This window comes from Sminthopsis crassicaudata, chromosome 3, assembly GCF_048593235.1.
Source record: "Sminthopsis crassicaudata isolate SCR6 chromosome 3, ASM4859323v1, whole genome shotgun sequence".
NCBI classification, from domain to species: domain Eukaryota; kingdom Metazoa; phylum Chordata; class Mammalia; order Dasyuromorphia; family Dasyuridae; genus Sminthopsis; species Sminthopsis crassicaudata.
The window spans coordinates 73,016,664-73,088,752 of NC_133619.1; the positions used below are offsets into that span (position 1 = coordinate 73,016,664).

Genomic DNA, 72,089 nt, shown 5'->3' on the forward strand with positions numbered 1-72,089 from the left:
AGACTGTGAGGTTTGCCCAGGATCACACAACTAGCAAGAGTTTGAAGCCTAATTTGAAATCAAGTGTTCCTGACCTCCAGGGTTATCATTCTATCCCTGTGTCTGCAAGGTTCTTCTGAATGTAAAGAACTATATTGTTGTACCTCCTTGGTGTGGCTGTTTTTACTTAGCTATGCTTTGCTTCTGGCATTTTTCCCTTACTTTGAGATGGAAGGAACAACTTGGTTCCTGGAAAACTAAAAAACTTTCTATTCATTATTCCTCCCCATCTCAGAAAAGGTCACTCATAAACTACAACAAAAACAACTATTCCTTGGTAGTTGAAAAATCAGTGGTCAAACACTTGACCCTAATAAGAAGAAAAAAAGGAAAAAAGCAGAAAAATAAGAAATATGAAAGCACATATCCAGAATAAGCATGGAACAACCTATAGGAGTATAATGAGGAAATAAACAAAAATGAGATCATTGATTCCAGCTTCCAGCCATGAAATCTCTAAATCAAAGACAACAATCCTGGCCAAAAAAAAAAAAAAAAAAAAAAAAAAAAAAAAAAAAAAAAAGGTGTAAAGCTATATTATGACAATAATGAGCAAATTAGTTTTTGCTAAGTATACAGTGAAAATCAGCTTCAGGAGGATGAAAAACTAGAATTTAGAAGAATAAATTTGATCAGTTCTCCAACTTTAGTAGATATTTCTTTTCCTCTTTTTTCTTTATTCTTCTTCTCCATTCTCTTATGCTTGGGTAAGCAGCTAAAAAAAATGTATACAGCAAATGGTACAGTTAAGCGTGAGGAACACTCAAGATCTGGGCACAGAGTTCATCAGCTGTCACTAAGAACATGAATCCTCAGCTGTTGCCCTTTCTTTCTCTTACAAGGGAGTCTTGTCACTTAATCCTGTCAAAGGAGGGGGGAACAGGGAAAGTTCACGTTGATGCTGATTATCACATTAAAGTAGTCAGGGTCAAAGTTTCAGAAACTACTTTGTCTTCGTGTCCAATTTCTGTATATCACCAATAAAGCATAATAACATTACATTTACATTTCAATCACTGAAAAGAAAACTTATACTGTAATTCCTTAAAATTTGTCAGCTTTTCTAGTATGAATACAGAACACTGTCAATGGATATTCCAAAATTTGGGGGGAGGTCCAGCTACCATACTTTCTCTTAAGGTTTCAGGTATGAAGATTCTTTAGGAAAAGTACTTGCTTTGGAGACAGGATTAATCCAAGTTCTGATCTTACTGGTTATGTAACTTTGGTGCCTCAGTTTCTTCAAATGTAAAAGGGAAAAGAATGGAATATGGATTAGAAAATTATATAACCTCTAAAGTTCTTTTTAGTTCTAAATCTTAAACCCCAAAGCCTTAATAGATGCTCAATCCCTATTGCCAGGCTCTATCAATACAAAAAAGGCTAAATATGGTCAGGCTGTTTTACTTAATACACAAAAAGTAATTTAATCAAACTATAGAATGCTTGGTATGGAAACTTTCTCCATTGATACAAAGCAGATTGTAGCTTGTCAATTACTTAGTAAATATGTTTATGATCATAGGCAAATCATTTAATCACTCAATGCCTCAGTTTTATCCACATGAAAAAAAGTTGCACCAGATAACCTTTGACTTTCCTTCTTGACTTTCAATATATGATATAATGGAGTTGCCTCAGATGAATAGGACTTCAAGGACTTGTATATGGTATCACAGGTCAAGTCTTTATTATTAGCTGGCAATTTTAATTTCTTTGCATCCTACATTTTTACTCAATATGCTTGAAGCTTCAGATGAGATATATGTACAGTGTATGTAGGGTATAAAGAAAAGACAGTAAAATTAAAATTTGTCATATATGACTAATGATCACAAATGCCAGTTAATGATAAAGATTTTAGCTTTCCTTTGCTTAGGAAAAGAAAATGAAGGGTTCTTCACTTGTAAGATGAGGGGAGAAGGAGAAAAAGTAAGGTAGTAAGATAAGGGACTGGGGGTATGCAAAAGTTGTCATTTTTTAAGAACTCCATTCTCATAAATATCTGGTAGACAATTTCCTCGGATAAATATATATTCATGTTAGAATGACATTTTGATGTATAAGATATCAATAGATGAATTTGGGAAACAGTTGGCTTGGGAAGGCTGAGAAATACATCTCTAATGACTATAAGAGCTACTATAATCCAGAGGACCAAGCTGCAAAGTCATAAAATGAAGTAATGAGAATACTACCACTGAAGTATGTTGTTGGGTTAGACATTAATAATTCATTACTTTTAACGTAAGTCTCTCAAAATACAGAGAATTATAATATTTACCGACTCCAAAGGGATTTTCAATGGTAATCATTCAATCAATAACCATTTATTAAGTGTCAGGCATTGTGTTGGGCACTAGGATAAACAAAGAATGGAAGCATTTTTAATTCTCAAAAATTTACATTGTCCATAAGGAAGAAATGCCATGGAAACTCTTTTTCAAAATAAGGTTCATTTTTTAAAAAGGTATGGTCCTAATTAACCTAATTTCTTTAAAAATCAAATACTTAGTGATTGATAGTTTATCTTTTTTATAAATATGCTTAACAGTATGATTTCAAAAGTTATCATGATATCACATAAAATGAGAGGGGAAAAATTCAGATGTAAGATAAACTTCCTCTAAGTAGAATTTTTTAGAATATAAGATATTCATTGGGTAGTTGCCTTACACTTCTTAATGCATCAAGACTATATGACAGGGATTCTTTGAGGTCTGTTAACTTGAACAGGGAGTGGAGGTAGAAATTACATCTTTCCCCCTCACTAACCTTTGCATACCTTTGTGTTTGTAATATTAGATATTTTATAAGATTATACTTTATTAAACATTTAAAAACATTATTCTGAGAATAGGTGAAAAAAGGCTTTACCAGATTGCCAAAGGGATCTATAAGATATACACAAAAGAATAAGATACCCAGAACAAGGAGCTGGCTGGTAACCAAGTGAGCTAAATATTAAAAAATTGAAGCCTTTAGATTGATTACAGAAATGTTAGGTAATAATAATTCAAGTCTTTATTCATGAACCTTTAGCAAATCTAGCCATCCAGGTAAATGGTTTTCAAACTTTTGTTCTCAATATTTTTATAGTACTAAAAAGAGTTTTTGTTACACAGGTTATATAGATATAGATATAGGTATAGATATAGATATAGAGGTAGATATAGATATGGATATGATATTTACCATATTAGAAATATAAATTACTTCTGAAGCCCTCTAAAATGGTTTCAGAGACCCCAGTATTCTCTGGACCATACTTTGAGAACCATTGATCTAGGGAGGTAAAGTTTAGAATTTTTGTCTTTACTAGAAAGACCTAAGGAGTAGGATCTTCCTGATGACAAGATGAAAGATCATTACACTTGTCTCAAGAGTTTAAACTTGGAAATAGAGAACAAAGATTGAAAATGTCTCATTTGATTGATGCTAGATGATGGGGGGAGGGGAAGAAGCTGTAAAAAGAGGCAAATTTATTAACCAATAATACTACTCATAGTAGAAAATGAATTAAATTCCAGAAAGTAGTTTTAGATTTTAAGAAGTTTGCTATGAAGTTCATTGTTTAAAAAAAAAAAAAAAAAAAAAAAAAGAATTAGAGAATTTGGTCCCTGGAAGGGAGATCAGGCTGTTCTCAAGGCTTGATGAGCTTTCCATATACGTGTGCTTTTTATTTTTAAACACCAACTCTTTGCTGATCAACACTTTCTTGCAAAATATGGAAAGGAGGGGAGGAGCAAGAGCAAAGGGGCAGGATAGAAGTTTGGTGAGCTTCCCAGCCCTGAAAGCCAAAATTCCAAGTTGAAATTAAATCCTTTAGTAAAGATACTTAGGGATGGGGGAGGGTAAAAAAAAAAAAAAAAAAAGAAAGAAAGAAATTGACAACTCCAGCAGAACTAAATTTCTACCACAAAAAATTATTAATCAATCTACTTTTGGCTGTTAGCAAGAGATCAGAAGTTGATTTTGTGATGGTCCCTTCTTTTCATCTGGAAGGGAGGAAAAAAAGCCAAAGGAGTTTAAAAAAATGTGATGAAGCCCTGACCCCTTAGATTCCATTTATAGTCTGAGTCAGAATGACACCCCCTCGACTTACTGAACTGTCCAATCCAACTGCATGTGTCAAGATTCTATTAGGCACTAAGTGAAATATATATATGCCCTTATACCATTTAACACTCTGGGTCCACCTTCAAGGCACTGGGTTGTAGATCAACCAAGACACCCCTTCTCTTTCAAGAATACTTTGACAGGTGGTGTTGAGAGAAAGTCCTTTGCAGGTGTATTTTTTAAACTTTTTTTAAAAACAAAATGGCACCAAAAAAGGACGTTAAGAAAGCTGCTGCACCAGCACCTGCCCCTGCTCCTGCCCCCGCTCCAGCACCAGCAAAAAAAGAAGAAAAAATTGATCTCTCTGCTATTAAGGTAAATAGATGAATGGTTTGGTCACTGAAAAACATCTTTCACCAAAAAAAAAAAAAAAAGGAAAAAGAACATAGAAATTTGCAAAAGAATGTATTCTTATGAAAGGTGATCTGACTCAGCAGATTCACACTTGCAAGAAATAAGTTTGTTTTGGGATTGTGGTTTTGTTTTTGGTTTTTTTAGAAAATTGGGGATTTTGGAGTTTAATTGCTCAAATTACTACAGAAAAGGAAAAGTATTTGTTTTTAAAAAGGTATTTGAATTTATGTTCATTCAAATTTTATTTTTTTCCCCAACAGTTTCTTTTAATCTTGGACTGCCCTGTTAGATAACAAAAAAAAATTGTAGATTATAAAGTTTTAAGCCCAGATTTTGTTTTTGAAGGAAACTGTAATTTTTAAAAATCTATTACTGTGAAAAAAAAAAAAGTTGGAATTCCTATTCCTTTTGTGGAAGTTTTAAAACAGCAGATGACCTAATATTCTGGGTATACTGATTTGGCCGCTATTTTATTTTATTTGCACAAGGAATTTTCTATTTTTGCATTTCTAATAAATTTCTCTCTTAAGTTCTGCCAAATGAAATTTGATATCACACTAAAGTGAAATCCTGGTAGAGAAAATTATACCCTCATGGATTTCAGTGACTTATGACTGTCATCTTTGTGATTTCTTTATGGTGTGGTGTGTGGCTCAAAGTTTGCAAGCTGTTTCTAAATGATACTAACAAACAATTATTACAAATCTATTGGCTCTGTTTGCTAATGTTAGTTTACATCTCTGGGTTCTTGCCTACTGAACCTGAACTAAGAAGTATGTCATTGATTTTTGTGTTGACATTTGGCTGTGATGAAAGTTCTTGAATGCTTTTGGAAAAGAAGAATAAATCATCTTATACCTGTACTTCTCAGGGATGTAATTGATCAAGTGTTCCTCCCTGTCTTCCCAACACTGTGATTGGTTCAAATACTGCTTCAAAAATCTCTGAGGAATCTTACCTTATATGGAAACTAGAAGGGAATAGATAAGAGTCCAATAATTTGAGGAAGTTCCTTTCATTTCTGCCACAAATTAAAGGCATAATTAACTTGAAATACTACAGCCTATACCTTGCTGCTGCCTTTTTTTTTTTTTTTAATAATCATTGAAATATTTTTGGGATAGTAATAAATAATGATACATCCTTGAAGCAAATATTTCCCTGGTATCCCTTTGGTAGTGAAGAGAGTTGGAGAAGTGGGGTTTGGAAGAAAGTAAATACACCTAAGCTTCCTTAGATATCATTTGAACAATAAATTGCTCAAAAGGGCAGATGTTCATTGGCACTATATTGAACCTTGAGTAATATTTGATAAAGCTGGATGGTTGTCAGTGGTAGAATCTTGGCATTGGGAGGGATCTATACGGTGTGGATATCCATTTGTGAGGACAAATGCATACTAGACTTTCTAATAAATTATTTGTTACTTTGATGGCTGCCTGTGTACAGTTCATTAAGAGGAAATGGAATTTTCAACTCCAGTGATCCTAGCTAATATATCTTTACCAAAGTAGGCTGATTTGTGTATCACTATGTAAAAAATCGAATGTGATTACAGTCACTATGCTAATTTTAGTGTGTCCCTGTTCTTTTAATGATCAGCTGTGTCAGAACACCAGGGAGATGAATATATGACAAAGCTGTCAGCATTCAAGTTGATTGTGATTTATAACACAATTGGATTAGTTTGTACCTGGAATTACAAGTGCCTATGAAGGAAACATTTTACCTTCTAGCTTTAAGAAGTAAAGGATCTGAGTAATGAAAAAAGACATTAATTTTCCTTCCTTAGGAACTGTGTAATAAAAACAAAATACAAGTCAGTGCAGTGGGTGAAATGTTTCCAAAAAAAAAAGAAAAAGAAAAAGAAAAAAAGGTTGTTATCTTACCCCCCCAAAAATCTAGAAGTTAAAGCCAAAAACTTTGTTATTATCTATTCAGAAGGTTAATTAGATTTCCTTCAATTCTTAAAAATGAGCTGTTTCATTAAGTCAATCATTTAAATGCTACTGTAGATTTCCAGAAGCTTAGCAAAAGTACTAAAATAGTATTATATTAGAGAGAACATTCGAAAATTGTCAGGGCTTTAGAACTCTAGTTTTTCCCTTTTGTTATGCTTTTTTGCAAAGCAAAAAGATATTGACCATCTAGAAGTGTCAGGGGTCAAAACAGCATACATAAGAAAGAATTTCTCTAGGAGAGACCATTTACTCTGTTTACCATTAGGAAAATAAGAAAAAAAATTTGGTCATTTAGAATAATGGCATTTTTGTAACAATTCAAATGCATCACATGCTTTGGACAATTATGGAATTGGTGTGTATTTTTAGATATTTTAACAAAAAACAAAGTTTGATGAATATGTGAGGTTATAAAATTTTAAATTTAAAATAAAACTTAAAAAATAAAATTAGATAATGTTATGGTTACTATTCACTAGGATGATCTTAAAAACCTGTTAAGATAGCTTATCTTGTCATATTTGATCAATGTTTCTATATTTATCTCACTTAAGTAATTTACTTTATTTAGGGATAGAGATTAGATCTACAATTTCATTGGTTTAGGAAACTCATAGGGAGTAACATCTTTCTCCAATGCAGGTGGGTCCCTTCTTGGCAATTTAGAGTTTTAGAGAGTTGCCTAGACATTGAGAGATAAATGATTTACCAGGAGTCACACAGCAACAATGTGTCAGAGGTGAGCCTTGAATGTAGATCTTTCTAACTCAAAATTAGATCTCTATGCTACTTACTATATACTGTCTCTCTTTCTTATATCATCTTTAAGCCAAAAATAAATAAATAACAACCTTTAAAACAACATAAGGAGCCTTTTGAAGAAATGTGCAGTTGTATAAATGCTCCTTGAAGAACAGCCCATAACTGGATTAGAAGTTTTCTTTTTCTTAACCATCCTCAAAGTCAAAGATTTAATTATCCATTTTTTGCCCTAGACCAAGAAAAAAGCTGGGAGGGTTGGGAGTGAAATGGACAGTTAGTTAAATCTTTGATCTTGTAAAGAATGTTTAATACTGAAATGAGCTATTTATCATATCAGTAACTCATAGAATTATCTATTCTTAGTCTTATAGAATGACATTGGGGCATAGAAAGGTTTAGTAATCTTCCTTCTATAGGACAGAAGCAGGTTGGAGATATTGTCTCTGAGACTAACCTGCTTTCCACTCTGCCAGATTGTTTCTCCAATTGTCCTTAAGACATCCAAAATCATAGAAAAGGTAGTCCCTGAAAACTCTTTTGTGCAGCATGACAACCCAGAACACAAACATCCTACTTCCTCTCCTAGCCAGAAGCTCTCTTTCCCCAAACACAAGACCAGTCTAGTGAAATTCTATCAGATGCTTTACTATCCATGGAAGGGTCCAGAAAATATTTCAGATTTAAAAAGTGTGCACCTGCCCAGTTTTCACTTTGTTCTATTGACTGCAATTACAATGAAAGAAAACTTGAAATAAACTCAGCATTCAATAAAGATTAAGATGCTATTATCATTAACTATCCAGATAGAATTGATAATATTAATAAGAATATTAAGACAGGAAGGAGATTTACAAGGACTAAGTGTAATAATTTATTTGGTCAACACACATCATTGCACCTGGTACTACACCAATCATTTCCAGACTTCCTGGCTGTTGGATTTGTGTAGCATGGTAAAAAAGAGTGTTGGAATTGAAGTCAGAGGACTTGGGTTCCTGACTCTGCCCTTTGTACCTGTGTGACCTATAGTCAATTTATTTAAGTAATTGTCTTTGGCTTCTGTTCCCTCATCTGTAAAATGAAGGGATTGAACTAGATGAGCTTTATTTCCTTTTTTTCTCCCATATATCTGCTTTAAGCACTCTTTTCAAAAATGCTAATATTACTAATAATGAAACTTTGGAGACATCCTCATTGTTATTGCTCTGGAATCTCTCCTCAAGAGAATATTTTAAAAAACAAACAAATAGTATTTTATTTTCCAGTTACAGCTTAAGATTTCATTAGTTTCAATTTTTTTCCCTCCTTTCCTTACTTCCCCCAAGTAATATGATATAGGTTATACATATACAATCATTTTGAACATATTTCCATATAAGTCAAGTTGTGAAAGAAAAATCAAAACAAAGAAACTATAGGGGAAAAAAGATGAAAATAATATGCTTCAATCTGCATTAAGTGTCTATAATCCTCTCTCTGGATGAGGATGGCATTTTCCATCCCAAGTTTATGGGAATTTTCTTACATCATTTTATTTCTGAGAACGAATTCTACCAAAGCAGATCATCATACAGTGTTATTGTTACTGTGTCCAATGTTCTCTGGTTCTATTCACTTCACTCAGTATCAGTTCATGAAAGTCTTTCCAAGTTTTTCTGAAATCAACCTGTTTCATCTTTTCTTATAGAGCAATAGTATTCCAGTACATTCATATACCACATATTATCCAGCCATTCCCCAAATGATGGGGATTCACTCAATTTCTTATTCCTTAAGACTGATACTTTCAACAGCAGTACTGGCACACTCTGACAAAAATATAAATTACAGAATATAAAATCCTTAGAAATATACTTAGAGCTAGACACACAATTAGAAACAATGATTGCATAAAACCACCTGGGACTATGAGAAATAATAAATTAAATACTAAGACTGAATAATGAGAAATATGGGGCTACACTTTTTAAAAATAATAATAGCAAGAATTTATATCTGATTTTAAGGTTGAAAAGCACTTTCCATATTATTGCATCTGATTTAGCTGTTATCACCACTTTACAAATAAGAAAATTGAGGCTGAGAGACAGTAACTTTCCCAAAATCACACCGCTAGTAAGGATCTTAAGCAAAATTTTAATTCAGGTCTTCCTGATTCAGAGGCCCAGAACTATCTTCTTCACCTCCTAGTCCAACCAGCTCAAATCACTGTAAAGTGTTTTAAATGATAGCTATTAACATTTTAAAGAAAAATATAGTTTCCTCATCTGTAGAATGGAAAGAGGGTATGCTAGATGATTTTTAGGGTCCCTTCCAGTTCTATGATCTTCATAATGTAAGTAAATTATTTGCATGCTGCATGCTTTTAGTTTGATTTTTTTTTGACTGATATAATTTTTAATCATGATTCTCATTTTCTTTCTTCATTGTTAACTTTTGTTGTATTTATTACCCAACCAGGTCACCCCTGCCTAGGTACTGCAGGTGGTATTGCAAGAGAGGTAAAGCTACAAAATGCATTGACAGAACCTAACTAGCATAATGAACTTTAGGATTCATGTGTACAATTTAAGGGGTATGGAAAAAACTTACATTATAAGCATCTCTCCACAGCTTTAAAATTTCCAAAAGTGATGAAATGATATGAAAAAATATCTGTCTAGGCTAAAGGTTAATTGCAACTCGTCTCATTCTTCTTCTTCTGTAATCCTGGCTGATTCTACACTAAGATCTAGATGGGTTCTAGACTAGGTCCATGATCTTATTGTTCCCTCTCCTCCAGGTATAACACATTTAGCTAAATCAAGCACTTCCTACATAGGGGAGCTAACTTTATTAAGGAAATGACAGACCTTTTCTCTTATTCATATGAAGAATGAATATTTGTGGCATCCTTATTCTGGGGAAAAAAAAAAACAAAAAAAAACTTTTATTTTTCTTATTCAACCATGGCTTCAGATCTGGTAACAGGTAAGTGTATCCCTACATCTTGGACCAGAATCTCTATAACCACACTGGGTATCCTTCATACCACAGTCATAGACGTGGGGGTAGAGAATATAAGATAATGTAGACGTGGACCTTTTTGAATTTTAGTCTCCCATTAAACCATTCTGTATGACTCTCAAGGCACATGACTGATTTTTGGAAGTCATCCATAGATTAAACACAATCATAGCTTAAAATGTTTATTATTTGAAATTTGATTTTTACTCATGTACTAGAAAAGAAAATGGATATAGTGGCAAAAATGCTGCAGTTTCCCTTCTATAAAATGAAATTAGGGGAAAAAATGTTTTATGCACTCATACACATGTGCACCTAATTAGGACAGCCAGAGAAGGGAATGGCTTAGATCCTAGAAATAATAAGTTACCAATATTTACAGCATCAATAATATTGCTATCTGATCTTTCTATTGAGCAACTAAAAATGGCCAATTCTCTTCCTCTCCTCCCCTAAAAGCAGTAGTTGCTGCTCTTAATTAGGGTATTTTCTCTTACAAACAGAGAACCACATGCAGGAAAGAATCTTAGGACCTGAGAGTGGCCACTGACTGATCTTTCTCTTCTTCATGCCCATTAGTGCAAACCTGCACCATGCAAAATGGACAATGGAACCCAATATGCAAGACTTTTTAAAAATTTGATGGTATCAATTAAAATGTTGAAAGATTTTTGTTTTACTTAAAAGAAAAAAACCACAAGTCTTTCAAAGTTTCCATTAAGTTAATTTCTCCAAAATGGTTTCCAATCCATGTTTTGTTTGTCAATAACTGATAAAATCAAAATTAGAAATTCTGTCCTTTAAAGAGCTCTGCAGAAACATGTTGCCCATAGGGATGAAATTAATTCATCCCAAATTTAACTAGATAAAGTCATCCAACAGTTAAGTTCAACAAAAATTTAAATATACACTTTCTACATGCAAGATATTGTTCTCTCTGCTAGGGATACAAGGACAGTTTGGGTTGTTTTGTTTTGTTTTGTTTTTTTGTTTTTGTTTTTTTAATAGGCCCTGCCCACAGGGAGTTTGGTTATTTCAGGAGATACAGCATCAATCAATCTAGTATTTATTAAATGCTAATTCTGGGTCAGATAGTCTCCAAGGTGCTGGGAATGGGAAGAAAGAAAGAGAGAGAGAAAGAGAGAAGGAAGGAAGGAAGGAAGGAAGGAAGGAAGGAAGGAAGGAAGGAAGGAAGGAAGGAAGGAAGGAAGGAAGGAAGGAAGGAAGGAAGGAAGGAAGGAAGGAAGGAAGGAAGGAAGGAAGGAAGGAAGGAAGGAGAGAGAGAAGGAAGGAAGGAAGGAAGGAAGGAAGGAAGGAAGGAAGGAAGGAAGGAAGGAAGGAAGGAAGGAAGGAAGGAAGGAAGGAAGGAAGGAAGGAAGGAAGGAAGGAAGGAAGGGAAACTCCTATTCTCTCAGGAGATACACCATCAATCAATTTGATATTAAAAACTGACTCTGGGCCAGGCATTCTTATAGGTGCTGGAGATAAAAGTAAAAAGAATGAAATAATCCTAAAGATCATACCAAAAAAATTGAAGAGGAAGGAAAGAATACTAACTTCTGAAAGAATCAAGAAAGACTTAGGGTATGAGGTTACAGTCAGACATGATTCTTGAACTGAACCTAAAAGGAAAAGCAGCAGAAATATAATGCTATGTGTATATTTTAATTAAAAGAAGACATCTAGTCAATGACTAAATGACACTAATGGAAAAAATAAATAAGAAAATAAGTCCAGATCTCCTTATATAACATTTACAAATTATGATAATTATCGCTAGTTTTTCAAAGGAACAATTAAATTATTAAACTGAACCATAGTGTCAAGCAACTGCAATAAAAATCCTGGTGCTTGGTGGATAGAACTTACCTTTAGGAAGCAAATAAAAACCAGCAGTCCTTGGAAAATATCACTAGGTGTCAGCAATGGGTTGTCTATCTCCAATTTCTAAACTGTCATATACATAAGAAATATCTGCAAGCAGGATGGGGAAAATCTTTGAGGAGTCACCATTAACTTTTCCTAGAATTATAGATTCAAAAAACAAGACCAGGGCAACATGTAAGTGCAACGTTGTGTGCATTTAAAAGGAAGAAGAATTTCCACCAATAGTTATCCACTCCTATTTCTGATGTGAGTCAACTGTAAGCTGATTGAATTAACAGTGTGACAATGCCAGATTTAGTCTCCTGACCTTTTAGTATTGCAAATAAAACCCTTGGCAAATTGTATTTAGAAGTTGTCCCATAATTGCATGACATTAAAGACCATTTGACTCATGGAAATTTGGGAAATGATATGGTTAGTTTGCTGATAATACCTTTTCCCCTTGCTTCTCTTCAGCCTAAGAAACTTTTTCTATGAAAACAAAATCTATACTTCCCCACAGTTTTAATCCTGCATGGAATAAAAACTATCCAGGCAATAAAAATAGAAATATAGGAACAATAGCAGTTTCAGACAAATTTAAATTCATATAGCAATTACTTAAAATTAAAATAATGGCTAGATGAATTAAATTTTTCATGAGCTATTAGTTAGTACTTGCTGTAACAGAGTTTTTCACAGTTTTTTAAGTGTTGCAAAATTATATATAAGATGCTAAGTGGTTTTGATCCAAGAAAATCTGGTTATAGCCCCACCTTTGCTACAGAATGGTTTGTGGGATCCTAGAGAAGTCACCCTCTAAGTAGACTGTAGGAATTCTCTTAAGACTATAAGTTGCAAAGAAAGTACTGACCTGCATTGGTAGAGGGAATTTCCTCTTCTGTGAGTTCTCTCTTATCAATGAAATCACAGGCCCATTCATTATATCTATTTGAGGCATTTACTCTTTGCTCTTAAAGTCAGAAAACTGTTAGCAAAAGGAGTCCAGTTATTTCTGAAGGAGAGTGCCAAGTTCACATAATTCTATCATCACAAAACGGATTTTTGAATCAAAGTAAAGAAGACGTAGCAGGAGCTAACTCTTAAAAGACATATAGCAAGTCAATGAGGCAAAACGGAACATATAAGTAGAATTCTTGCTATAGAAGTTGCATTGTTGACAGATAAGAAAAGATAGAAATGGCCAACCCTGTAATTTTTCTGCCTCATTTTCTTAACCTATAAAATGAAGTGACTTCTAAGGTTACTACTCTTCCCAAATTTTCTGTTCTAATGAACAGATCATTTGTAAACTGGGCCATCTGATTTGAGAAATACATTATAATCAATCTGTTCAACAATTCAAAAAGTACATTGCAAACCCCATCAAATGCTACATTATTTAATTATTATTTTTCAAAGCACAGAAAGCCTAGAAAGTACCTACTATGCTCAAGGCACTATAGAGAGATAAAAAGATAAGGTAAGTAGGGCGATATAGTTGTCTTTTTATCAGACCCTCACTATTTCTCTATGTGCCTTTGTACAAGCAGTATCCCATTCCTAGAATATTCCACCTAGGTACCTCCTTACCTTGGAATTCACACCTTTAGGATATAAATTAGATCCTGCCTTTAACTTTTGTTTTTGTGGCCCCAGTGCCTAAAACTGTGCCTGGCATAGAGTGGATATTAAATAAATTCTTGTTGAATTGAATTGAATAAAGCATTAGATAGAAACCTTTAAAAAAAAAAATAGTGCTATATATAACAATCTTTTTTCTTTGTTGCAATTTTTATATATTCTTTGTCTTATTTCTTATAAGTCTGATTTTGTTCCTTCAGGCCTTGGCTCTAAGTTGATTTGCAGAATTTAATCAGGTCACCCTGTCAGGTTTGAATAAAACTTTCTTCCCCATTCACTCCATTCTAAATTCTCTCTTGTACTATTGTCTTGTAATTAGAAAACTTGAGTTATCTTACATTCTCATCAGTTTGGGGTTCTCCCACTTATACCAAATCACTATAAACAACTCAAGTAAAATTTTTGTTGAATTCAAGGAAAACTCCCCTCTTCTGGGAGTTAACAAAAAGCAAACAAAAACTTGATTTCTTTCATTTAAACTGAGTGATTCAGAAGAATAGGGTCCCAGAATACCAGATTGTTGCTTCTGCTAGGAGGTATGTGTGGGGAACAAGGTGTGTGTTTGGAGGGAGAGAGTGATTTTGTAACAGCCTCAATAGACATGGATTGGAAACAGATGAGCTCTTACTTACAAAAGACTTTCTCATCTTCTGGTCATTGGCATCTTTGACAGGTCTTCAATTAGGTGTAACCACAATTGAAAAAGAAGTTTGTCCCTTTTAGTCCCCTTTTTGCCCTTCTTATTCCATCACTTTTTCCAAGTGCCTTTAGGAATGATGAAATTCTTTGAAAGATGTGTTTTATTTTCCTACCCAGGACCTCATCTCTTTTTTAGGATTTAAATACTAATTGCCTTTTGATCATCCTTCGTCAAAATTCTTCTTCTATGTGCTTAAAAATATCGATTCCAGAATCTCATTAATGAATTAAATTATTGTGGGGGGAAGGATTATCCCTTAAGAATTGGTACTTTCTATATCCTAGAAATTTTGTTTCATTTTTCCTTTAGTTTCCTTAAACCTACCACTCTTTTAATAATCACAACAATAGTTAGCATTTATATAACACTATAAGGTTTTCAAAGTTCCCTATAAATATTATCTTATTTTATCCTCACAACTACTCTGAAATGTAGGTACCTATTACCAAGGTGGCTATTACAAAAGACATACAAAGGACACATTTTAAGAATTTTAACAAAGAAAAAAATGTGGCTATATATAGCATTACTTTGTTTAGGCTCCTAATGCCCTCAGCTTTATTCAATTCAATTCACTGAAAATCTATTTAATACCCACTGCGTGCCAAGGACTGTCTTCAGCACTGGGGCCACAAAAAATGAAAGTTGAAGAAAGGATTTGATTTAAATCCTGGAGGGGTGAATTTCAAGTCTATTAGATGCCTGGGGGAGTATCCTAGGGATGCGGAACAGCTTGAATAAAGGCACATAGAGAAATAGTGAAGGCCTGCTTAAAATTAGGTAGAGCTTATTTACCTATCCCTGTTTTACAAACGAGGAACTTGAGGCAGAAATTAATTGACTTGCTCATTTAGTAATTATCTTGAAGTGGATTTGAACTTAGATTTATCCTCACTTTAAGTCCAAAACTCTATCCATTATCTCTCATATCTTCCTGAAAATCTTTTGAGGAAAATTTTTCAAAAGTAGCCAGTGGAGGAGAGGGATTTTGTAATCAAGGCAATAAAAGTACTTTAAGACCACCTACCTAAGCTCCATAATTTGCAATAATATTAATATCTTGCCAATTGCCACAAGCCCAAAGTCAATAATTATTGCAAGGATGTAGATTTTATTTCTTTAGCTACTGTTCAGGTCAAAAAAGAGAGCAGGCTAGTAAAAATGAAATTTGCATTTGTCAGCTTTAAGGTTTTCATTTTCAAAGCTGCCTTAATGAATCCTCCAGTGATTCTTTATGAATTCACTTCAGCACTTTGGTGGATCTATGATATTTATTGGAATAGGAGCTCCCTCTGCAGATGCAGATCATAACAACACCCTACTTCTTTCCCTTCTCATTACCATTTCCTTTCCCATTCCCTCCATCCTGAGCAGGTTATGTTCATGAATTTCTCTGACAGAAAAATTCATCAGCCAGCAGCAACTGTAAGGATGAACTTTTATAAAGACAATCCTCAGACATGGAGTCCAGTCCACTAGCCCCTGCTTAGAATTGTTTTTTGCTAAGATCTACCTCCACAGCAGCTTCATTTACACAAACTTTGGAAACCCAGGCTTATTTTAGTTGAAGATATAGAATATGGATCTATGTTTGATCTTCAGAAAATTAATTTTTAAATCACATGCACATAAAATAATGTATAGTCTAATTACTTTGTGTTATTTTTGCCCATCCAGGAAGAATAATACAAAATACCCTAAGTAGTATATATATTATTTATACACATGTTAATAAAGGTTAAGTTAAAAAAAATTTGAATTTCATGAGAAATAAACATTCTTATTCATCTATCATGTTTTACAAATCAACTTTTATTTAAAAGAACTTTAAGTGCTGTTCTTCCCATCACACAGTTAAGACCAAGTATCCGAAACCAAAATAAATTCCATTTTCTGAATTATTTGATGCTCATAACTTCACAAAAGGGGGGAGAGAGGGTCGGAGTTTTCTGTATACAGTCTCACACCTCTTTCTAATATTTTCAGTTCCTGCCCATTTGCAAAATAAAATGAAAATTTTTCTCTTTCCCTCTTATCTCCTAAAGATCTTTTCACCTCTATCTGTGACCACCATTTTCTCCAATAAGCCTTCAAAATTTCATCTACTGTAGGCTATATGTATTTATAATGATATTAATAATTCAAAAATAATATCCTCTGTCCTCACCTAAAAACAGATTCCTCAAGCAATATTCCTTATCTATTGTCACAAAGAAAATCACCCTTCTAGTACAAGGGTTCTTAACCTGAAGTCAATAAACTTGGTTTTTAAAATATATATATATATTTTTTTTTGATAATTAAATTCCAATGTCACTGATTTTCTTTGCAATTTTTTGTGTTTATATACATTAAAAAACAATATTCTGAGAAATACTAATACCATGATACTAAAAAGGTTACGAGCCCCTATAATCTGGTCAACATCTTCAGTTTAATGTCTGATTCTCTCCCCTGAAAAATTCTTTTAAGAATATTACACGTTTCTCTGTGAATAGTTACAAATAACTCTAATAGTTTGAATGCTCCTATTTATTGAATTTCCCTGTGAAAGGATTTACTTGAACTATATTAAAGCATCTACTTTGAATTTAACTTTGTCATGTTTGTGATACAGGTTAATTTGTTAATAATTAATTAATTTTATCCCAGCCTATAGAAAATAGGTAAGTATTTAATTCAGACTTAAGGGGACATCTGGTAACTTGTATCCCTCCAAGATCATCATAGGAGCAATTTCTGTACTGTGGGATGGTAATGAACAGAAAGCATTGTCCAGTAAGCAAGTTTCTGTTTTGAATTTCTCCTGCTCTCAATTTCTCAGACATTTATTAGTTCCCCATATATCTGTAAGTCTTGTAAAGGCCAACATAGTTGCTACAATACAACGTGTTGGTTGATTCAAATTCCTCTAATATAAGGTCCTTTTTATAAATTGATATCCAAAAATAACATCCATTTTCTATAGCTGAAGAAAACTTGGAAGACTTACTAGAGAGCTGAAATACTGAACAACTATTAAAAGCTAAACAGGAGGAGTTATCAATACAAGGGTTTAAAATATGAATATTAGAAATGGCTATAGAAATATAAAATGAAAACCTTAAAAAGCACAATGGTAGTCCTGCCTAAAAAAGGAAGAGAAGGTTAAAAATAAAGATGGCTTAACATTAAAGGCACTGTAGGAAGAGAGGAGGAAAGACATCTGTACCAGAATTAGAGATTCTAGGGCTTTCAGAGTGAAGATTCATGGAAAATGAAGAACAAAATGGTTTCTACCTTGGTCAAGTTTTATATTCCTAGTAAATGAAGAAAGACCCAAGTACCTTGGGAGTAAGCATTGTAAAATTTTTCTTTGTGACTCCAACAATATTGGTGCCTTTGGTCCAGATTGGAGTGTACACTAGCATAGAATAAGAAAGGGTAGAAAACTCCTATATCAATATAGATTATGTCTCAAAGTTGCCTTGGAATGTGGTGATTAAGTGGCTTCAGCACATTTATGTCAGAGGTCTTAACTCAATGTTCTGAGTACTACCATTCTCCAACTCACTTGAGCTAGCATAAATGGCACTCAATCAGATCCTTAAAATATACAGAAATTTCTCATTAGTTTTAAAGGAGGTCTCTGCAGTTGGGACCTACTGTCAATTTTAGAACATTGGGGGTTAAACTTTTTTTTAACAGCTGTTCTTGAAACTCAAAACCAGGCTGATCCAGGTAGTTGCAAACTAAAAAAACCCTTCCCACCAAATAATAACCACATTTGCTAACCAGAAATTTGCCATGGCCCTAAACCTCCAGCAAGAAGAATCTGACCCTTAAATAGCATTTTAATTTATCCACTTCTAAAGAAGCACAAACCCTCCCAAATGGATAATATCAGGGAGATCCTCCCCTTGATGATAATAGACCCGAGAAGTGCTGACAAGCTTCAGTCACACTATAGCTGACCACTCCCAAACCCTATCTGATCTCCTAAAATAGCTCTTAAGATAGACCCAGTAAGAAACAGATCCTTCTTTCCCTTTGCCCTAAGAAAGCTAAAGAACTCTCCAAGGGGCGTGGCCACTTCCTTCTGATATCTGATCCGGGCTATGAAGTCACAGCTTTCCCATAAATAAGAAGCCTTGTGAGAGGGAGGACTCTACTCAGGGACAGGAGCAGTCTTCAGCTCAACTCGCCAGCTTCTCAACATCATCATGGTGGGTCTGACCAAGAAATTATTTATTAAGTCCCTTGCTGGGCTGCTAGTGGGACAGGGAAGAAAAACAGGCAAGGAAGTTGCAATTAGGTTGGGGAGACTGGGTGAAGGATGGAGAGGGGTAAGAAATAGGGGAAGGGAAGCAGCCAAGCATGTCAGATTTCTATTTGACTCGAGGCTAAGGCAGTGGGAAAGGGCCATTTTTAATTGTATTGAGTTGCTTCATCCAACCATATATACTTGGGTTGGTCCAATAGTCACCAGACAAATGATTAAAAGGAATTACATTTGCCAGGCAGGATGATGGCCATTTGTATCTGAAGTCAAGAACAGCCCTCACTAGAAAACCATCTGTCCTGAAATTTGATCCTATGATACTAATAGTTACTATATGGATAAGTGCCTTTAATACATTGGATTTATTATCTGTCTGAATAGAAAATGTTTTAATTAAGCAATGATAATGCTTCAAAACATTTCTTAATGCTGCATGTCTAGGGAAAAACCTTAACTGAACTCAAACATTTTGTTATTCTAGGTAGGGAGCATTTATTTAGCATTTGATTAAGCATTGATTCACTATTTGAGTGAATCAGATGCCATTTCTCTTCAGTTGTTTATTTTACACAGTTTTAAAATTCCTATATTTAAAGGCTATCCCTGGTCCCAAGATAGTTCTTCTCAGGCCATAGCAACCTCCCTCAATGCAGACTACTTTCACCAGCTCTGTATTTAGAAAATTAAATAGGAAAATACTCTTGATTCTGTCAATGCATTTTCAACAGTTATTAGCTCTATCTTTTTTTTTTTTCTTCCTCTCTTCACTGCAGTCCTTCAGTGCTGACCAGATTGCTGGTAAGTGAAACAACAACAAAAAAAAGTTTCTCTAGGACTGGAGTGAAATGATAGTATTTCACTTCCCCAGTCCTAGCTCTTCACTAACCTTCAAGGCATTTTGCTTCATGCTGTTCCTATTAATATCTATGCTACATGGGAAATCCAAAGAGTGGGCTTATTTGGGAGCCTACTCTAAAGATAGACTCATGGAATCAGCTAAATAACACAGAAATATCAGGTACCTGTTTGGTTAAACAGTTCTTTGTGGTTAATGTCTTTCTAACAGATCGAGTTTTCTAAAGAGCAACAGGATGGTAAGTTAAATCAGATTGTTGTTACTATGGGCCCTCTTCAAAAAGGCATGTGGAAAAACTGACTCTCAGGAAGAGCTAATCTCTCCCTAATTATCCCCTTTAGGCTTGCCTACCGTAATAGGTAAACTGAGCTGAAGTCTTCTCTAAATATAAACATTTAACAAGAGTGAGTCTTAGGTTTGTGAACTGAAGCCAAAAGGTCTCTAGTGGACAAAAAGGAAATATTCTCAACTGGTAGTGATACCTGATATATTGATTTGTTTTTAATAAATTAAAGTTAATTATGCCCAGTATCTACCAAAATTATTTGACCACTCAACTAGTTAATTTGGTCATCTAAGACCCCAAAAGAATTCTTAGGGGATCTAACTTGTTAAATTTGATTGCCTAAATTACTAGAGAAAGAGAACCATTGGCTTATCTACTTCATTTTTCATCTTGTAATAATCATCTCTATGCCTTGACTGAAAAAAAAAATCAAGTTGTATTGTTTGTCTATGTGGAAAGTCGACATACTTTCTATCAGATTATGCTTGAGGTTAAATAATGGCCCTGTCCTTCATATAAACAGAGATTGACTAAAACATTCAAGATTCAATTTAATGAACATTAAGAAAGTGTACATTGTGTTCCAGATATACAATGCTTGATTCTTTTAGAACACAGAGAAAAAGCACTGTAAGATCTTCCCTTTTTGGTTCAACAGATCCTTTTCTTGCTTTTCTCTATTTTTTTTTCTTGAAAGAATTTTGTCCAACAGGAATACTAAAATCCTTATATACTCCTATTTATATAAGGATATATTATTCCTTGACAGTTCTTTATCATATTTGGTATTTTAGTAATTTCAGGGAGCATTTTTATCATGGAAACCCAATGAATTGAAAGGGGAGACACCTGTAAAATTGGTGACATACTACCCTTTGTATAAATTAGATTGATTAGTCACAGTGCTTAATGGTAAAAACTTAACTTATTTATTAAAAGAAGAAAAAGACAAAAAAGTCTTAAGTCTAGATCTGAAAAAATTGATGTTTTTGTCAATTCAGACAGAATATGGATCATCCCTGAAAAAGTTATAAGTACATTTACTGAATAACCATATTTGATGGTCTCGTAAAGACACCAAAGAATCTGATATACAAGCTAACTAGAATTTTAGAACAATGTGATAAAAAACATAGCAGACACTTCAAAAAAAAAAAAAAATCACTGTGGGATTCTACTTCCTTTTTCTTCCTTTCAGTATAAATTTCACTTTGTTTTCTTAAAACATTTCAATTGAGTAGGTGACATGAGTCTTCCTATATTCCTTTCCCCTGTGGTTCTTTGCAATGTCTAACTTGCAATTTAATTATTACTGTAATTATAATTAATTACAAATTAATTATTATCTTTATAGGGCTATGTTATGGAACAATTAAAACTCATTTAGGAGACAAAAGGATTGGGTTGGTCCACATTAAGTCACTTCATTCTATCTGTTAAACTTGTTTTAAATTTCAAGAAAAAGAAAGACATTTTTTTTTCTCTCATGCCTGAATGGTGAAAGCTACATAGATCTGTTGGTATAATTTAATTTTAAATGTATCAAAATTGAGCACTGAAACCCCTAAAAAAAAAAAAATGTAATCAGGAAATATGAAATATTTATGACATCTGAAGACCTTTTGATTCTTCTGAGGAACTCCTAGATTCTTAGAGAGTCTAGCATTGCTTAAGAAGATTTCCAACTAAAGCAAGTTTTCTTATCCAAGAAAGAAACTGATCAGGGAGAGTCTGTTTTTGGTCTCAGCATTTAAAGTAGAGTTAGCTTTGAAGCTATCTTGTTACAATCCATAAAATCCTCTTCCTGCATCAGCAGTTTGACTAGGGTGATAGTCAACCTAAGCAGACTGTATATAAAGGACTAACACCAGTACCAGAAGACTCCAATTTCACAAGTCCATTAAAGAAGATGAAAGAGAACATGATGACTCATGACTTGTGGATCATCTATCAGCACTTGTAGTGTGTTCTTTTAGAACTGGTCACAGAAACGTTGAGTGTTTATTGCAAATGCTGCACAGTGTAATCTACTCTAAAATTGTAGTTTCGTATTAAAGGAGTAAAAACTCTTAGTCATTGGCCAGTGAATGGTCCTAAACTAATGATCTTTTAGTTTGACAGAGGATAATTGTCCAGAGTTAAATTTCAAGGTTAAAGGATGGTATTCACATCTTTCAGAAATGTATGCTTTTTGGTGACATTCACATATGCCAAAAAATGCTTCTTGTCCTTTTATCCCACCCCCCAGAAATATATTCCTGAACTCAGTCTTCTATGACAACCTGCTCCAATATCCTCTTGACATAATTATGGCTCTAGCTTTATCTTATACCACTCATTTCTTTATCCACTCAACAATACATTCAAGCTCACTTTCTCTAGAGATTGGGGGTTAAATTTTTAAATAGAGCTGCCTATGAAATCTAATTATAATACTGAGTAGAAAAGCAGCTGAAGACACTATGATGCATAGAGCAAAAGGTCTGGAATCAGGAAAATAAATTCAAGCTTAGTTATATGACTCTGGGCAAGTCACTTAATCTTTCTGCCTCAGTTTCCTCAATTGTGAAATAGGAATAATAATAGCATCCATCTCCCAGAGTTACTGTGAGAATCAAATGAGATATCATATGTTAAGTGCTAAGCACAATGCCTGATACATAGTAGGTGCTATATCAATACTATTATTATTATTATTATATAATTTAGTATCCTTGAGATGCACATTGATACTGGAATATAATATTTATTATATGATAAAGGGATAAAATGCAGGGGAAAAAAAACTTAGAAAAATAATCTAAATAGTTTTCCAATTAGATTGCATTTAGCTCTGTGGCAACCTAAATCAATTTGGCTTGGATACTTTGACTTGGGAATTTATAGGCCTCTGAGTTTATCACTTGCCTTCAGGAAAACTATTGTGCTATTGCACTTTAATCAATGAAAGGAACTAGGACTTTAAGAAACCTATAGGTTTATTATGAAAATTTTGACTTAGATTTTTACATAACTAAAACTAGTCATCTACTTATTCAAAAAGAAAAGGAAGAAAGATAAAGAAAGGAAAAAAGCAAGAAAGAAAGTGAGAAAGAGGAAGGAAGGAAAAAAGAAAATGAAGAAATAAAAAGAAAGAGAGAAGAAAGGAAGAAAGATTTTAATGATTAGTACTAATGAAATGAGTCCCAAGACTCCTAAGGTCACCTGTAACAATAGCTCAACATTATACAGCACTTTGCCCTTAACAAGTGCTTGCCTCATAAAGACTTTGTAAGGTTGACAATTAAAATACTATTTTGTCTTTACTATATCCATTTTACAGATATGGAAACTGGTACTCAGTGAAATGACTCACAGTTTTGTATCATAGCTTGTAAATGGCAAAGCCAGAAGAGGAATCTATTGCCCTTTAAGAGAAATGAACCTGTAACTGTTCATCAAACTAGCAAATATAGATTAAATGAACAAAGAAGGAATAAATATGGCATGAATTGCCTTTTTGTGAAATAGATAAAGGGGATTTATGAAGAGAGGTTTTAAAAGCAGTTTTGTAATCTCCAGAGGCAATGACAGACAAGGCAAGTGAGAATATAATGAGGACAGTGATAGTATTTGCTATTTGAAGAAAAGAAGACCTAGAAGTTTTTAAAGGATTAAAACTGTCAGTCTGGCTTGACTAGAAACATATATAAGTCATTTTTAACTGATAGATCTGTGGTAGGAAAGAATAACACACCTTCTCTCTTCCTACAGACTTCAAGGAGGCTTTCCTCCTCTTTGACAGGACTGGCGAAAGCAAGATCACATTAAGCCAAGTTGGTGATGTCCTGCGAGCTCTGGGTACAAATCCAACCAATGCAGAGGTCAAGAAGGTTCTGGGAAATCCCAGCAATGAAGGTAATAACAGCAATGTTTCCAAGAAACTGAAAACCTGTTATGTTCAGGTCAGGTTCCATAGCCTAGACTTCAAATAACTTACTTCCTTGTACTGTGGCTTCTCCATTGAAATAGTAAGATGGTCATAAATGATGTGTGGAATTGCTAGGCTTATGATTTGATCAATGTAGAGAATTATTTGTATAAAAATTCCTAGCCACAACACAAATCAGCAACATTTATAATTATGTTAGTGGCCCAAGACTGAGGTTAAGTCATGTGGAGTGTGTGCAGGACAGGATTTCAGCTTTTTCTAATTCAAAGGCTGCTTTTTCCCCCCCAACACTACATTGCTTCATTCTTGGAAAATACAACAATAAGAATATAGTGGTTTTGATGACTCAATCAGAAATTTTGAAAAAATATTTTTAAAATATCAATCTGCACTCAGTATATTCTTTAGCAATCTCCAAAGAATCTATGATTAAATAAAAGAGTAGAGAGGGTCAGACTTGATAATAATAGCTTCCATTTGTAGAAGCTCCCAACGGACTTTGAAATTTAAATTCAGTTATATTTTTGTACTTTTAGAAGTAAAATGTTGTAAAAATCAGCCCTTCAACAGTGATATTCAGCCATTAGCACAAAGTAGGCATTTAGAGCAGTGAAGTGACTCGGCAGATAGAGCACCAGATCTGGAGTCAGGAAGACCTGAGTTAAAGCCAGTATCAGACACTAGGTGTATGACCTTGAGCAAGTCACTTAACCCTATTTACTCCAATTTCCTCATCTGTAAAATGAGCTGGAGAAGGAATCATCAAATTACTCCAGGGTAAAAATATTTTACAAACTGTTATATAAATGCTAGCTATTATTATAAATTATGTTGTTGTTATTCAGTCATTTTTCAGTTGTGCCAAGTCTTCATAATCCCATTTGGAGTTTTCTTGGCAAAAATCCTGGAGTAATTCACCATTCCATTCTCCAGTTCATTTTTATAGAAACTGAGGCAAATAGATTAATTTGCCCAGGGTCACACAGATAGTGTCTGAGGCCAGATTTCAACTCAGGAAATGGTTCTCTCCAACTCCAAGCCCTGTACTCTCTATCTTCTACACCACCTAGTTGCCCCAGGAAAACACTTTACAAATCTTTGAGTGTTTTATTATTATGTTATAAATCATTATTATAAACACTAGCTATTAAATCACCATTATATCCAGATTTTTCTCTCTTTCTACCCCAAACCTCCCCAGGATGAATTTTATCAAGTTAATCATGCTAAAAATATCTAGAGCATGAGATAAGGTGAGAGAACAGAGGTAAAAATCTTATTTTTAAAATGCCTTTTTTTTTCTAATTAAACATCCATCTTTGACCATAAAATGATTAGATTAATGTAGCTCATTTCTTCAGCATTCAAAACTCAATCTGTTTTAATCTTTGCTCTCCAATTTAATTTTCATCTTAAGAGAGCACTCTGGAGGAGGGAAAATATGGTTTATATGTAGAAATAATTTCCTTCCTCTGTATATAAATGACTAAGCCATTTTGCTATTTTGTCATGGTCAGGTGGGTACTCAAAGTCTGGAGGGCATTGCAGATTGCTAAAATATGTCCAAAGAAAGCTCTCCCATCGACAGAATTTTGGACTTCAAAAATTAAGTCCAGACTTACACTTAAAGCTAGAAAGATAGAGGTTAGGTAGTTCAACCTTCTCATTTATAGGTGAGAAATGAAAGATAGAGAGGTGATTTCCCTAAAGGTGAAAAATGAGAACTAGAATCTGAACTCAGAGCTACCATTTTCTTCCCACTGTACCACACTGCTTCTCAATCTCCTATTACCTTCTTTCTCTACTTTTCTTTTCAATACCTTTAAGAAGAAAATACTTTGCATAGCAAGCTGGCACATAGTAGGGATTTAACAGACAGTATTATTAAAAAGTTCCATTTCTAATTCACTTTATTCCAATCTTGTTTTTGAAGTATTATATGTTCATAGCATCTCAGAAGACTTTTATTTTGCTTCCCCATTTAAAAATAATCTTCTATTTAAAAGTTTATCATTTTAAGTGTAGATTAAATATTGTTTGGGGGCTTTTTTAGTTCCCTTATCTACAAACTTGAGCAGCTATTATAAATAGCATAAGAGAATAGGGTTATCTTGTTCTGAAATCCACATTAAGCTGAAGAGCTGATAGATCCTGTAGGGTTCATAAATCTCAAAATGGTGACATTTCTTTCAGAGCTGAATGCCAAGAAAATTGAGTTTGAGCAGTTCCTGCCCATGATGCAGGCTATTTCCAACAACAAAGACCAGGGAAGTTATGAAGACTTTGTTGAAGGGTTGCGTGTCTTTGACAAGGAGGGCAACGGTACAGTCATGGGTGCTGAACTTCGCCACGTGCTAGCTACCCTGGGTAAGTACCTCTGATTTCCTAAGGCTGTCATAAAGACTGGCCATGAAGATGAAAGAGGGAAATTGGTTAAGAGACTTAATCAGTGCAAAGAAAGCAAATGTTCTAAAGAACAATTGATGACTAGCAACAAGGAGAAAAAAATCACTGAGAACTTTGGCCTGTCAGTCTCAAAATTTATTTTAGGATGTCAGAACTTTGTTAAAAGAATCTACTTCTAAGAGGCAGGTCTAAAAGGATAGAATAATAAAATTTTAATAATCTTAATTCATAATAATATAAATTTATTGTGGTATTTATTCAGATATTCAAAAATATTTATATTTTCGTACCCCTAAAAATTAGACTAGAGAAGAGCAAGTGCATGAAGGTTCTAGATAAGTAATTTCATTACTATCTAGGAAATCCCAGTGTGGAAAATCCTTTCCTTAATCTACATTAGATATTCCTCTATAATTTAGAGAACTGCCTGGGACCCCAAAAGGTTAAAAGACTTGCCCACAATCACACAGCCAGATTTGTCAAAGGCAGGTCTTAAGTCTAAGTCTTCCTAACTCCAAGACTAGCCATTTATATCCACTTACCTCTCAAATTAGCATTACTAAATAAAATTAGAAAAACAGGTTGGGATACATTAGGAAACTGCTTTCTGTTCTTATTTCTAAATAGCTACAACTTTTTTTTTTCTCTTCCAGGTGAAAAGATGAAGGAAGAGGAGGTGGAAGCCCTGTTGGCAGGTCAAGAAGACTCCAATGGCTGCATTAATTATGAGGGTAGGCTCTGGAATACTCTTTTTTGTTGGCATGATAATGATAATAGCTATTATTTAATAATAGGTTTACAAATAGATCCTCACAACAACCCTGAGAGGTAGGCACCATTTTATAGATAAGGCAATTGAGGCAGACAGAGATGAAACATTTCTTAACTCCTCGTGGGACTGACTTAAGTCCTCTGAATAGAAAATGACTGATTTCCCTGGGACTCATTCTTTCCATGTAATTTACTACATAATAATAAATTATATAGTTTATTACTTTCAAGAGTCATTGGAATGTCAAGAGAAAACAACCAAAAAAAGGATCTCCAGCTCATTGAGTGGACCCTCTATGGCAAGCATATGAGAGAAAATAGACAAGAGTTATACAGGCTGGGCAGACATTAATTCCAGTGGGTTGCAGGGAACATCCAAATTCGGGATACTCCAGAGCCATTTGAGTATTGACTATAAAAGACTGGGTTAGGGACTATATGATTACGAGGTAAGATCCTCATCAGTGCACACTAAATTTGAAATTTTTGCACTGTTAAGTTTAAAAAAAAAAATGTTTCTTAAAATGGCAAAGTATCTTCCTGGGACAGCTGGGTGGAGCAGTGACTAGAATACTGGGCTTGGAATCAGTATCACTCATTTTCATGAGTTCAAATCTGGCCTCAGCATTTTCTAGTTTTGTGACCCTGAGCAAATCATTTAATTAGGTTGGATTCAGTTTATTCTGATATAAAATGAGCTGGAGAAGGAAATGGCAAACCTCTCCAATATCTCTGCCAAGAAAACCCCAAATGGGGTCAGGAAGAGTTGGACACAACTGAACAAGTCTTCCTGATAACTATTTTAGAGGCATAATGAAGCAGCTATATCTGAATATAACACGATGCCTATTTCAAAATAGGAAAGTATCTTGATGATCATCTAATGCAACAACCCCAAAAATCACTACAACACAGCCAAAAGTGGTCATTCATACCCACTACCCATCAAGAGCATTTCATCTCACTTTTGGCTCATTTTAATTGCTAGGAAGTATTTTTTCCCTTTATATCAAACTTATATTTGCCTTTCAGCAATTCCTGCTGCTCCTGTTAGTTCTCCTTTCAGGGACCAAAGAGAACAAGCCTAATCTTTCCTGTACTTGTAGACAGTTATTGTCTCTTCTCTTCTCCAGAATCAATATTCTCAGTTCCTTTAAACATTCCTCTTTTGGCCCAGACTCAAGGATCTTTCACCATTCTAATAGTACTTCCCTGGACATTTTCCCATTTATCAATGTCATTCTTGAAAAAGCATATCCAGAACAGAATATAGTGCTCCAGCAGTGGCCTTATTAGTATAAGAGTAGAGTGGAATTATTACTGATTTCATTACCTTTTGGTTCCCATAGGACACTGTTGAATCATATTGAGCCTAGTGGCCAATAAAAAAAAAAAAAACCCAGATATTTTTCATTCAAACTACTTTCCAATCATACTTCCCCAATCTAATACATATAAAGCTGATTTTTTTTTTTTCAGAGCCCAGGTATAGTACGTTACACTTATCCCCATTAAATTTCATCTGAATAGATTCAACACCATTTTATAGTCTGCCAATATTTTTTTGGATCTTGATTTTCCCCTCCAGTGTGTTATTGATCTCTCACAGATTTGTGTCATTTGCAAACTGGATGAGTCTGCCATAATTGCCTTTATCCAAGTCATTATAAAAATGTTGAATGTTACAGAGCTACTCTACTAGAGTCCTTCTGCCAAGAAGCATTAATGACTGTTCTTTGAGTCAGGCTATTCAACCATTTACAAATCTAATTGTATTATCACCTAGTCCTCATCTTCCCATATTTTCCACAAGAATAGCAGAAAAGCTGTGTTTATTAACTGCTTGAATCTTGTAGATTATATCTGCTCGTAGCTTATTAGCTCCTCGAATCTTGAAGATTGTATCGGCTGTAGCCTTCTTATCTAATAGTTTAGTAACTGTCCAAAAATGGAAATAAGTTCGACCTGACTTCATTTGTCCTTGATGAAGTTAGGCTGGCTCTTTGTGGGGGGGGAGGGGGTCTTTCCTTTTCTAGATGTTAACCGACAATCTCTTAATTCCTAAAAAAAATCCAATACTAAATTCCAGCTTCTGGCCTATACTTTGTAGACTCTGTTCTTTACCTTTTTATTATTTTTTTTTAATTTGGATATATGCTTTTGTCCAATATTGCAAGACCCTGTACTATTTTCTGCAGTCTCTCAGGTATTCAGGTATATGATAGTGACTCAGTGATCACACCAATTAGCATTTTCATTAACTAAGAGTGTAACTTGTCTACTTGTTCTATACTTCCCAAGCACCTACTACCTACCAATGGATAGTCAAAGACATATAACATCCCCTGATCTCAAGGAGTTTACATTCTATTTAAGGAAATATATACAGATTAGTAATAACAAAGTAATTTCCCAAGGGGAGAGTGCTAATATCTGTTAAGTCTCAAATGAAAGTTAACTTTTGGTTGAATCTGAAAAACAGGGATTCAGACAGCCAAAGGGTCAAAGGGAAGGCATTTCTCTTTGCCTGTTCCAAAGTCCAGAGGAAGAGAATGGAATGTTACATCCAAGGGACAAATACGTCAGTTTGGTTGAAACTATGAAGGAAAATCCTGTGTAATAAAACTGAGGAGGAAGGTTGGAGTTGCTTTAAAAGTCAAGAAGAGTAATTCACATTTCATTCTGGAGATAAGAAGGATCCTTAGAATTTTTTGTGACAAGTGACAAGATCAGACCACTGATTCAGCCATATTGATTTGACAGTTACATAGAAAATAGACTAGAAAAATATGAAACCAGAGGTTAATTGGATTTGGCCAATTGACTTGAATATCATATCTTTTATTGTTTTTTCTTAGCAGAAAAAAAAATAAAACAGAAGAAAAGAATTATTCTCTCCCTCTCTCCATTTCCCTCTCTCCCTCATCAGTGACCACTAGTAATCCCCATCAACCAGCAAAATCCAGTCCTTTCTTTGAGCTTTCTCTTTTAAATATAGGTGGTAGAGGGAGGGAAAACAACTTATCTTTTCTTTGATGGCTTCTGTTAACCCTATTTTAAGTTGTTCTTACAGATCTTCTTCACACTCTAATTCATCCTATTACCTGCCCCCTCCCTCTTGTCTTCTGATCTACACACACAAACACACAACACACACACATATGCACATAGATACATATTTGTAATCTTTTTTATACATCCACATCAGTCTCTTTGGATAACTCCTTTTTTTTCTTCCTCAGTGGAATTGTTCTCTCTTTGTCTTCTGAACTTTATGCTGAAAAATGTCCCATACCTTTCAGATTGACTTCTTCTATATCATATTAAAGCATTGGATCACATTCTTTCTCTAAATCCCTTAAAACCTGTCCTCCTCAAGACTTACATGAACTGATGCTGAGTGAAATGAGCAAGACCAGGAGATCATTATATACTTCAACAACAATATTATATGATGATCAATCCTGATGGATAAGGCCATTTTCAACAATGAGATGAACCAAATCAGTTCCAATAGAGCAGTAATGAACTGAACTAACTACACCCAGTGAAAGAACTCTGGGAGATGACTATGAACCATTACATAGAATTCCCAATCCCTCTATTTTTGTCCACCTGCATTGATTGTACACTATTTCAAAGTCCGATTCTTTTTGTACAGCAAAATAACTGTATGGACATGTATACATATATTGTTTTTAACTTATACTTTAACATATTTTACATGTATTGGTCAACCTGCCATCTGGGGGAAGAGTGGGGGAAGGAAAGGAAAAAGTGGAACAAAAGGTTTTGCAATTATCAATGCTGAAAAATTACCCATGCAAATATCTTGTAAATGAAAAGCTATAATAAAAAAAGAGAAATATAATAATACTAATACATAAGAAAATTTAAAAAAACAAAACAAAAAAAACCTCTCCTCCTTGAGCCTAGCATACATGTCAAACTACTCCTGAATTTCCCCTCCTCTAACACAAATTCTAGGCACTGAATGTTCACTTCTTTCCCCCAACCAGGTTAGTTTGCCCTCACCTCAGGCAACTAATTCTTCCCTCTTTGGCAAGAATCAGACCTAGAATTGGATGTCTCTTAGTTATTTCTTTTTATCTTTTGGAAGGATAAAATTCCTTTTAATGTAAGTCTGGAAGTTATTAGCTCCTCTGCTTCTCTGTTGAGAACTCAAGCAGATATCTGGATAATCTATGTTCCTTATCTCTACTATGCCATGACTCTTTTCCAGGTTTATGATCTTTCCTAAACTCCTCATATATTTCTTTAGAAGTAGTAGTCTTTGATGGTAAAACTACTACTCCCAAGTGCATGTTTTTCTTTGCTAAATTCATAGTATTATCTTCTCATAAAAGCATATCTTCTTAATATATACATATATACTACTACCTTGTTTCCCTCCCCCTTCAAATCTTTTACCATATCTTGTGAATAAGGCATACCCCTCCAGAATTATAGATCTTATCCCACCAAGATAAGGACACCCAGGAGAGGTCAAATTTGCATTCTAATTCATTTCATTTTTCTTATTGTTCAGTCATTTCAATTGTGGCAAGTCTTTGATCCATTTGGGATTTTCTTGGCAAAATTACTGGAGTGGTTTACTATTTCCTTCTCCAGTTTATTTTATAGATTAAAAAAACTGAGGCAAACAGGATTAAGTGACTTGCCCAGGGTCACATAGTGTCTGAGGGCGGATTTGAACTCAGGAAGGTGAGAGTCTTTATAACTCCAGACTTCATACTTTATCCACTGTGTCATCTAACTGCCTCTTATTTCACCTCACTTACTGCTTTTATGGTTTGTATTTATGAATAGACATTCGAGGCTACACATATTATAACTACTAATTCCCTCTGCTGATTTTTATCTCTTATAAAAATCTGAGTAGCTCAACTGCTACTCTTCTACACTCTAGCTCTTCTTCATGGTATCTAGCTTGGTGCATGTACACTGGTAATTTTCCCCTTCCCCCAGCCTCCTTGTCTTTTCAATTTAAAGCCCTTTTGATTAGATTTGCAAGGCATAAGGCAATTACATTCTTATCAGGCTTTCTTAGGTATACTCCAGGTGTCTTGTCATTTCTTTATGCTAAGCCATACTACAGAAATCCAAATCCCATTATCAAATGCCAGCTGTTCTTTCCTGTATTAACAGACTTCCTATAAATATATATTTTTGAAGCTATATAACTTTGTAAAATGTGCATGGATTAAAGCATAATATGTATTTTAAATACATGTATATATCTAAGATTCAGTAAGGCTTGTATTCTAAGGATACTAAACTCATCACCTGTCTATTAAGATAAAAATAAGACCAGCTTGGAAGATTTGAGTCACACAAATGGTAATAGATACCCATGCACTAAACCTCCTAGTCTCATAGCAGAAAATAATTAGGATTTAGCAGATTGTATATAAACCTTTTATGAAACTTTAGTAATTCTCTAACACTATTATTGTATTATTCCACAGCCTTTGTCAAACACATCATGTCCGTGTAAATGGAACTCTCAAGGTAAAATAGCATCCCTTTAATCTGCATGATTTATTTGACTTTGTCCTTTGTTTGAGAATTGTGTCTCCTACAGATATAATTAAGTTCGTTCCAATTAAGAACCACTACTCAAGAACAGCAGCTATTTGATATAATTGCATTTTGAATTATGGTTTTCTTAGATTTGTGTCTGCCTGAAAAAAACAGTACATGTTCTTTCCTTTATATTCTTTAGCTTTTACCATATAAAATTAAGCTTGTTATTGGTTAATGTCTTTAATTAGAGCAAAATACTACAAAATCATAGATTCAGTATAGAAGTAGGTTATATACTTTGGTTGTAGCCCCAAACTGTCCACATTAACCAAAAAATTTCCCCTCTGTGCCAAAAGTAGGATATCTATTGATCAGTGGAGTACCAGCTTAAATATATGACAACTATTTTAAAATTAAACCCACTCATATACATGCAAAATATTTTCAATCTAGAGACTAATGTATGAGAGACTAGTTGGGGTATATACAAATAATGCCCTACTCCTTCCCTTGAGGCATTTACAAGGCAAAGGATTGGGGTTGGAGTAGGAGAAGTGTCACATACACAAATAACTAGCATCCAAAATAATACAAGTTAAGTGCATAAAAGCCTTATCTTCCTGATGACAAATCAGTGGTGGTTCCCTTCCCCCATACACATACTTATGAAGGATGATAAGTAAAGGACAAGATTGGAAACTTTTTAAACTCTAAGTACTTCTTTGTCTCCAGTACCATTTTGTTTCATTTTGAATGTAACTAGCATTTTGTTAAGAGCCTGCTCTAAGCCAGCCAAGGCACTAATGGTGATACAAAGACACCCAAGGCACTACTATCCTTGAGGTCCACTGGCTACGTTAGAGCAGGAGAGATAAGATAAAAAGGCAAATAATGATACTATAAGAGAGAATGGTAATATTAGGTGAGTGGTACAAAGAGAGTGTTTTCACATGCAGAGAGTCAAAGACTGTCTGGAATAGAAGGGAAGGTGTTATTTGAGCTCTGCCTAGAGAGATAAATAGGATTTCATCTGGGAGAAGAGTAGAGATAACATTCCAGAAAAAAGAGAATTAGAGGAACAAGATTTGGGGGAAAGGGGAAGTAGCATATGATAATTAACTTAGAAGCTTCCATAAATAGTTATGGGGTTATATCCTAGATTATAGATTATCAGATTTAAATTATATATATATATATATATATATATATATATAAAATCAGAATTAAATTGATGATTAAAAAAAAGGGGGGGGTATCTTAGTCTGGTGGATAGTGCAGGTCTTGTATAAAGAAAGATTTAGAATCAAGTCTTACATCTGTTATTACCTAATAGCTGTGTGATAGTGGAACAGTCACAACCTCTCTCAGAGCCTATTGACAATTTTAAGATTACAAATTAATTAGGGGTACAAGGAGTTTCAAAACAAGGAATTCCCCTAATTAAATTAAATAAATAATTGAAATCATAGGCCTGGATGAAAAGCAAAACCATTATGAAAATCTGTCAGTGTGTTAAATAGAGATTTGTTTCTATAATATACAAGATGGAATCATAGTCTAAGATTATGCACTTTCAAGACACTGATTTTATAACCAAAAAGTCCTTTGTCTAAGGTTACATTCCAGTTATTCTACCTAAGTCACAAAATTACTTATTAATTTACATGTCTCCTCTATTAGAATACAGTTATCCCTTCCATATAACAAGATTAGGGGCATAGTAATTCGTTAAAGTGGGAAATCTAGGTAAAATTTTTTGGCCTTCCCTTTGTACCAGAGAAAAAGCCTGAATTTTTGGGTTGCTATTATATAATACTATACATATATTTTATGCATTTCTGAGTTTCTAAACTTTTTCTGTGTCATCTGCTGGGCTTCATGTGTTTTCTACAAGCTTCCATAAAACTCCCCCAAAATTGCCATTTAATTTCTTATGCTGACCAATGATATGTCAAAACTGTGATGAGGAAAGTCGAAATGTAGAAGGGATAACTATAGAAGTTCTCTGAAGGCAGGCTCTGTTCTTAACTTTCTCTGTTAACATCCTTAATATCTATGGCCAGTGCCTCACACTTAATAATGCTTGATTTTTTAAAAAACAAATTACTTATCTATTCTCAAGAATGTCTGCTAATTATTGCTTTTATTTTATTTATTTAATTTTACAAATCTAACTCTAACTTCCCCATTCTTAACAGAACAAGTTTCTCTATGAAGACTGACTGGAAATTAAGCCAAGAACTTCAGGAACATTCATACTCAACTCTCCAGATCAGTTGACCAAGAAGACAGGAAAAACCAAAGGAATTTGGACTATACTATACAGAAAGCCTCCCCAATTTTTTATGTATCTTTTTAGTTTCTTTATGAATCCCCAAGTTACATTTCTACTGCACAAGTTAAATGTTTGCAAACAACTTGGACAAAGTTTCTATAAGTTTCAAGTCTAAGTTAAATATTTTTTTTCGGGACTATCCACCATGGGTAAATGAGTACCCTTGAAAGAATCCAACAATCAATAAATCCCTTTGGTCAATCTCTGGTGATGATATGGTTTTTGTTTTTCTTATTATATTCCGAGTTGTTCTTTTGTTTTTAGGGGTTTTTAGTTCTGTGACTGCCTGGGTCTTAGTGATTATGTCACATAGATAATAGCCAGAGGAGAAGGAAGATGTGGCTACATCTTTATAAGGAGAGGGATTTTAACCAGGATAATTCAGCACTGACTGAAAAACTACATCAAGTATTGCTAGATATTAAACAAGCTAAAGAACTGCATGAATATATGTAATAAGGAAGTAAAGAACTGCTATATCTCTTTTCTTTTTTTAATTATTATAGCTTTTTATTGACAAAACATATATACGCATGAGTAATTTTTCAACATTGACCCTTGCAAAACCTTCTGTTCCAACCTTTCCCCTCCTTCCCTCCATCCCCTCCCCAATTAGGATTGGGACACTGATGATAATTTTTAACATCTACACCAGCTGAAGCAAATCACAGCTGCTAGGCTTCTAGTTCTTTAAAAATATATATATTTTTTAACTCTTGGTGAACAGACAAACATTTTCTAGAATATTTGGCAGGTAGTCCAATGCATGTTAAATGTGTTAAAGTATATGCTAAATACAATATATGTATACATATTTATTCAGTTATCTTGCTGCACAAGAAAAATTGGGTCTAGAAAGAAAGAAAAAAACCTGAGAAGGAAAACAAAAATGCAAGCAAACAAAAACAGAAAGTGGAAAGGCTATGTTGTGGTCCACACTCAGTTCCCATAGTTCTCTCTCTGGGTGTAATTGATTCTCTTCATTACTGAACAATTGGAACTGGTTTGGTTCATCTCATTGTTGAAGATGGCCATGTCCATCAGAATTGATCATCATATAGTATTATGGTTGAAGTATATAATGTTCTCCTGGTTCTGCTCATTTCACTTAGCATCAGTTCATCTAAGTCTCTAGGCTTCTCTGAAATTATCTTGCTGGTCATTTCCATAATATTCGTATACGACAATTTATTCAGCCATTCCCCAATTAATGGGCGTCCACTCAATTTTCAGTTTCTAGCCATTATAAAAAGGGCTGCCACAAATATTTTTGCATATACGGGACCCTTTCCTTCTTTAAGATCTCTTTGGGATATAAGCCCAGTAGTAACACTCCTAGATAAAGGAATATGCACTTGATAACTTTTTGAGCACAGTTCCAAATTGTTCTCCAGAATGGTTGGATCCATACACAATTCCACCAACAATGTATCGGTGTCCCAGTTTTCCCACATCCCCTCCAACATTTGTCATGTCATTATCTTTTCCTGTCATCTAAGCCAATCTGACAGGTGTGTAGTGGTGTCTCAGAGTTATCTTAATTTGCATTTCTTTGATCAATAATGATTTGGAGCACCTCATATGACTAGAAATAGTTTCAATTTCTTCATCCAAAAATTGTCTGTTCATAACTTTTGACCATTTATCAATTGGAGAATGGCTTGATTTCTTATAAATTTGAGTCAATTCTCTATATATTTTGGAAATGAGACCTTTATTAGAACCTTTGACTGTAGAAATATTTTCCCAGTTTATTGTTTCCCTTCTAATCTTGTCTGCATTAGTTTTGTTTGTATAAAACCTTTTTAACTTAATATAATCAAAATTTTCTATTTTGTGATCAATAATGATCTCTAGTTCTTCTTTGGTCACAAATTCCTTCCTCCTCTACAGGTCTGAGAATTAAACTATCCTATGTTCTTCTAATTTATTTATAATCTCATTATGTTTAGATCATGAACCCATTTTGACTTTACCTTGGTGTACAGTGTTTTGTTTTGTTTTGTTTTTTTTATTCCCACAAAGTATACAGAATAAGGCTGCTTTCAAACCCTTTCTAGAAGGGCAATTAATTTTTATCTGAATCTCCAAAAGGAAAAAGGAAACTGGATCAAAAAAAAATGGTAGATATGCATCATGTCTCCAGCTACAAAGTGAAGTTTAAGATGGAAATAATTCAAGGTCATTGATAAGCACCTGGATGTATTTTCTCCCTTCTAAGCTAAAGTTAAAGAGGGTCATGGTAGTGGGTTTTCTAATATTTGAAGGTGTCATGTGAAAAAGGGGTTATAATTATTCTCCTTTATCTCCATAAGGCAGAATTTGGAGCCATAGGTGGAAATTTCAACTCAAAGTAAGGAAAATCTTCCCAACGGTATCATACAACCTAACTCTGGCCATTTGAAGGGGAAATTCTTGACCAAATATAGAATAGATTAAATTACTTGAGCCCATCCAACTCTGTGTTTACACAAAGAAATGTCATTTAAAATATGTAAACAAAGTAAAAGTACATTTCTTGCATCTTGTCTAAGTCTTGTCTAAAAATTTTCCACTCAAAGTATCCCTCCCCCACCAAGAAATTTTTGTGACCCCCAGATATATAAAATAGATACACAAAGCAAACATTTACTGATAACAAATCATAATTTCACAATCTTTACATTTAGTTGTAACACTCCATATAGGGTTATAATCTACAAATTAAGAAACCAGGATCTAAATAATGTTAACCAATTTTTTTTTTTTTTTTTAATTTTTGTTTTGCCAGTAAGTTCTGGACATCTTTAAAGTCCTTATGAGCTTTTTAATCCCTTGATTATTATTGAATATTCTTGAGAAATACATATTAATATATATCTCCAGCTCTTTGTTCTGTTCTCATTTCTCATTTCTTCATCATCTCCTTCTCCTTTTCTTCCTTCTGTTCTTCTCTTTCTTCTGCTTTTTCTCCTTTCTTCCTCTTCTCTTCTTCTTCCTTTCCCTAATATTCTCTGTCTCTTTCTCTCTCCCTCCCCCTCACCTCACCACTGAGGAGATTATGGTACAAAAGCTTATTATTTCATTCATCTTTAACTCTCTCTCATATTATCTTTTTGTTTCCTTTTTTAGCATGGATTCAGCTTTTGAAATTTAATAGTTCAAATACTTGGGACAGCTGAAGTGATTAATGGCTTCCCAAAAAAGGAAATGTCTCCATGACATCTGGGATTTTAGAGCTCTAGAAATCACTTTCCCACATTTGTCTCTTTGAGGAGCAGCTTTTTTCTTACTATTTGGGCCACCAGGCAACTCAGTATCCTCAATGATCCCAGTTTTTTGTGGTATTTAAATTTCACCGTATACTACACAATTGTAGCTACAACATTATTGGAATGTGAAAACAAGTTCATAGGGATAGATCAGATTTGGAGAAGCATCTGACAGTAAAAAGTGTCACTAAGAATGTAAATTCTAACCCCTACACCACTCTGGGTTTTTAATGGAAACATATCAGTGACAAAAGATCCACCGTTTAAATTTAAAATATTTACAAATTGTCTTCCATGATACAATCTATTGCATAAATTCAATCAGAAAACTGTGTTGTATATTCAGGTTGCAAATTTAAAGGTCTCTAGTTTTAGACATAGACCCTTGTCCTTTGAGACCTTATAAAACTACATTAATCCCCCAGTGGAGCAACAGCTTGTGCTATTACTGTGTGACCTAACCTTATTAAATTACTGGATCTGAAATAGCCATAACTCAAGCAATAGCAGGTGCATCCGAGAGGAAGGATTGGGACACTGATGATAATTTTTAACATCTACACCAGCTGAAGCAAATGACAGGTGCTAGGCTTCCAGTTCTTTAAAAATATTTTTTTTAACTCTTGGTGAACAGACAAACATTTTCTAGAATCTTTGAAAAATGTATTTGAGGGTTAGACAAGGTCTCTTCTAACTCTAAAAGTCTATGATTTTTTCAAGGAACTTTTAAGCAACAAAGAACTTACTACTTCTTAAGTGAAAGAGTATCACTTAACCCTTCTTGGTATTCAGTATTTTTAACTATAAAAACAGGTTTTAGATGAACTCCAATATCCTCTCTAGTTTCAAATCTATGATCCTATGACAACCTACTTTGCCTTCAGATTTATAAGTACCATGTAGGACAATCAATAGATACTAAATAAATACTTGCCAATTGCATTAATAAGTGAAAAGTGATAAGCAAAAGTGTCTTGGAAAAAATAACAATATACACTAACAATACATGATTTTATTAATACTTCCAACATAATATCATTTGTAAAATTAGAAATTTATTTGATGATTATATATGAAATACAACTCATTGATTGTACAAGTAATTGATTGCACTTGCTAGATAGTTATTATGACTAAAAAACTAGTGTACTCACTTTAACCAGTGAGCTCCCCAGAAAGGTGCAAGGTATTCCATGGATACACACCCACTCAAAACTGTGGTTCATGAAATTCTACCAATATGTTTACATTTACTAGCAAGCCAGAGGAAAATATCACCTCTGATATTTTAGTTATCATATGGGGTTACCATTTGTGGTACAGTCATGTCTCACTCACCATGACTCCGTTTTGAGGTTCTCTTGACAAAGATGCTGGAATGATTTTCCATTTCCTTCTCCAATTCATTTTACAGATGAGAATTTGAGGCACACAGGGTTAAATAACTTGCCCAAGGTCTGGACTGGATTTGAATTTATAAAGATGAGTCTTCCTAATTTCAAGCCAGTGCTGTATTTTCTGTGCCATCTAGCAGTCTGCAAAGTTACCATAGTCATCTGTTAAATGGCATAACTTTCTGCTACACTGACTCAGGGGATAATCATAGTCTTTACTGGTCTCATAGTTCCTGAGATTCTTTCTGCCACAGTCTTCTGGGTTTTATCTCTGAAAAGAACCTTCAGTCTCTCTCAGCTTCCATCTGATAAGATAAAGTGGTGAGGAAGCCTCTCTTAGATTTAAAACTCTTTTCATAGTTTTTATCCACCACACCCTGCCAAGGGACTGGGAACAAAACCTAAATCCCTCACCTGGAATAAGATTAACTCTATTGTTATTACTATCATCTTATTTAGGAGGATCACTATTTATGGAGCAAGTCCCTATTTGAAAGAAATAGATAGTAACTCTTAACTGTAGTCAATTTCTAATGGACAAGTTCTGTTCCTATTCAAATCCTTTCTCAAAGATTTGAATAGGAACAGAACCTCCAAAGGACAGATATTATATATCTATATCTATACCAAGAGAGACATAAATTTGTTGTAGTTGTTGCCATTTTTTTTATTCAGTCATTTCAGTTTATCCCATTTGTTTTCTTAGCAAAGATGCCAATGTAGTTTGTCATTTCCTTTTCCAGCTCATTTCACAGATAAGGAAACTGAGGCATCTAGCTGTCCAGATATTGATATATAATAAGATATTGCTATTCTCCCGGTTGCCCAAAAATCTGATGATTCTCTTGCACAACTAAATTGGTATGAGAAAACAGAGAGTGGGGGGAGGAGAAGATCAGGGCTTCAAAGAGGCTATTGCTATGCATTTTAAATACTTTATTCTAAATATCCTCCCTACCTTTTAATTTGTAGTTAAGGTCAACAACAACCCTCCTAAAATTTAAAGCTTCTCTATTAGATGATACTGTGGATAGAACACCACTAGGTTTAGAATCAGGAAGACCTGAGTTCAAATCCAATCTTTTTTTTTTTTTTTTTTTTTTTTTTTTTTTTTTTTTTTTGCTGAGGCAATTGGAAGTGTTAAGTGTCTGAGACTAGATATGAACTCAGGTCCTTCTGACTTCAGGGCTGGTGCTCTATGCTCAAATCCAATCTTACACACTTATTAGCTATGTGATCCTGGATAAATCACTTAATCTTGTTTGCCTCAGTTTCCATGTAAAATGAAGTAGAAAAAGAAATAGCAAATTAATATCTTTGCCAAGAAAAACCCCCAAAAAGGGAGTCAGACACTATCCATTGAATAACAACACTCATACTTAACATGTATTTATTAAAACTTTTTTTAGTTATAAGGAGGTAAATGTGCAATTATCGAAAAATCATTTCATTATTTCATGTTTTAACAATGAAGAGTTTGCAAACAGTCACTTTGGAGAACAGAAATCTAATGTGTAAATTATGCAATAAAGAAATTCCATGTCAATGTCATCATTACAAAAGGAAACAGAAAAGAGGACTTTTTTTTTTTTAAAGGTACAAAGTTTAAATGAGAGATATGGTCACTGTCTGCATGAAACTCACTAACATGTCACATATACAAACAATTATAATATTTAATAATATGTTATTAAACAACCTTAGAACAGTGTGAAATAAAGAACTATAGTATGGGTGTACATGTATGGAGAATATTTCCTACCTGCTCAAAATAGTATAGAAGGAAGAAAGGTATAATGAAGTTGGTGTGAAAATAATAATAATAATGATATATGGCACTTGAAGATCTCAATCCAAAATATGATGTTTGATCCTATAGAGAACAAATAATCAGGCAGGTGATTTATAGTGCTTCTGTATAGATACTATTTGGTTGTTCAGTGACTAAAAGTTCATTTTGAGATGATATTAAATCTGATTTGAGGTGATAAAAAGCAAGTTTCTTGAAGGCTGGGACTATTTCAATTTTGTCTTTGTAGTCCCAAAACAGAGCACAATGCCTGATACTTATAAATGTTTATGAAATGATGGGAAGAAAAACAGAGCTAACTGATGAAATTATCTTACCAGAACATCTATCTGTGCTTATGTAATTCTGTTTCTTTAAATCCTCCTCCATTTGTTAATTCTCAGATTATCACAGACCTCAAAGGGGTGTAAGCTATCATTTGGTTTTTTTAAGACAGGTTAGTTGTCTAGTGCTTGCTATTATTTAATAAAGCTATATTTTATAGAAAAAATCAAATATGAAAAAACACATTTTTATCTGCGAATATGTCTAGAATAGAGAACATTTAATTGGCTAGCCTCCATTTTCAGACAAAGCACCACTAGTAGATGTAAAGGGCTGAAAATCTTAATACACTGGGGTAGGACCAACTCAGCACATAAGGCTAATTACTGATTGGGCAATACTCTATAAGAATATGCTTGGAAAATGGCCTTTCCCACTATCCTGTGCAGGCCCAATTATTTGGTGTATACAGAGAATTGTAGGAGAGATAAGAGGGTGGAGTAAGACTAGCCAGAGTCACTTCTGGGTGGTAGACCAAAAGAGGTAAGGTCGAGGAGATCCTGTCCGTCCATTCCCTTCATTTCTACCACTAAAGACCAAGAATAAAGACCAAGGACTTTTGCTTATCTTTGCTGATTCTAAAGTATCCAGGGTGCTAATATGGTCATCACAAGAACAGTTACCAAAATGCAGGCATATAGTTTAAGGAGGAAATAGCTAGACTCTTACATATCTTACAAAGCCAGCCAGTTTCAGTGATGGCAAATGCCATAAGAATAATATATCTTATATTTCTTTTGAAATTAATCTTATAGCTTTTTACTCCAACTTTTTAACTCTAGTGGCTTTTCCTCTCTCTGATGCAATCCATTACAACTTTTCCTTCCCAAGGAAAATTTACACTTATTTACACTTCAAGTCTTGATAAGAATATGAGCTCTGTACCTTTCCCAGAGACATTTTGCCTTCCAGTAAAACATAGATTGCTAACCAAATAAAAAATGAAATGGCCTGAAATTCAGTTCTAGCTCAAGAATCCCAGTTCTGGTTCTCCTGTTCTTAGTAATTAGAAAAGACTTAAACTTTGTGATTTTGTCTTTGAAACTAAACACTTCCAGGTATAAGCTTTATTTATAGCATATTAAAGTCAACTTCCTGGATCAAAGAGAAAGGACTTATAAAAATGGCTCATAAGGTTTACTGGACATCAATGAGGAAAGTGTAAATAAATCAGAAACACAAGCTTAATTTTCCTTGAAATTCATATGACTTTAAGGATGAAGAAAGCTCAGCAATATAGAGATTGCTTTTTGTTGAGAGTCAGCTTAAAGAGAGCTAGTTAAATATAGCTTCCCGTTTCCCTGATTTAACTTGAACATTTGCTCAACAAAATGAAAAATACAGTAGTGATGTACCAGGTAAACACAAAGGTATAAAAAATGAACATTATTTGCTCTAAGTTCCTTTTGGTCTATCAACTAAATATTGCCTTATTTAATGTTTTAGTTAAGGACCTAAAAGAGACAGTAAACAATGATTTAATGGAAGGGGAGTGGCAGATATGAAATTGTTGTTACCAAGTTGTTTCCAGAGCTATTAAGGAAAATTGATAATAAAAGTTTAGGATAAGTGACAGTTTGGTAGAATGAAAGAGGGGGGAAAAAAGCACTAGATATTAATATTAATTCTATTAAATAAATATCTACATAAGTGCTTACTATATATCAAGCTTTATAAGTTGTGTTTATAATTATTATCTCAGCTGATTTTCATAATTACCCAGGGAAATAGGACAAAAGGTACCTTTGATATTTTCTAAATACTATAGAATAGCCAGGTATGTTACATTTATTCTCTCCTCCAGGGTTCTTTGGTATTCTTTTTTTTTTTTTTTTTTAATAATTATAAAAATTTTTTGACAGTATATATGCATAAGTAATTTTTTTTTGTAACATTATCCCTTGTATTCATTTTTCCAAATTATCCCCGCCCTTCCTCTACTCCCTCCCCTAGGTGACAGGCAATCCCATACATTTTACATGTGTTACAGTATAACCTAGATACAATATATGTGTGTAAATCTAAATTTCTTGTTGCACGTTAAGTATTAGATTCCGAAGGTATAAGTAACCTGGGTAGATAGACAGTAGTGCTAACAATTTACATTCACTTCCCAGTGTTCCTTCTCTGGGTGTAGTTGTTTCTGCCCATCATTGATCAACTGGAAGTGAGTTGGATCTTCTTTATGTTGAAGATATCCATTTCCATCAGACTACATCTTCATACATCATTGAAGTATACAGCGATCTTCTGGTTCTATTCATTTCACTCAGCATCAGTTGATGTAAGTCTTTCCAAATTTCTCTGTATTCATCCTGCTGGTCATTTCTTATAGAGCAATAATATTCCATAACCTTCATATACCATAATTTACCCAACCATTCTCCAATTGATGGACATCCATTCAACTTCCAGTTTCTAGCTACAGCAAAAAGAGCTGCCACAAACATTTTGGCACATACAGGTCCCTTTCCCCTCTTTAGTATTTCTTTGGGATATAAGCCCAATAGCAGCAATGTTGGATCAAAGGGTATGCACAATTTGATAACTTTTTGGGCATAGTTCCAAATTGCTCTCCAGAATGGTTGGATTCTTTCACAACTCCACCAACAATGTATTAGTGTCCCAGTTTTCCCACATCCCCTCCAACATTCATCATTATTTGTTCCTGTCATCTTAGCCAATCTGACAGGTGTGTAGTGGTATCTCAGAGTTATCTTAATTTGCATTTCTCTGATCAGTAGTGATTTGGAACATTCTTTCATATGAGTGGATATAGTTTCAATTTCATCATCTGAGAATTGTCTGTTCATATCCTTTGATTATTTATCAATTGGAGAATGGTATGATTTCTTATAAATTAGGGTCAGTTCTCTATATATTTTGGAAATGAGACCTTTATCAGAACCTTTAACTGTAAAAATATTTTCCTAATTTGTTACTTCCCTTCTAATCTTGTTTGCATTAGTATTGTTTGTACAGAAACTTTTTAGTTTGATGTAATCAAAATCTTCTATTTTGTGATCAATAATGATCTCTAGTTCTCCTCTGGTCATAAATTCCTTCCTCCTCCACAGGTCTGAGAGGTAGACTATTCTCTGTTCCTCAATCTATTTATGATCTCATTCTTTATGCCTAAATCATGGACCCATTTTGATCTTATCTTGGTATATGGTGTTAAGTGTGGACCCATATCTAATTTCTGCCATATGAATTTCCAGTTTTCCCAACAGTTTTTTTCAAATAATGAATTTTTGTCCCTAATGTTGGTGTCTTTGGGTTTGTCAAAGACTAGATTGCTATAGATGTACCCTTTTTTGTCCTTTGTACCTAATCTGTTCCACTGATCGACTAGTCTATTTCTTAGCCAATACCAAATGGTTTTGGTGACTGCCGCTATATAACATAGCTTTATATCAGGAACACCTAGACCACCTTCATCTGACTTTTTTTTCATTAGTTCCCTTGCAATTCTCAACCTTTTATTCTTCCATATGAATTTTGTTGTTATTTTTTCTAGGTCATTAAAATAGTTTTTTGGGAGTCTGATTGGTATAGCACTAAATAAATAGATTAGTTTGGGGAGTATTGTCATCTTTTTATATTCGCTTGGCCTATCCAAGAGCACTGAATGTCTTTCCAATTATTTAAATTTGACTTTATTTTTGTGGCAAGTGTTTTGCAATTTTGCTCATATAATTCCTGACTTTTCTTTGGTAGATGGATTCCCAAATATTTTATACTCTCAACATTTGTTTGGAATGGAATTTCTCTTTGTATCTCTTGCTGTTGCATTTTGTTGGTGATATATAAAAATGCTGAGGATTTATGTGGATTTATTTTGTATCCTGCAACTTTGCTAAAATTCTGAATTATTTCTAATAGCTTTTTAGCAGAGTCTTTGGGGTTCTCTAAGTATACCATCATGTCATCTGCAAAGAGTGATAGTTTGATTTCCTCATTTCCTGCTCTAATTCCTTGAATCTCTTTCTCAGCTCTTATTGCCGAGGCTAGCATTTCTAGTACTATATTGAATAGTAATGGTGATAGTGGGCAACCTTGTTTCACTCCTGATCTTACTGGGAAAGGTTCCAGTTTATCTCCATTGCATATTATGCTTACTGATGGTCGTAAATATATGCTCCTGATTATTCTAAGGAATAGTCTCTCAAGCATTTTTAGTAGGAATGGATGTTGGATTTTATCAAATGCTTTTTCTGCATCTATTGAGATGATCATATGGTTTTTATTAATTTGATAATTAATATGGTCAATTATACTAATAGTTTTCCTAATATTAAACCAGTCCTGCATTCCTGGTATAAATCCTACTTGATCATAGTGTATTATCCTGGGGACGATTTTCTGAATTGTTTTTGCTAATATCTTATTTAAGATTTTAGCATCAAGAGTCATTAAGGAAATTGGTCTATAATTTTCTTTCTCAGTTTTCTATCTACCTGGTTTAGGTATCAGTACCATGTCTGTGTCATAAAAGGAGTTTGGTAGGACTCCTTCATCCCCTATTTTTTCAAATAGTTTATATAACATTGGGGCTAATTGTTCTTTAAATGTTTGGTAGAATTCACATGTAAATCCATCTGGTCCTGGGGATTTTTTTCTGGGGAGTTGATTAATAGCTTGTTCTATTTCTTTTTCTGAAATGGGACTATTTAAGCAATTTACCTCCTCCTCTGTTAATCTAGGAAGCCTATATTTTTGCAGGAAGTCATCCATTTCACTTAAGTTATCAAATTTATTGACATAAAGTTGAGCAAAGTAATTCCTTATTATTTCTCTAATTTCCTCTTCATTGGTGAAAAGATTCCCCTTTTCATTTGTAAGACTAACAATTTGATTTTCCTCTTTCCTTTTTCTGATCAGATTTACCAAAGGTTTATCTATTTTATTGGCTTTTTCATAAAACCAACTCTTGCTTTTATTTATTAATTCAATAGTTTGTTTGTTTTTTTTTTTACTTTCAATATTATTGATTTCTCCTTTTAATTTTTGTATTTCAAGTTTGATTTTTGGTTGGGGGTTTTTAATTTGGTCTTTTTCTAGCTTTTTAAGTTGCAGGCCCAATTCATTCATCTTCTCTTTCTCTATTTTGTTCAAATAAGCCTCTAAAGATATAAAATTTCCCCTTATTACCGCTTTAGCTGCATCCCACAGATTTTGGTATGATGTCTCATCATTGTCATTATCTTGGGTGAAATTATTAATTGTTTCTATAATTTGCGGTTTCACCCAATCATTCTTTAGGATGAGATTATTTGGTCTATTTACCCCTAACTTCTTATTGAATGTAGTTTTTATTGCATTGTGATCTGAGAAGAAGGCATTTATTATTTCTGCCTTCCTGCATTTAATTTTGAGATCTTTATGTCCTAATATATGGTCAATTTTTGTATAGGTTCCATGAACTGCTGAGAAGAAAGTATATTCCTTTCTATCCCCATTCAGTTTTCTCCAAAGGTCTATTATACCTAGTTTTTCTAATGTTCTATTTACTTTTTTAATTTCTTTCTTATTTGTTTTGTGGTTTGATTTGTCTAAATCTGAGAGTACAAGGTTGAGATCTCCCACTATTATAGTTTTACTGTCTATTTCTTCTTGCAACTCTCTTAACTTTTCTTTTAGAAAGTTAGATCTATACCACTTGGTGCATATATGTTTAGTATTGATATGGCTTCATTGTCTATACTACCTTTTAGCAGGATATAGTTTCCTTCCTTGTCTCTTTTAATTAGATCAACTTCTGCTTTTGCTTGATCTGAGATAAGGATGGCTACCCCTGCTATTTTGGCTTTACCTGAAGCATAATAAATTCTGCTCCAACCTTTTACCTTTATTCTGTATGTATCTCCCTGTTTTAAGTGTGTTTCCTGTAAACAACATATTGCAGGGTTCTGACTTTTAATCCAGTCTGCTATCCATCTCCGTTTGATGGGAGAGTTCATCCCATTCACATTTACAGTTAAAATTACTAATTCTGTATTTCCTGCCATCATATTATCCCCAGATTATGTTTTTTTTTCCCTTGACCCCCCTGAACCCCTTACCCAATATTGGTATTCTTAAGGAGTTTGAGTATAGACTCAAATCTAATCATCATCAGCTGAAGATCTCATCCATTGTGTACACTCAATTTTAGAGGCTCTCTAGTTTTATTATTTAACCACTCAATAGTCAGATAAACTTTTACAAAGGAATATTTACTTTGCAGGCATAGCCAAAAAAAAATTCCCAAAAACTAGGGAGGAAAGAGGTATAATTTCCTCGCAGACCCCACTCTGTCTCTGGAAAGAGAAAGGGGATACATTGACTAATGATATTAATCCCATCAAATTCCAAGTCCAAAGAAAAACCCTGTGGGCTTGCTTCCTAACACCTTGGCTTCTTAGGGCTTTCTTACTGGACTGACAGCAAATCTAACTAGAACCAAAATTGCCATGGCTTAAACTTGGAGTCCAAGTTTGGGGACTCCACCACTTGTTCCTAGAAATGAAAAGGACAAACAAAATTTTGAGTCTATCTCTTGGGACCAAAAAATGTAAGGGGTGGGAGAAGGTGGACCTTCCCCTATCTAGCACAGTGAATGGTATTCATACTATAGGTGAACAAGTTCTTCAATTCTCCATGCTCCAGGAAAGCAAAGAGAATTGTCCTCTCCATCAGATAGATTTTAAAATGTTGCCATTTTTGGCCACTCTATGGAAAGAAAAACACAGAATGCCTTCCCCAAAGAAGCAGGGTGGAAGCAGGTCCTTAGGGTCTCCCAAATGGGTGCCTCTAAGTTAGATGATCTGAACATACAACAAATGCCCATTACAAGAAATGTTATGAAGCCCTTTTTGTAGTGGCAAGGAATTAGAAATTGAGAGGAGACCCATCAGTTGGGAAATGGTTGAATAAGTTATGGTATATAAATGTTATGGAATATTATTGTTCTATAAGAAATAATGAACAGGGTGATTTCAAAAAACCTGGAAAGACTTACATGAACTGATGAAAAGTGAAGTGAGCAGAATCAAGAGATCATAATATACAGTAGCAAGATTATGCAATGATCAATTGTGATGGAGTGTGCTCTTTTCAACAATGAAATGATTCAGGCCAATTTCAATAGACTTGTGATTCAGAGCCATCTGCATCCAGAAAGAAAACCAGTGTCACATTTTGAAACCCCAGATCAAAGATAAAATTTTACAAGAAACAAGAAAAAAACAATTCAAGTATGATGGAGGTACAATTAGAATTATACAGGACTTAGCAGCAGCCACAATAAAAGATCACAGGTCCTAGAATCACTGACAATCAAAAGTACTAGGCCTGTGGCCGAAAATACCATATCCAGCAAAATTATCTGTGTTGTTGAATGAGAAAAAATGGACATTCAACAAACTTGAAGATTTTCAAGACTTTCTATCAACCAAGCCCAAACTTAATAGAAAATTTAACATATAAGAGCCAATATCAAAGATCAATGCCAAGGAACTCAACAATTTCTTATGTCTTTCGGAATTATTCAGAATTGTTTTTTACAATGTCATTGTTATAGAATAAATTGTTCTTCTGGTTCTGTTCATTTAATTCTGTATCAGTTCTTGGAAATCCTTCCAGTTTTCTCTGAAATTTTATGGCATGCCATTAAAGAAAAATACCATAATTAGTTCAGCTAATTTTCAAATTTTAATTTAATATCTTTGCCATTACAAAAAGACTTCTTATAAATATTTTTGTACACATGGAACCTTCTTCTCTTTCTTTGATTTCTTTGGCCTAGTAGTGACATTGCTGGATTAAGGTGGTTAGTTGCTTTTGGAGTATAATTTCAAATTGCTTTCCAGAATAGCTGGAACAATTCTCAACTCCACCAATAGGCCTTTTTTCCCATAGCCCCACCATATTTATCATTTTTCTCTTTGTCAATTTTGACAGTCTTATAAGTATGAAGTAGAACCTCAGATTTGCTTTAATTTGAATTTCTTGAATTATTAGTGATCTTAATATTTTTTCATATGCTTACAGAAAGCTTTTGTCTTTTCCTCGGAAATGACCTGTTTATATCCTTTGACTGTTTATCTATTAGATATGGATTTTTATTCTTATACATATAGATAAGTTCCTTGTATATCTTAGAAATGAATCTCATTTAAATTTATTTTTTTATATCTATGTATGTATACATTTAGAGTTTACTTTGGTATATGGTATGAAATATTTATCTTAATCTCATTTTTGCCAGACAACTATCCAGTTTTTCTTAATATCTTACCCATCTAGTTGGATTTTTGTGGTTTACTGAACCAAAAGCAGCTACTAGATATACTAGTTTAGGGAAGTTGTGTACCTAATCTGTTCCACTGATCAATCTTTCTTTTTTAATTAGTATCAAATGATTTTGATAATTACTGCTTTTGAATATAGTTTAAAATTGGATATGTCTAATCCCCCTTTCTATACCTTTTATTTCATTACTGCCCTTCAGATTCTTGTGTTCTTTCTGATGAATTTGAGTTTTTTGTTCTAGTTCTATAGAGTAATCCTTTGATAGTCTGAGTGATATGATACTGAATATAAATAAATTTAGCAATATTATCATTATTAACTTCGCTTATTCACTAGCAATTAATATTTCTCCAATTATTTACATGTCTTTATTTAAAAATGAGGATTTTTGTTTGGGTTTCTTAAAGAAACAGGAAACCTGAATATGATTATAGGCCAAGGGGAAATAATAGAGGAAAGATTAAAAATACATCCAAGAGATGAAATAATTGATGAAGTGAAAAAAATAAAAAGAAAGGTATGAGAGAGAAGATACATATAGAGGAATTAGCCTCAGCAAGAAGGAAGGTGATGAAAGATTAGAAAGATAGGGAGTTTTTGAGAGGTGAAGAAGAGAGTTGAGGAAGTTCAAGCATCATTTCTTCCTTATAATAATTGACCAGTATTCTTGTCCTCACCCGTTGGTCCTCTGTCAAATTGTGCTACAAATGTAGTACAATCACCCTTAGGAATGTTTAATTGTACTTGACCCCATCCAACAATCCTGTGTTGTCACTGAATGCACTGACTCCAACTGTTTTTGCCTCAGGCGACATATTTCATAATTATGGATTCAAAAGCGGTAAGGGTTATAATTGAAGGCTTGGGAAGATAGAGAAGGTCTAGAATATCAAGCATTCTGTAGGCAATTCCAATAATGCTATTTTAAGCTTAGTAGAAGGATAATTGGACGGGGAATCAAAAGGCCTGGTTTCTGGTCCCAAATCTCCTTTCACCAGATTTTGGCCTTAAGTAAATCATTTACCTCTCCATCAGCTGCTTCGACTATAAAATGAATGGATAGGAACAAGGCCCCTAAAATCATAGGATATCTACATAATGACAATAAATATTACAACTCTTAAAAAGGAGCACAAGACTGTAGTGGTGGCTGAAATTCTAACCCAGTACTTCTTGCATCTCAATTATTGAAGATTTCTATCAATTCATAGAAGAATTGTTTTTAAAAAATTGAATCCAAGTTTGAAAGATATACTGATCATTTCTTTGACACCTAAATTCAAGTAATCTGAATCAAATTTACAATTATTTAAATTCTTGACTCATGTCTCTGTCCAATATGTTTTTATTTTGTTGTTAAATTGAAAAGGCAATAAGACAGTGGAAAATGGGAACTTTTAAGAAATTTATCAACTATTACAATCTAATGATTTTTTAATGTAAATCCTAAATCAATCTAAAAGGAACTCAAGCAGGTATTGTCAAGCTAGGGTTGCTTTCTGGTACATAGGCAGAAATCTAGACAGGCAGCCTGTATGAAAAAGGTCTGTGACTAGTAGCCCAAGTTGGAGAATCACTTGATAGCTTATGCTGAAATCACATTTTAAAACAGTTTTCCCAGACCTCACCCCTGGAAAGCATATAGACCTTGATTTTCACTCTTCAGCTTTGCTCCTCCAGTGCACATGTAAGGATAGATTCACCTACATACCTATACAGGAAAATGGCCAATATTCAGCTAAATGCCATTATATATTCTTTTACATGGGTCTGAATTTCCCCTTGTTATGCTGTTATTTGGAATATCCAGGCCTCTGCTTTCAATGTTGCAGAGAACTTCCAGTGTGGAAATTCCCTCTATAAGCACCTACTCTACAATTTACTATCTTAGAGTTGCCTAGGCCACTGGAAGAGTAAATCATTTGCCTGTGGTTACAAAAGCAATCTATTTTAAAGGCAGTATTTGAATCCAAGCCTTCCTGACAAGGCCAACCCTTAGTTCACTATATCGTGGTCCTTCTGAATTTTGCTACTTCTCAAGGCATTAAATGCTATACATGAATATTTCTCGATGTTACTATAAAGGATGTGGAGAACAAGAAAGTAATTATGGATGTCAAAGAGCTTTTCATAAATAGCAAATCTTGAATTCAAATAAACAAAACAGAGCTATATGTTTCACATACTAAGCTTGCTCATTATGTAAACAATAGTGTGCTAACTGCTTTACAAAACATAGAGGGACATAATTTCTTTGTGTTTAGCTTTCAATTAACTAATTAGGACAAATAGAAATAATAGTATATTTGGTATTCTCTGCATTTTATGGAAGACAGAAATTATGTGATTTATTCAGGGTCATGTCAATACATGATATCAGAAATGGAATGAAAATGCAGATCTCCTGATCTTTACTCTTAAATCCGCATGTGACTGGGTATGTGTGACATAAGAATAATGCTTATGTTTTATGTGCAAACAGCTGGTCATCATTGTGTGTTTCTTTGGGGTTATTCAATTCATTTTCAAAACTACAATGAGCATTTTTTTAAAACTTCTGGATGGTTTTCTTTACATTTAAGATGAAAGATCTTTTCTAAGTGAAGAATATAATAATTTGGTGTTAATCCACAAACCATTTTTTTCCCCAGAAACCTTTTTTTTTTAAACTGATTCATATGTGCCCCTGTCTTCCAATTACTCAGTCTGTCCCAGACCTTGAGCCAGAAGGGATTAGCCTTAATAAGTAGACAACTATTTTCTATTCCATGACAATCAAACACTACATGGGAATCTTTTCAGAAAAGGAACAAAAAAAAAAAAAAAAAAAAGTTTTGTTCCCAACAAGAACTCACAGAATTTCAAGGACAATACAATTGAGCAGAAAGAATTGAAACTGGTCTCTAATGCCTCCCTGTGGTATATGAAGGGAAGAGCAGAAAATCACGGCCCATTTCTCCATTCTTAGATAATGCCATTGTGATTTCCCTGAGTCTTTGGCAAAGGAGAGACGAAAATAGCACACATAATTCAAAAGTAGAGAATTGTGGTTTTTCCTTTTAAAAAATCACAGAAACTAAAGTTTTAACCTTTTACTTTTACATTTAAGGAAACAGATCCTAAAAATGACCGTATGTAATTTTCAGTATTATAGATGTTTGGAGGATGAGATTAGGTGTCCTGCTAGGATCACAATTGACCTTATATCAGAAGTATATATATCAAGAAGTATATATATCAGACGTATATATATCAAATATATATCATAAGTAAGAGATTTTTCTTCCTGACCCCAGGGTTGCCTTTACATGATGTTATAATCAAAAGCAATGGAGGTTTCATTTTGATGGGAATTTTTCTGATCAAGATGTCATTCAATTATTTAGATTTGGGAGCCTGTCACTGACAGATAAAATCTAAAAATATTATAGCAATCATAGAATACAATGTCTATAGGCATCAGTGTTAAAACTAGTGATGTGTCTCTGCCTCCCCCTGGGGTAGGATGGAACAGGACTTTTTCCTCCAGTCCCTTTCACTCATGACTCTTCCTTTTCCTTCCTCTAGTGAGTAAGTGAAGGAAATTCATAGCTGGGATAGAAGAAGAAAGTAACTCTTTGCAAACAACTTTAATTTTTTCAGTAAACTAAAAGGTGACATTCTCTGCTAAAAAAGAAGAGAGAAAATAGGCTCAAAATAGGCATAGCAATGGAAGGGAGAAAAATAAAATCAATTAGGGAAGAAAAAAAAGAGATTGTTATGAAGCATATGAGGCTTGATTGAAATAAAATAACCTGAATTTAGAATAGCCAACTTCTAAAATAAGATAACTACACTCATTTCTTCTACTTTCTCATCCTTAACTCAGTTCTCAAACCCTTGAAATTGAGCTTCCATTAGCAATATGTGACTGAAACTGTGTTCTCCAACTTTCACCAAGTCTTTTTATTTCTCCTTCAGGAGTTCTTTTATCAATTCTCAGATTTTTTGATCTCTCTGTAGTATTGAACAATGCCAGCCACAGCCTATTTTTAAATTCTCTCTCCTTCCTAGATTTTCATGATTGTTCTCTGTAATGATTCTCTTCATATTTGACTTCTGTCTTCTCTGCATGATCATTAGCCGTATTACATCCATCTTAATGCATCATATGGCTCTGGTCCCTCTCCTCTCTTTTCCCTCTCCACCCTGTTGCTATTTTATCAGGTCCCATAGTTTATTTATCATTTCTATTCAGACAATTGCCAGATCTTTGTATTAACCTTAAGAACCCCATGACAGCAGATTCCTTTTGGACATCTCCAAGAAGAGCTCTCATAGACATCTCACATTCAACATATACCAAGAGAACTAAATATCTTTCCCCCAAACCTACCCTCCTTTTCCTAACTTCCTTATGTGACCTAGAATCCCATTCTTATGGAACTCTCCTTATTGGTGGAAATGAAGTTTATGCCTTGGATTAGGAGTGTGGTCAAATTTGTGAGAGGTGAGGGAGTTCAAGCTTTTACCTCTCAGTCTCCCTTGAGTTCCCTTTTGGGGCCTCATCAAGCTTTCTTCAAGACCTTGAGTTACTTCAGGTGGTCCTGGCTTCCAACTTTGAGAAGGAAAATGGAAGAGGCTAGCCCTACTTCAGGTAGCTAAAGGAAATGACTTTAAGAAAGCATGAGGGAGGGCTAGCAGTCTCCATTATGGCCTTGTGTGGGATCCCAATTGGGAAAGCCATACTACAGGGGTGAAAGCTATTCCAGTGTGGGGGAAAGATATTACAAAGACACTGCCAACTGAATAGCCTAGTGTGTATCCAGGAACTGACTTAAACTGACCAGCACACTGTCTTGTGGGGTCTGTATTAGGCTAAAAGCCATAACAAGGATACAGTAAATAGGTGTAAGCTATAACAAGGATACTGGGACCAGAATATAACCTTCACTATATCTACTACATAAGCGTGGTATCTAGCACTCACCCAACAATGCTGGCATGATGCTCCAGCCCTGGGACCCCAGGCTTGTTAAGCATAGTACAAATCCACAATGATATATGCAATGATTCTTTGCAGCTCCTCCTTCCTTTGTTTGATTTCTGTAATTATCACTGGACTTTTGGGGCTGGGGCAGGGATCCACTGAACAATCTTGTCATCACTCCAGAGGGCATGGCAGGGTTGGGAGATCCAATGAATTGTCTAGCAGCTGCTCCCAGATAGCCCCTATGCAAGTAATCCATTATGATTATTAAACCACTTAATATAATCATAATGAAGCTTCTTGAATCTTCCTTTGACACAAATTAGCTTGCCCCTTGTTTGAGAATGGAGGGAAAGGCTCAGAGTTCCTTTGGTTGAGAAATTCTGGAGTCTACGTCTTATTACCAGCTTACTACTCTAGAGACTTTGGAGAATTTCACTTTGGATGAGAAAAAAAAAAAAAAAAAAACACTTCTTGGGTGTACTGAATTATCTCCCAACCCAAGAGCTCCTTTACTTTGTATTGTTTGATATTATGTTCTCCATCATAAACCTGTTTTCTGTTTTTCTTTCATTTGGATAAATGGGCTTCTTTGCTATTTGCTATATGTGTTCAATATGAAACTGGTATTAGGTGGCAAAAGGGTCAGGCCTTGGATAAAGAGTTTGAGGTCCTCTATTCCCTCCAAAATGACAAAGTTATCAAAAGTTAGCTCAAAACCAAACATGTTTCCTAAAAGAGCAATAATAGAGCAAACTGAGATAATTCTAATCTTTCTCTCTGAGGACAAAGTGGTGATGCCCAATCTTAACCTTCTTCTTCCCCTTCTGGAAAAAATTAAAATCTCCCTTACAGAAGAATGTGTGGGATCCACTTTATTGCTGCAACTATTTATTTCTGTTAAAGGTACCACTATTTTTTAGTGGATAACTATAAATCAAGGAAGCATTTTTGACTCTTCACTTTTATTTGCTGCCCATTACTACCAGTCAGTTGCCATATCTTATTGACTCTCATATCCAACCTAATTAACATTCTACCACAATTAACCTAATTAAGACTTTAATTATCTTTTACTTAGATTATTGCAATAGCTTCCACATTGGTCTTCCTGTATCCAGCCTCATTCCTCTGAATCTACTTGCCAAATAGCTGCCAAATTGACATTCCTAAAACACAGATTTTTTTTTTTTCACTTTCTTGTCAAAAGGTCTTCAATGGCTTTCTCTTACCCACAAAATAAAATCCAAATTCTTATGTTTGACACTAAAGTCCTTTACTATAAAATCCAGCCTGTATTTCTAGGATGATTAAACATTATTCCCTCTTAAGCATTTTATACTCTAACCAAAAAGACCTATATGCTGTTGTTCCTTATCCAAGTCCTTCCTTGTGTAATTTCTGTGCCTTTAAGTAGGTGATCCCTCCTACCTGAAATTCATTTTTCATCATTTCCATCTTTTGGGACCTCTAGGACCCTGCCAGGTTCAGGTCTAATACCACTTTCTACAAGACATCTACCTGAAATTCATTTTTCATCATTTCCATCTTTTGGGACCTCTAGGACCCTGCCAGGTTCAGGTCTAATACCACTTTCTACAAGACATCTTTCCTAATTCCCCCAGATATTAGTATCATCCCAATTATTTTGCATTTATTTTATATGTGTCTGGTATTTATTTGTCTGTGAGAGCATTGTAAACTTATGGAAGTAGAATGTAAACTTATGGAAGACAAACAATGTCTCCATTTTCAGTCTTTGTATAACCTATAGCTTAACACAGTGAGTACTTAATAGCCTTTCTAATTTCAAGTCTGTGTGGAAGAAGACAGATAGTGGAGATAACATCAGATAGAGGCTTGGAGAGGTGCAATATTCATATTAATGAGATTTTTATCTGCAATTAAATATACAAAAATAAATGCAAAGTAATTGGCACAGCACAAACATCTGGGGAAATTAGGAAATACCTCTTATAGAAAGTGTGGGTGGATGGGGAGCAGTGTGTTTAATTTAGTCTTTTATTGTAGCTCATTTTAAGGAAGATTTTTGTTATTTAAAATGTTCCAAAAGATGACCATTTTCTAAAGACAAAAAATTATACTTTTATAATTTTAGTAGTTGTTTAATATAGCTAATTTTTGAAAGTGGGTCTGTCACATAGGTGAGACAGTGTAATAATAAGAAGAAAACTGGGTAAGGCATCTTAAAAATGGGATGTGACACACACATGTATTGTACTTAGACTATATTGTAACACATGTAAAATGTATGGTATTGCCTGTCGTCGGGGGGAGGGAATAAGGGAGGGGGGGTAATTTGGAAAAATGAATACAAGGGATAATATTATAAAATATATATATATATAATAAAAAAAAAATTAAAAAAAAGAAAAAAAAGAAAAAAAAAATGGGATGTGACAGTAGCTAATTGTACTACTTCAAACAAGCAACTAATTTCTCCAAACCTGTTTTCTCATCTGTAAAGGAAGAGATTGAAGTAAGTGATTTCTAATACCTCTCACCCTTCTAGACTTAAGTGAGAATGGGGGTTTTGTTGGTCATGATGTTTTCAGTAGCAAGGTCTAGCTATAGGATAGAACAATAAATCACATCAGAGTAAATTCAACTCTGTCATCAACTTAGCATTTTTTTTTTTTAGGCCTCCCCAACTGAGAAATTTGGATAAAAAGGCTTGCCACCTCTGTTTGACAGATGTGACAGAAGAAGTAATGAGCTAATTTAACTTGTCAATTGCTTTGCACTTTTTAGAAAATGTGATTGTTTTTATCAATACTCATCAATAGGTCTCATTTGTTTTGCTACCTCTCTTATGGAGAGAATGGACTGGTAAGACAATAGGGGAGGAGAAGGCTTAAGCATGCCTTTCTTTCTGAACAAAATCTTTCTAAACTTGTTCATAAAATTCTTCCACCTCAATCATTTAATCAACAAGTGTTCTAGAGGATCCATTGTAAATTATGCTAGATTCTAGGGATATAAAGATAAAAATGACAATCTTTACTGTCAAATAGCTTAACTCCAATAGAGGAGAACATACTCATATAAGTATCTATAAAACATATAAAATAAAAGGCAAGGTAATTTGGGGGGAGGAGAAAAGAAACAATATTATGAGTAGACAGATCAAAAAAGAACTCTGTACGAGATGGCATTTGGAATGAGACTAGGAATTCCAAGAGGAAGGGATTAGAAGAACAGAGTCAATTATTCATCTTTCATTTCAAAGATCAGTGACATCTTGGAGTGACAAAAGTCAGCACATTTGAGAGGTAAACCTCTTACTAACTCACTGAGGAATCTGAAGCAAGTTGGCTATCCTCATCCTGGTTTAACAGGGTATGGCCACTTTGCATGCTATGGGCTTCTTGGAGCCAAGTGTCATGCAGACAACAAAGATGGAAAACATGAAAAATTTGACAAGTTCTCATACCAGAGTTGTTAGCCCACCCTGAACATCTTGTACAATATTTCTGTATTTTAAATTCTTAACATATGATATTAAACATAATATATTAAAATATTTTTTTTTAACATATCAACTATTGTTATAAATAATAGATTAGGCTCTGAACCTACTGGCTCTATTTTCCGTAGACCTTCATGCTCACCTTCAACTATTAGCAGGTATCTGGGCAACGCATGGACATTTTAAACCTTTAAAATTTCCAACAACTAGAATTAAGTAATGCAATACTCAAATAGAGACTTAATATTTCAGGCTTTAAGTTGAATGAATTGTAGTCACATTTTATTGTATCAATAATTTCCAGCTAGTATTCAATTGAAGAAACTAACCCAAATTTCTATACTTAAACAGAGTTGGTATCAGAAGATTGACCAATAGAGCATAAGATTTTTGGACCCCATAAACTCATGAAGATCCTTTAGTAAATTCTTGGAAATGTTTCAGTTTGAATAGATGGAAGAAAGACTCACACCCCTGAAAATATAGTCCTTTCTAGTATTTCTAGTATTATTTACAAATCTAAAGGTAGCATTTTAATTTGGTAAGCTCTTAGGAACCTATCAGGAATACTGTTGAATAGTCGTTTTATACATGTGTACCAAAAAATAGAAGATTTGCCTCAGAATGTCTGAAAAAGTTGGTCCCAACCAAGTTCCCTATTGTGTTTTTACATTCCATACATGGTGATTCTTGAATTTTAAAAGATGTCTAAACCATCTTCTCCAGATTCTGGTTTTAAAGACATTTAAAGTAGCTCTCACTTTTCTTTCTTTTAGTCATGAAACCTGATTTATTTAGAAATATTTAACTGTTTCAAATCTATAATTGGGGGGAAAAAAAGCTTTCTCAATATGCTGACCTATTATTCTTGATTTATCTTGGGCTATAAAATGCAATTCTATTACTTTGCCCACATGATTATGCTTTAGAAAGTCCGATATGCAACAGAACACACCAGCGATGGCTCCTACATCAGTCTCCCAGATTAATTGGTATAGTATATATTAGATTGCACTTTATTGGAACATTAAATTGAGTTTTCTAATACCAAAATCTGTGGATCAGAAGAACAATATAGATTACTTCATAAACATTTCATTTCTCTACCTAATGTAGCAATGACTGGTAAGCCCAATCTTAAATCAGAGTGTTTGTATTAGGACAGGCAATTGATAACCTTCTAAGGGAAAATGCAGTTAAGAGTGAAAGAAGGAGAAATGTAAAGTGCACATTAATATCTCCTTGACTGCATGAATGCCATAAAGGAGGATACTATTCACTTCTGTTAAAGTAAAAACTATAACTATCTTAATTATTTTTGAAGACACAGAATCACATGTTATTGTTTCATTGAATTGGGATATATTATTTGTAATCAATTTGTTTTTATGGTGGTAAACATTTGTTTTTAGAAAATTTGCACTTGAACCTTACATTAATATTATTTATTCACAACCCAAAAATGACAAGAAGGAGGAGAAGCAGAAGAATTAGCAAGAAGAACTAGAAAAAGAAGAACAACTAGAAAAGAAGAAAAAGAATTAGAAAGAAGAGGAAAAGAGAGAGGAGAAGAGAGAAAAATCATGAGATAACAGAACCATAATTAAAAAGGACTTTAGTTTCTGTGTAATCCATTCCATAAGTGAGCAGGAATTCCCTCTAATCCTATTAAGGGAGTCACTCTTAAGGAGACACAATCTCTGGCAATCTCATCACCTCCCAAACTAGTTTATTCCACTTCAGGACAATTTTAACTGTTGGGGAGTTTTACTTTATACCAAACCAAAATCTGCCTTTGGAAAATTTTATTTGTTGGCTGTTTGAAGCCAAACAAAAGACATCCAATTCCTCTCCTACACCACAGTCTTTCAGATATCTGAAAACAACAATTACTTCTCCCTCTAAAAGTTAGTATCTTCTTCAAGAGAAGTACTATATTTTCTATAACTGATTTTAATGTAGCATGGTCTCCAAAGCTTTCCCCATTCTGTTTGCTCTCCCCGAATGTTTGTTTATTAATTTCCTCCCTAAAATTCTGCACCCAGAATTTAGCACAGTGCCCCAGGTGTCGTACGAGCAGAACAGATTACAGTGAGATTATTACCACTATAAATCTATTAACAGAACCTAGGGTGACATCCTCTTGTCTGACTGCCACACACATCATGCTACTTTTCTGAAAATTTAGTCCATTTATAAGGTTTGTTTTGGTTTTTTTGTTTTGTTTTGTTTTGTTTTTTTAATGGATTTTGATAATGGCGTCACAGTATAGCAAGGGGAATTTGCTTGATCTGCCTATTCCTTTTCCAGGAATGAGTAAAATATATAACGATACATTTTTCACACTCATATTAGAATGTCCAGATTTGAACAACTAAGCCTAAATCCCTCAGTTATTCGAATTTGGAGTACTTTATTTATTCAGATGTTTGTGTTGCCAATATATTCCTAATGTAGAGAAGCTAACAAGAGAGTAAGTTTGAATGATAGTCTTTTCATAAATCAGAGAAACTATAATACAGTGTCTTCTATTTTATGCCTAGATTAAGAATGATTTTCAGTTCATTAGCAGGTCAGTCTGGTAGAAAAAAAAAAAAATTGGAAACCAAAGATTGAAGAACAGCCAATACAATCAAAAGATGAGTACAAAGATAAATTTCATGAAATGGTCATAGAATTCCAATATGTGCTACTCTGCTACCATCTAGTGGTTCTGTTGCATACAAGTTTCACAAATTAGTTTTACTATATTCTAAATTGTTACCGTTCTTGGTTGCTTTGTCAGTGCTCATCAAGGAGATCTAGTGTTTGCTGGCCAACATCATTTCTAAGTTTCTTTGGCCTTTTCACTGTGTTCATTGCTATATCTCACATAAAGTTCTAGAGGAAGTAGTCCTAATCCATAACTATATATTTTCTGTTACCCATTTTCCAGGATTAATATCTTGTCTGGGGAGATCACACACAGTTCATGACCAGTAAGATGGCAGCATTATGTTGTTGTTCAGCTGTATCTGACTTTTCATGATTCTATTTGGGATTTTCTTGGCAAAGATACTAGAGTGGTTTACATTTTCTTTTCCAGCTCATTTTATAGTTGAGGAACTAAGGCAAACTGGGTTAAATGACTTGCTCAGCTAATAAGTGTCTAAGGCCAGATTTTAACTCAGGAAAATGAGTCTTCCTGACTTCAAGTCTGTTACTCTATCCCCTGCATCACCTAGATGCCCAAATAATCTGGAAAATTAGTGATAAATTTTTGGGGCCATGACAACCACATTTGACACATAATACTCTTTCCCCTCTTTTCTCTCCCCCCAAAATATATATGAGACTCTTTGATTATGTGCAAGTGTTTGCTGCTAAATGTTCTTACCAAGAGGCTTTCTGTAAACATATATATATATATATATATATATATACACAAGACCCACTTTCCAACTTTAAACTGCATTATTTACATTTTCCCCATAACTTTCTTAAATCTATACAATCAAGAAAATAATAAATCAAGCCCTGATTTATAGCAATAGAAGTATAAATGCTCACACTGCAAATTTAATAATCAGCTAGGATAGCAGTCCATCTAGCTTCTTCACTTCTCTGGCTGTGTAACTCAATTAACTTCCTCAATTAACAGGAAGTTAACACATTATCTAGCAAATGTATGTAAAATTTAAATTGCCTCCCAGGTGGCATGCTACTTGAGCTGTCAAGTCAACCTTGTCTCACTTTTCTGCCAAAAAAAATTTAAAGAGTTAGAATGCTGTGGTCATATAGGTTACATATACATATAAATGTGTGTATATATGCACATATATATACATGCACATATACATGCATTTGTTTATCTGTACATCTATACATAGATATATAGGTTCCCAAAGTCGTAATGCAGATCTAAGCTATTTCAATCATTCAAACTTAAAATGGCATCAAAACTTTTGAAACACTATATAATATGAAGGGGAAAAAGTAAAAAAGAGCAAACAAAGGTTTGCTATTTACAGTCATCTTCTAGATATCCTTCGGAAGTGCCCTCTCAGATATCTGACTGAAACCAAAGAGAAATTCTAACCAGGCTAACTGACAGCTAAGGTAAAGGATTGGGAGAAGGATGTGCACTCCTCATCTTAGAACCACTGATAAGATATAAAGTAAAGCTTGGAGTTCTGTGGGGAGAATAGCTATTTTTCCCAGTTACAACTCAATAGGATTCACAGTGACCAAGTAACAGTTTGGGGAACTCTAGATCTTCTCTCCTTGGGACTACAAAGGCCAATCTATGCTCCAATATCAAAAGCTTCTGACTACACCAGTTTCTGGTCATCTTGCTATCATGGAGCTGCAGCATTGGGCTGCTACTGGGCTTGGTCCATGAACATCTTCATATGTTTTGGTCTCTGGCTGCTCATTGCTGCCGTTTTGTGGAAGCCTAGAATGAGAAGGTCAGAGGAAAGACAATTCCAGATCATTCAGATCCTGCCAGATTTTTGTTTCATAGCTTCCTGACTTCTAGTATAATAAAGGTAAGGGAGCTTCTACTGGTCTTTCCCTGTCTAGAAAAATGAGGACAATCTTTTTCAATGAGGCAATTGATGGGAAAGTGGATAGAGTACCAAGCCTGGAGTCAGACATTTTTACAAGCTGTGTGACTCTGGACAAGTCACAAACTCTGTTTGCATGTTTTCTCAACTAATAAAACGAGGATAATAGTACTATCTACCTCTCAGGGTTGTTGTAAAGATCAAATAAAAGAATATTGTAAAAAGTGTTTGGTATAATGCCTGATTCAGAGTTAGCCCTATATAAATGCTATTCCCTTTTTCTCTAAGAGTGTTTCCTATTCTTTTGTTTGACAATTATTGTCAAAAATGAAAATTATTCCCCCAGCATGACGATAAGCGTGTGATTTCCCCCTCCCTCCTCCTCCTCCTCCTCTTCTCTCCCTCCTTCCTTCCCCCTCCTCCCCCCTCCTCCTCTTCTCCGGGATGCCAACCCGGCCTTAGCGAGTGGAAGATTCCAGAAATTATGCAAGAAGAGAGGTGTTACTTTACTGGCCAGGAGATGTGGGGGGGCCTCCCCTCCCCCTCTCCCCCTCCCCTCCCCATTCTGCCTCCTCAGCCCCTCCCCAGTTTTAGTTTCATGCAATAAAAAGGCTGAACTTTTTATTCCATAAAACATGAAGGACAAGACTTAAAAGAAAATGAGAATATATTTCAAGATGCGGAGCAGGCTCCCCTCCCCGTCCCTCCCCCTCCGCGGAGGGCCTTGTATGTACGTGACACTTTTCATTTTCTCTCGTTTTCTGTTTATCGGGGTTTTTTGTTTTTGTTTTTGTTTTTGTTTTTTTTCTCGTTTGTTTGTTTGTTTCGTTGTTTTGGGGGAAATAAAAATGGAAGCTTCTAGCAACCCCCCTCCCCCTCCCCCATCAACCTCTTTGCTTTCTTCTTTTAAAAAAAAAAGGCAGAAAAAAGAAGTTAAATCTATACATAAAATGTATGGCTCCTTTTTGTGCTATTCCCTCCTAATTCTTTAGTGATAAGAGCAAAGTGCCTGAAACAGGGAATAAACCTTGTAGCTCACTACCATAATTTTATGCTAAATTGTAAACATTAGCTTAACTGTTGGAGCTTTGAATGAAAATACTATGGAAACTGACACAATACAGGATTGAATCATATTAATAGTGATATTCTCTTTATAAATGATGACAGAAGACAAAACAAAATTACAACAAAATATAAAAATGGCTCACAGGCTCTCCTTCGATAAATGAATAAAGGCATTGAAAGAGCTGGTTTTACTGTATTTTCAGGGGCAACCAAAAAACCATTTTCATGATTGTAGTGCTCATAATAAATATCTACAAAAAGACCATCATGAAGATAAATGGAGTTTATGTTCCAATAAATTTTGCAGAGAATGAGGAGATAAAATCTGTAGAAGACTAGATAAAACCCTCAGTGTTAAATCAACATATCTTGTGTGACTTTAATGAAAAATAGGAATAAGGGACAATTGTTAAAAATATATATATTTTTAATCCTTTCATTCAGAAGTAAACATGAGTAATAACAAATGAGCCATTTCCAAATCAGTTTTCTGTGTAACCAGGTCAGGTCAACAATTTCTAGAGCAAAAATCAAAATCAATTTCAAATTAGAAGAAATAAGAAGAGTGATATAAAGCATATAATTTTGTTCAGTCTTTTTTCAGCCATGTGTATATAACTTCATGACCCTATTTGGGGTTTTCTTGGCAAAAATACTAGAGTAATTTGCCATTTGCTTCTCCAAGTCATTTTACACATGAGGAAACTAAGGCCAACAGAGTCAAAATTCATGTCTGAGGCCAGATTTGAATTCAGAAAAATGAGCCTTCCTAGCTCCAGGCCCAGCACTCAATCCACTGTGCCTCCTCGCTATCCATAATGTAGTACTAACTTGATCTATTTAAGCAAAATATTGATATGAAAAATAGGAAATGGGAAAAAAAATGGGTTATCACCATTTTGTAAGAAATTTTACCAATGTAAATCAATTGTCATTGAAAAACATCTCTCTTTGCCTTTCTACAACCTGTCTCTCATGTCTGGAATGCACTCTCTATTTACCTCCATCTCTTAGAATCCCCGGTGTTCCTCAAAACTCAGCTCAAGATGACCTAGAAAAAATAACAATAAAAAGTTGAGAATTTCAAGGGAATTAATGGAAAAAAAAATCAAATGAAAGTGGCCTAGCTGTACCTAAAACTATATTATAAAGCAACAGTCACCAAAACTATTTGATATTGGCTAAGAAATAAGACTAGTTGATCAGTGGAATAGGTTAGGTTCACAGGACAAGATAGTGAATAAATATAGCAATCTGGTGTTTGACAAACCCAAAGATCCCAACTTTTGGGACAAGAATTTATTATTTGACAAAAACTGCTGGGAAAACCGGAAATTAGTATGGCAGAAACTAGGCAGTGACCCACACTTAACACCACATATTAAGATAAGATCAAAATGGGTCCGTGATTTCGGCATAAAGAACAAGATAATAAATAAATTAGAGGAATATAGAATAGTTTACCTCTCAGACTTGTGGAAGAGGAAGGAATTTGTGACCAAAGGAGAATTAAAGATCATTATTAATCACAAAATAGAAAATTTTGATTACATCAAATTAAAAAGCTTTTGTACAAACAAAGCTAATGCAAACAAGATTAGAAGGGAAGTTACAAATTGGGAAAACATTTTTACAATTAAAAGTTCTGATAAAGGCCTCATCTCCAAAATATACAGATAATTGACTCTTATTTATAAGAAATCAAGCCATTCTCTAATTGATAAATGGTCAAAAGATATGAACAGATAATTTTCAGATGATGAAATTGAAACTATTTCCACTTATATGAAAGTGTTCCAAATCACTACTGATCAGAGAAATGCAAATTAAGACAACTCTGAGGAACCACTACACACCTGTCAGATTGGCTAAGATGACAGGAACAAATAATGATGAATGTTGGAGGGGATGTGGGAAAACTGGGACACTGATGCATTGTTGGTGGAATTGTGAAAGAATCCAACCATTCTGGAGAGCAATCTGGAACTATGCCCAAAAAGTTATCAAACTGTGCATACCCTTTGATCCAGCAGTGCTACTCCTGGGCTTATATCCCAAGGAAATATTAAAGAAGAGAAAGGGGCCTGTATGTGCCAAAATGTTTGTGGCAGCCCTTTTTGTAGTGGCCAGAAACTGGAAAATGAATGGATGCCCATCAGTTGGAGAATGGTTGGGTAAATTATGTTATATGAATGTTATAGAATATTATTGCTCTGTAAGAAATGACCAGCAAGACGAATACAGAGAGGTTTGGAAAGACTTACATGAACTGATGCTGAGTGAAATGAGCAGAACTAGGAGATCATTATACACTTCAACAGTGTTTGACGTTCAACAACGATACTGTATGAGGACGTATTCTGATGGAAGTGGATATCTTCCACAAAGAGAAGATCTAATCCAGTTCCAAAAGATGGACAGAATCAGCTACACCCAGAGAAGGAACACTGGGAAATGAGTGTAAACTGTTGGCATTTTTGTTTTAATTCCCAGGTTATTTTTACCTTCTGAATCCAATTATTCCTGTGCAACAAGAAATTCAGTTCTGCACACATATATTGTATCTAGGATACACTATAACCCATTTAACACATAAGGGACTGCCTGCCATCTAGGGGAAGGGGTGGAGGAAAGAAGGGAAAATTCAGAATAGAAGTGAGTGCAAGGGATAATGTTGTAAAAAATTACCCATGCATATGTACTGTCCAAAAAAAGTTATAATTATAAAATTAATTTTTAAAATGTAAAAAAAAAAAAAAAAAAAAAAGAAAAAAGAAGAAGATGGCTATATCCATCAGAATTGATCATCATATAGTATTGTTGTTGAAGTATACAACGATCTCCTGGTCCCTCTCATCTCACTCAGCATCAGTTCATGTAAGTCTCTCCAGGCCTTTCTGAAATCATCCTGTTGGTCATTTCTTACAGAACAATAATATTCCATAATATTCATATACCACAATTTATTCAGCCATTCTCTAATTGATGGGTATCCACTTAGTTTCCAGTTTCTGACCACTACAAAGAAGGCTGCCACAAACAGTCTTGCACATACAGGTCTCTTTCCTTTCTTTAAGATCTCTTTGGGATATAAGCCCAGTAGTAACACAGCTGGGTCAAAGGGTATGCACAGTTTGATAACTTTTTGGGCATAGTTCCAAATTGCTCTCCAGAATGGCTGGATGAATTCACAATTCCACTAACAATGTATCAGTGTCCCTGTTTTCCCACATCCCCTCCAACATTTCGCATTATCTTTCCCTGTCATTCTATCCAATCTGACAGGTATGTAGTGGTATCTCATAGTTGTCTTAATTTGCATTTCTCTGATTAATAATGACTTGAAGCATCTTTTCATATGGCTAGAAATAGTTTCAATTTCTTCATCTGAGAATTGTCTGTTCATATCTTTTGACCATTTATCAATTGGAGAATGACTTAATTTCTTATAAATTAGAGTCAATTCTCTATATATTTTGAAAATGAGGCCTTTATCAGAACCTTTGACTGTAAAAATGTTTTCCCAGTTTATTGTTTCCCTTCTAATCTTATCTGCCTTAATTGTGTTTGTACAAAAACTTTTCAATTTGATATAATCAAAATTTTCTATTTTGTGATCAGTAATGATCTCTAGTTCTTCTTTGGACATAAATTCAATCCTCTTCCACAGGTCTGAGAGGTAAACTATCCTATGTTCCTCTAATTTATTTATAATCTCATTCTTTATGCCTAGGTCATGAACCCATTTTGACCTGACCTTGGTGAATGGTGTTAAGTGTGGGACAATGCCTAGTTTCTGCCATATTAATTTCCAATTTTCTCAGCAATTTTTGTCAAACATTGAGTTCTTATCCCAAAAGCTGGGGTCCCTGGGTTTGTCAAACACTAGATTATTAAAGTTATTGATTATTTTGTCCTTTGGACCTAACCTATTCCACTGATCTCCTTTCCCCTTTTTAAATTATTTTTTTGAAATACAGACTTAGTAGTGATATTGCCAAATCAAAGATTATGCACAGTTTGATTGTTCTTTGGATATAGTTCCAAATTGTTCATCAGAATATGATTCAACCATTTTGAAGAACAATCTGGAATTATGCCCCAAAGGTTATAAAGCTATGCATATCCTTTGACCCAACAATACCACAATTAGATTTGTTTCCGAAGGTGATTAGGGAAAAAGAAAAAGAATTTTTGTGTTCTAAAATATTTTTTAGCAGTTCTCTTTGTAGTGTCAAAGAGGGAATGCCCTATATATTAGGAAATGACTGAACAAGTTGTTGAACATGAATGTGATGGAATACTATTGTGCTATAAGAAATGATGAGTTGGTTGATTGTAGAAAAAACATGGAAAAACTTGCATGAAATAATGAAGAGTAAAAAAGAACCAAGAGAACATTGTACACTGTGATAACAATATTTTTCTGCAAACAACTTTGAATGACTAAATAATTTTGGGTTTTTTAAATACAAAGGATTTATAAAGGAAGATGCTATCCATATCTAGAAAAAGAATTGATAGATGAAAATATGTTTAATATGTTTTAACATGGCTAACACACAAACATTTGTATCTAATGTGCCTTTGTAGGGCAGGGTGGGGAAAAAGAGAGGAGAAAAAAAGGGCATAGTAGAGAACAAAATAAACCTCAGAAGGATGAACAGAAAAGCAGGGTAGCTTTGAAAACACAGTGTAGTACATATCTTTTTTTTTTTTTTTTTTAAGTAAACTGTGAAAGAGAAATTCATGGTTCTATATTGAATAATCTTTTTATGTTGCAATGTGACTATATATATATATATATATTTTTTTTGTTATTAAGTTCAAAATGAATAAAATTTTAAAAAAGAAAAAGAAACTGATAAAAAGTTTAGCTCAAACCTGGAAACCATATACATTGGATGAATAATATTTAAGGGAAAAGATGGTTATAACCTAGTGGTTCCACTTTCTGAGAAAAGCAGACTGGCCATCTTCTGACCTAAACCTATTTTATCTCAACCTGGCAGGGACTAAAATCTTCCTTTGGAGGGGTGGAGGAAGAGGGAAGCAGAGAGGAGAAGAGGCTAGAAATGTCTATATTTCCTCCTTTGAAACCATCCAATTCCATCTACTTGTAGGAGACAATTTAAAATAAACATGATATTCCTTTTTAGATTGGTAGAACATTATATGGGAAGATAAAAATAGTTTTAGCTTGAGAATTTCCTTGCCACAGTTTCTCTTCTAGCTATAAATTTTATGTGAGAAGAAAGATGTGACAATCTATTTATGAGGAAATTGAGGCAGGGGTAATGAAGCAATAATAAGATCACTCTTTATTTTGTGAATTCAGAATCCTCCCAGTGATTAAGTCACTCCTTGGGTGTTAACTTTTTTAGAACTGATAACATACTATAGAAGAATTTAATGCCAAAGAATGACTCATACTAGGGAGTGCTTAGAAATACCTGTTAAACTACAAAAGCAAGTTTATTATTAATTATAATTCAAAAATAACAATTACTGTGTTAGAAGGGATAGGAATGTGCTTTTCAACATTTCTGATTAGTGAAAGAGAGCCCCTCCTCAATCCCTTCTACTTTTTGGGTATCTCTAAGTACATAAGTTTTGAGTGCTATGGAAAAATGAAGAACTTGAAGTCATAAGCCTGAATTACAATCCTGACTCCTTCACTTATTATCTGTGTAACTTTGGACAAAACATTTCATCTGTTTTGGCCTCAGTTTATTCAAAATAGATCAGTGATCTTATGTCAAACCTAATCTTGCCTCTTTGAGACAAAGCTGAATTCATTGATTCTAGTTATTCCCTCTGGATCCAAACAGAATAAGTTTTTATTCTGTTCTACCCTATCATCTTCCATATGCTTAAAGAGAAAGAGAAAATATTTCCCTCTCCATCCCACCCCTCATCCCACTCTTGAACAAGAATTTTCTTCTCTTGGGTGAACAAATATAATTCCTTCATTCTTATTGCTATTGCCTTAGTTTCCACCATCTCTCACTTATATCATTACCATCTTATAGAAGGACATTTTACTCTAACATAGTTCTTTTTTGGTTCATTCTGAATGCTACTAGAGGTCCACATGATATTTTCTGTATGTCACATGAATCATAAAATGCTCTAGAGTGACTTCCCATTGTCCTATGGAAAGAACATGAGATCCTTGAACATGCTTTAAAGTTCTGTACCAGATTATTTCTGGTACTAGGTTATTTATTCATTTTCACTTACACCTCAATAATCTGTATAATTGTTTTATGACCTTTAATATATTCACTGCACTTTACTCTGTCTTATCCACGAAGTAGCACAGTATCTCTTCAAAAGGTGGGAACAAAGGATGGAAAACAAATATTTGGAGGTGAAAGGGGATGCTCCCTTAAATCATGCAATATTAATATTCCTTTACTTCTTTGGAAGGTCAGAGCAAGACTTAAGGAAAGATATCATTAGTTTGAGAACTAGGGTTTGTGCCTGAAAATCCTAAGATCCTTCTTACTATGTTGGAAAAATTTAACTTTTCAGTTTCCCAAAGAAATTGAAAAAAAAAACAAAAAAGATCATTGTCCTTGGCTAAGAAAATGAAAAGCAAAAGAACAATGGGAGAATTACATATTTCCTCTCCTTAAAAATCTGTCAGTCTCACTAGCAATCATACTATATCTCTCTTCCCTTTCTTATCTAAACTTTTTTGAGAAAACCATCTACAATAAAGGCTTACACTTCCTCTACTCTCATTTAAAGTTAAACCCTTTGCCACAGATTTCTAACCTATCATTCAAATGAAACTCCATTCCTGTAAACTGATGCTCTCTTCCTCCTTCCTTCCCTCCCTCCCTCCCTCTGTTTCTCTATCTCTGTCTCTTACTCTCTCCTTCTCCCTCCTCCTCCTTCTTTCCCTCCCTCCCTCCTTCTCTCTCTCTCTCTCTCTCTCTCTCTCTCTCTCTCTCTCTCTCTCTCTCTCTCTCTCTCTCAAGATTGTCCTTGCCCAAGGTCACACATCTACTCCAATGATCTCTTAGTTGTACTTTTTACTAATCTTTTTTCAAATCCCATCTTTCCTGACCTTCCAACAGTTTTTGACCTTATTGATTACTCTTCCTTCCTGAATTTCCCAGAAAGATGTTGGCATCTTGCTATAGAATAGAAAAAGGAAGCTAGAATCATGGGTCAAACTTAGAAGTATTCAATTTAAGTTCACATGGACATTGGATTTGATAGATTAGTTGGGCAATTATTACCCATCTTATGGTTCATGTGAACTGTGGATAGTAATTGATGAGCAATGGTTTTATTTAAAGGATTTTTATTTAAAACTTACTTTTAAATACTCTGTGTTAGGGTTTTGGTTGTAATCAACATGGAATGCCAAAAATTGAGACATAAAAATATCTTTTCCATGCAGATGATTTGAAAGCATTCAACAATATAAAACAAAAAAAATATAAAATAAAACTTATTATTGTTCTGACATTAATATTGTTGAATGTTTTCAAATCATCTGCATGGAAAAGATATTTTTGTGTTTCAATTTTTGGCATTCCATGTTAATACATTCATTAAAGACTTTCCAAACTGCCTGCAAGGAAAATATCTCTTTACTTTGAATCTTGTCTCAGTTTCCAAGAGGTACCATGTCACCTAGCTAAGTCTAGCATGACCTAACAGTTCAAAGGAAGAAAGAAATTTCTGTCCTTACTAAATTTTCACCTTCTCCAGGAAGCCTTTTCTAACTCCTCTTAATTCCAATGTATTTCCTCTGATAATTTTTTTTTATTTGTACTACACATAGCTTGCTTTGCATACATTTGTTTGCACAATGTTAGATTATATGCTCCTTGAGGGCAGGGGATATTTTTTACTTCTTTTTGTATTCCCTAACGCTTTGCACAGTGTCTGGTGCTTAAATGTTTATTGACTGACTGACTTTACATTGGGAAAATTCCTCCTTCTTTTTAAACTGAAGCCAATTAATCAGATATTCTGAAAGAATGGTGGTGGGGAAGCTCCTGTCAACATTTAACCATAAAGGGATAGTTAAAATTGAATTTGTTAGGAAGATTCATTTTGATTTTGTTTTGTCAG

At 34.2% G+C, this 72,089-nt stretch overlaps 1 protein-coding gene across 4 annotated transcripts; it reads left to right on the forward strand.

The window, feature by feature from the left end:
• The first annotated feature begins 4,206 nt into the window (after positions 1-4,206).
• MYL1 (myosin light chain 1) lies at positions 4,207-35,045 on the forward strand. 4 transcript variants are annotated; one of them, XM_074298808.1, is made up of 7 exons: positions 4,207-4,473; positions 19,779-19,806; positions 23,608-23,751; positions 25,979-26,152; positions 26,845-26,922; positions 32,452-32,494; positions 34,708-35,045. In XM_074298808.1, exons 1-6 carry the CDS (start codon positions 4,360-4,362, stop codon positions 32,478-32,480), a joined length of 567 nt encoding a protein of 188 aa, XP_074154909.1. In that variant the 5' UTR covers positions 4,207-4,359; the 3' UTR covers positions 32,481-32,494; positions 34,708-35,045. The 4 variants fall into 4 exon arrangements, 3 of the variants coding, with proteins under 3 accessions (XP_074154909.1, XP_074154910.1, XP_074154911.1); XR_012487739.1 differs by having other exon boundaries at positions 4,208-4,473; positions 25,979-26,217; positions 26,819-26,922; XM_074298809.1 differs by lacking the exons at positions 4,207-4,473; positions 19,779-19,806 and adding exons at positions 18,531-18,656; positions 19,486-19,510 and having other exon boundaries at positions 23,608-23,787; positions 25,943-26,152.
• Positions 35,046-72,089: the final 37,044 nt, after the last annotated feature.

What these genes read in the sequence shown, in the direction of transcription:
- MYL1 (XM_074298808.1), top strand. Translation starts at nt 4,360, where the DNA reads ATGGCACCAAAAAAGGACGTTAAGAAAGCTGCTGCACCAGCACCTGCC. An exon ending in TTCTAAAGAGCAACAGGATG is followed by an intron (nt 19,807 to 23,607) that starts GTAAGTTAAATC and finishes CTCTTCCTACAG; the next exon opens with ACTTCAAGGAGGCTTTCCTC. An exon ending in CCACGTGCTAGCTACCCTGG is followed by an intron (nt 26,153 to 26,844) that starts GTAAGTACCTCT and finishes TTTCTCTTCCAG; the next exon opens with GTGAAAAGATGAAGGAAGAG.